General features: G+C 45.6%; 2 protein-coding genes across 2 annotated transcripts; both read right to left on the reverse strand.

Moving 5' to 3' along the window:
* Positions 1–17759: 17759 nt before the first annotated feature.
* Positions 17760–21749, reverse strand: LOC123156518 (probable beta-1,4-xylosyltransferase IRX14). The gene is made up of 3 exons (XM_044574639.1): positions 20713–21749; positions 20089–20637; positions 17760–18246 (listed from the first exon to the last, which is right to left on the reverse strand). The coding sequence occupies exons 1-3, from the start codon at positions 21558–21560 to the stop codon at positions 18051–18053; spliced, it is 1593 nt and encodes a 530-aa protein (XP_044430574.1). The 5' UTR covers positions 21561–21749; the 3' UTR covers positions 17760–18050.
* Positions 21750–23447: 1698 nt separating this feature from the next.
* Positions 23448–28997, reverse strand: LOC123158875 (EH domain-containing protein 1). Its single transcript, XM_044576695.1, has 16 exons — positions 28735–28997; positions 28539–28618; positions 28384–28452; positions 28220–28277; positions 28092–28144; positions 27952–27994; positions 27816–27877; positions 26704–26817; positions 26447–26549; positions 26294–26343; positions 25486–25614; positions 25161–25412; positions 25001–25080; positions 24598–24724; positions 24364–24507; positions 23448–23889 (listed from the first exon to the last, which is right to left on the reverse strand). The coding sequence occupies exons 1-16, from the start codon at positions 28820–28822 to the stop codon at positions 23704–23706; spliced, it is 1638 nt and encodes a 545-aa protein (XP_044432630.1). The 5' UTR covers positions 28823–28997; the 3' UTR covers positions 23448–23703.
* Between the last annotated feature and the right edge of the window lie 43092 nt (positions 28998–72089).

The raw sequence follows: 72089 nt of genomic DNA on the forward strand, positions 1-72089 counted from the left end.
TACACATGAGGTTTACGAGTTCAGGAGTAACAGCCCTACGTCTCGATGCCCGTAGGTGGTCGATTGAATTATGTGTGTGATATTACAGGGGTGCGAGCCCTTGTGCTAGAGGAGGAGGGTGGCTTATATAGAGTGCGCCAGGTCACAGCCATCCTCCATTACAAGGGACTTAATGTACATAAAGTGGAGGCGTTACTGGTAACGCCAGCCTTAAGCGCCGTTAATGACCTTAAAGACTATGGAGGAAACGCCTGTCCGTTGCCACGCCGAGTGGCTCCTAGTATTTGATAGGTCGAGTGGTTCTCTGTTTGGTCGAGTGACGACAAGGAGGAAGACCTCCGAGTGACACGCATGTCGAGTGGACTGCACTCGACATCTTCAACTGGTGGTCTCTTGTTGTCGCTTGGACCCTTCATCTTCTTGGGTACTGACCCTGGGTAGGACGCATAGGTCAGGCCTATGACCCTACCCCAGGTCTGTATCCTCATCAGCTGCCACTCTCCAGTTGTATACCCAATATGTGCCTGGAACGCCTCCCCGGACCATGGCATTTGCTTATGGTTTGCCTTGTTCCTCTCAGACCACCACGACCACAAAGTGCAGATGGACCGCAGCTTCTTTTCCTCCGGTAGCTTGAAAATTTCCTGAAGCATGTCCTTTGGTGTTTGGCATGTGAGAAGGAGTTGACGTATCTGTTCCAGCCCCCCATCTCTCCAGACTTTCTTAACCTCTTTGCAGTGCAAGAAGAGGTGTGCACCATCTTCAGGAACGCGGTGACAAATCACACATTTTGTATCAAGCTCGACCCCAATACGCTCCACATTCCGTAGCAGGGGGTGGCTATTGTGAGCAAGGTGCCACATGAAATGATGCACTCTTCCAGGGCACCGGATCGCCCATAGCCTCTTCCAGAATGCTGCCTCTTCTCCTGGCACCACTGAGCTCTGTCCTCTTGGGTGCGCACCCTGTCTATCCTGCAGCTCCATGTATAGTCTGTATGCCGAGCAGACAGAAAATAGTCCTTTCGGGTCAAAGTACCAAGCCACAAAATTGTCATAATGCTCATAGATTGGGATGCTCAGAATGGTTGCTGCGTCTCCCGGGCAAAAAGTCTGACGGACAAGCTGGACATCCCGGGTGTTTGTAGTCGGATCCAACGGTTCCGAGACTTATGTCAGGATATTTGCACCTTGCAGAGTTCTTGGCAATCGCGTATCATTAGAGGGCAATCAGGGGTCCGCCCAAATGTTTATATGCTCGCCCAATCCCACTCTCCATATCATCCCGGCCTTAATTACTTCAACCCCTTGTAGCAGACTCCTCCACACATAGCTCATCCCAGGCTGGCTGGTAGCTTTTAGGACATCACCCTCCGGGAAGTACTTGGCTTGTAACACACAAGCACAAAGAGAATCCGGAGCTTGGATAAGGCACCAAATCTGACGGGAAAGCATAGCCATATTGAACGAGTGGAGATCTCAGAAACCTAGACCCCCTTGCTCCTTTGGGAGTCATTTTCTCCCAACTCACCCAGTGGTGTTTGTCCTCCTCCTCCTAATTAGCCCACCAGAACTTGCAAACCATCTGGCTTATACTTTTGCAGAGGGACTTGGTGAGATCGAAGCACGCCATGGCGTACATGGGAACCGCATGAAGTACTGCTTTGATCAATATTTCCTTGGCTGCCTTGGACAGAAGCTTTATCTTCCAGCCCTTGATGGTCTCCCATATCCGGTCCCGTAGATATTCAAAACACTGTTGACGAGATTGTCCTACATAGGATGGCAGGCCCAGATATTTTCCCTGCAAACTTTCACGCTGAAGCCCAAGTAGCGCTAGGAATTGTTGCTTCTCCTGGTTCTTGGTGTTGCAACTGAACAAGACAGCCGATTTGTCTCTGTTAATGACATGGCCTGATCCCAATTCATACACATGCAAAATCTGGTCGACTACAGCAATACTGGCCGGGTTAGCTTCGAACAGCAAAAGCGAGTCATCAGCGAACAGTAAATGACTAAATGTTGGTGCACCCAACGCTACATGAATCCCTTTCAACTGACCACTATCTTCTGCATATTGCAACAGTGCTGACAGACCCTCCGCGCACAGCAGAAATAGGTAAGGTGAGATTGGGTCGCCCTGCCGAAGCCCCCTACCAGGGATCACTTGCTTTGTACATGAGCCATTCACCTTGAACTGAAACCGTACAGTCCTAATGCACTTACTTATCAGGTTTACAAAGCTTGGTGCAAAGCCTAGTTTCTGCGTCACCTTTTCCAAAAAGCTCCACTCCACCCGGTCATAGGCTTTACTCATATCCAGTTTTAAAGCAGCATAGCTCGCCCTTCCTGACCTCTTCCTCTTTAGAAAATGTGTCATCTCATAAGCTAGAATGGTGTTGTCTGAGATGAGCCTTCCGGCACGAATGCACTTTGAATTGGTGATATGATCTCTCCTAAGATGCACTTTAGTCTATTTTCAATGACCTTGGACACGAGTTTGTACACCACGTTGCATAGGCTAATATGGCGTAAGTCTTTCAAAGTCTCCGGGTTCTGAACCTTTGGGATTAGTACTGCGAGAGTATCGTTCCATCCCTCTGGTATACTGCCGCCTCGCAACACATGTAACACCTCACATACCACGTCGTCGCCAACCAAGTGCCAGTAATGCTCATAGAAGACAGATGGTAAACCATCCATCCCGGGCGCCTTAAGATCACCGATCCCATCAAGAGCTGATTTAACCTCCTGTGGAGTGAACTCCGCTGCCAGAAAGTCATTCATTTCCGGCGTGACCTTAGGGGCAATATGATCGAGGATATCATGTGCATCATCACCTGCCACGGGAGTAAACAGAGAGGAAAAATAGTTAATAATATGGTTTTTTATGCCCTCCTCATCCTCCACAACCACTCCATCCTCTCTCCTTAGCTTAAGGATGTCATTCTTTTTCTTCCTCTCCAATGCATAAGCTTGGAAATATTTTGTGTTTCTATCCCCCTTCGTAAGCCAGTTGACATGAGCACGTTGCCTCCAAACAAGGTCCTCCTGATCCTGAAGCCTCTCAAGCTTAAAACTGATAGTTTGTTCTTTCCTAACTTGGCTCTCTGAGATTGGCTCCCTCCTGACCCTCTCCAGCTCCCCTTTCAACTTCTTAATTCTCCTCCGAAGATCACCTAGTACCTCTCTACTCCAAGTGTTCAGCGCCCTAACTACCACCCCCAACTTTTGTCGCACTCCAGGACCCGCAGCCCCATCCCATGCCTCCCGAACTGTGCTGTCACACCCCTCCTCCAAAAGCCAGTTGGCCTCAAAGCGAAGCAAGCGCTCCCCCCTCGCATGGCGCTGTACCTGGGGGCTCCCATCACGTAGCAGCACCACGGGACAATGGTCCGAATGGCAAGGAGCACCGTTTACTACTTTGTATGCTGGAAACCGAGCACACCACTCCGGGGTTACAATAACACGGTCCAAACATTCACGAATGTAGCCTTGAACACGATTATTTTTATTCCACCAAGTGAAAACATCACCCTCGAAACCGAGGTCAATCAAATTACAATGATCAAGGGCATCTCTGAAGTTTTGCATATATCTATGAGCTCGGGGCACACCTCCTTGCTTCTCATGGTTAAATAGGACCTCGTTGAAGTCCCCCAAGCATACCCAAGGGAGCTGAATCTGATGATGCAGGGTACGCAAAAGGCACCAAGTTTCCACCTTCTTGTCCATGTGTGATTCTCCATAGATGCCAGTCAATCTCCATTTGAAACCATCCTCCTCCTCCACAATTGCATCAATATGCATCCTTCCCATCAACCTAACAATAACATTTATTCCCCGCCTCCAAAACAGAGCCAAACCTCCACTCTTCCCTAAATTATTCTTCACTTCCATGTGATACAATCCTAGCTTATCTCTAAATTTATTCATCCTTCCTCTATCCAACCTTGTCTCTGACAAAAACAAGATATCGGGGTCCTCCTCCTTCTACAGGTTCAGAAGGCCATGAACTGCAGGGCCATTCCCCAAAGCCCGACAGTTCCATGCAACAATCTTCATTGGGATTTGCAGGGCTGTCCTGGCAGCCCCGCGTCAGCATGTGTTTTGCGGTCCTCCTCCTGTCAGTGAACCTCCACATCCATCACCTTCTGCTTCTTTGCAGCCTCTATATCCTCCATCTCCTGGGCCTCCCCACCCATCTTCTTTGGCAAAAGAATCCCTTCACTTCCTCCCACCTCCGACGCATCCCCCCCCCCCGATCGCCCTCTCTCTCCCCTTCTACTTTTTATAAGTGCCACCCTTCTTGTGATCTGTCTTCCTGCCACCCTTAGGAAGATGTGTTGGTGCCATATCAGTAGCAATTGGGCTCAGGAGAACCCCTTCAGTAGTACTTTGCATGTCAGTATGTTGCATGGCCTTGGTTGGCCCGCTCTCCATCGTACTATTCTTACCTTCACCCCCCCCCCCCACAGCTACTGTCCCCGCCCCCCTCACTCCATCTGAATTACTCTTCTCCTCCCCTGCATATGTCAACCTTTTGGTTGCTCCTCCTCTTCCCCCTATCTCCAATTTTTTGAGCGGGCTCGTGACCTCCTGGCCCCTCTCCTCCTCTTTTGTAGCCTCCCCCAACTCTTACTATTATTCCTCCATGATGGGGCATCACTGCCAGAGTAGGCTCTCCTCCCCCAAGCACCGCTCGTTTTGAAACCCAGGCTCCTCCTACTCGCCCCCGTTCTGTTTTCACCCCATTTGCTCCGAGTGTCACCACCAGACTTACGAGGGAGGAAAGCCCTCAGCCAGGGTCCGAACTGACGCTTCTCCCCCCCTTTTTAGTTTTAGGCCCTTTATCAATGTGCCCAATGATTTCACACACATAGCAAAAATCTGGCAGGTATTGATACTCAAACAGACACCAATTCTTCTCTTCGTCTTCCTCCCTTGCTGACTCCACCACCATCTCTTTGTCATTGTTATCCTTCATTTCTTCCTCATCCAGTATAAACCCTCTCATCAATGGGGCCTTGATATTCATCCGGACCTTCACCCTCAGGAACTTACCAACCGCTCTGCCATTCGCATGTGCATCCACTTCTAAAACTTCACCTATCTCTGCCCCAATTGCCTCCCCTGCCTCCCTACACATCATTCCTAGCGGAAGGCGCAAAACGCTAACCCAGATCGGGATTGGGTCAACAGCATAATCCTCCAGACGCTTACTTGCCATGAAGTCCTCAAAGACGAGTAGATCATTTCCAAACTACCAAGGTCCTCCTTCTAGCGACATCCGTTTCCCCGACTCCTGCCCAAAGGTAAACATGTATATGTTCTCTCCAACCTCCTTACACTTCAAACCCCTGATTGGGCACCAGATCCGGCCCAGCATTTCATCCATCGCCTCTGCAAACACCGGTTTCTCAGAGAGAAGCTTAGCCAATGCATGCGGTTCCACCACACCAGCCTTGCCCGATCCAGCCCATCCAATCTTGATGCGTTTCTTCTTCTTGTCCGACAACTTCTGATTCTGCAGCAGACCTTCTACCTTCTCCATCACCCCCTACACCCGGCCAGCAGCCTGCCTTGCCCGATCCAGGCCGTCCAATCTTGATGTGTTTCTGTTTTATCCCTTTGGTCGATAGTCTGTCCCTCGGGTGACGGTTGGTTCCCCTCGTGTGGCGACTCGTTAGGCGATCTAGGGTTTTTCCCTCGGCCACCGTTCCCGTTTTGTTCTCTCGCCGCCGGCGCCCGCCCTGGGGTGTCGTCTGGGAGATCTCTCTCCTCGCCGGGGTGCCTGTGGCCCGTTCGTCTCATCTCGTCCAACCCATCCACCAAAATCCTTTCGCGGGATCTAGGGCTCGTGATCATACACCACCTGTGTCCCCTAGATTGGTTTAATATAAGAACACTTATTCACACTAGTTAGTGTAAAAAAAAGCTCTTATATTATGGGACGAAGGGAGTACTTGATATGCCTGAGGATGACAACATATATGTCATTCTTGGGAGACTCTTTCTTAACACTATATGAGTTATTACTGATTGCAACAAAAGCAACTAGTAATGGGAATGAGCATGTTCTTTATTTTCCAAAAAAACAAAGAAAAAAATCACTATTCTCAGAGGATTACGGCCATCTCCATTAGAGAAACTGAACGAGGTGTTGGTACACAGATGAGGACGGCCATACCCAGTTAACAGTCCCAAAAAATCAAAAGAAATAAAAATCACTATTCTCATTTGAACGGCGTCTAGGTCAACGTTTCAATGGACCAATTCTGGCGAAACTCGACTTGCATGGTCCTGACTAAAGCGATGTCATCGAATGCCCTAATCAGTCCAGGATGTTCCCAATCATTGCCGGCATTCAGATTGACCTGAGTGGCTTCAGTTCTTGCCAGGTTAACTGGATAAAAGGGGAGCAAAACAATCTCGCTCACCACCTCGCTGCCCTGGCGTCAAGAACAGTTCCTGTTGGGGACCGTCTCGGTGAACTGAAGGAGGTCCTGCCGATTGATTGTAACCATGTTGTTTAATTGGAACTTGACCCCGGGGGGCGTGTCGCACCTGCAACAGATGACACGCTCCTTCTTTTCGAGCCGGACTTGCACAGTATCGCAACTGTTAAGGCTATTCTCTTGTATTTTGAGATTATGTCTGGGCTCAAAATAAACTTCCACAAGTGTGAAGTGGTGTCCATAGGGATGGACGCGGCCGAAAGTTTACGTGTAGCTGTGCTAAATTGCAAGCTTGGGAAACTACCGTTTACTTACCTTGGCCTCCCGATCGCTGAGAAAAAGTGCTTGATCTCAGATTGGGAACCTCTTTGCAATAAGGTGGCGGGTAGAGTCTGCCCGTGGAGAGGGAGATTTATGTCTTCAGGGGCAAGACTTATCTTAACCAACTCCAGCCTATCGTCCCTGCCTATGTTTGTCATGGGACTGTTCCTGGTGGTTGACGGGGTGCACACCAAAATGGACACCCATAGGGCCCGCTTCTTTTGGGAAGCGGCAGGGACAAAACGTAAATACCATATGGTAAAATGGCAGGCTGTTTGCCGGCCCAAAGCCTAGGGGGGCCTTGGGATCATGAACTCGAAGTTGATGAACATTGCACTCATGTGCAAATGGATTTGGAAGATGTCTCAGGGCGAGACTGGCCTCTGGATGGACCTCCTGTGTGCCAAATACTTCCCTAGTGGGAATTTTTTTGAGGCCGCAACCCATGGGTCACCTTTCTGGAACACCATCCATTCCTTAAAACCGTTCTTTGCTAGAGGGGCGAAATTCACGGTTAATAACAGCCGCTCCACGCGATTCTGGATTGATTTTTGGATCGGCCACCAACCCCTTTGGTCGGAGTTTCGCGATCTCTATTCCATCGTTGTTGATCCCAACCAATTAGTTGCCACGGCCTTTAGTTCTTCCCCACCTTCTATTTTCTTCAGAAGGGAGCTCTCAGGGCCTGAGGCGGATAGTTGGGACTGCCTGCGGGCTCTGATCGCCGACGTGCATCTGTCGACTGCCGCGGATACGGTGTCATGGAGGCTCACGGGTTCTGGCAAGTTCTCTGTCAACTCTCTTTATAGAGAGCTGGCTCACGGCCCTGCCCTTCAGGCTGCCTCGAGGCTCTGGAAGGCACGAACTCCGCTTAAAATCAAGGTTTTCCTCTGGCAATTGTGCCATGATCGCCTCCCTACCTCCATAAATGTAGCTAAGCGCAATGGGCCGGCCACTGGGCCCTGCGCGCTTTGTGGTGTCCCAGAAGACGCGGATCATGTGTTCTTCCGGTGCCCTCTGGCGCGCTTCGCCTGGAGTGCGGTTCGCGAGGCCGCGGGCGTGGATTGGGATCCACGGTCCTGCTCCAAGCTAGTGTCGTCTCTATCCTTGGTTCAGTGCTCCTCACGCTATATCATGTGGACTTGTGCGGCTGCAATGTTGTGGGCCCTTTGGCGAACTCGAAACAAGTTTACAATTGAGGGTGTTTTCCCATCTCACCCCGCTGACGTAATCTACAAATGTATCATTTTCTTATAGAAGTGGGAACCATTGGGAAGACATCAGGACGCTGGTCTTCATCGCTATGCTCTAGACCGCCTTCGCCTCGTCTACTCGGCGTCTCGAGCTCCGTCGTCTGCTACCTCTGCTCCCTAGGGATGTGTAGCTCCTTTTGGAAGTGTTTTCTCCGAGCCTGCGCGCTCTTTTGTTGGCTAGCTATGCCTTGTACTGCAATTTGCTTTCTGGGCCGGTCGTCTTTGTGTTTGGTTTGGGTTCCTGGACGTTGGTTACTACTCATGTGCATGCTGCCTATGTTGTGGGCTTTATTAATTTAAAGCCGGACGCACCTGGCGTCTTCGTTCTAAAAAAATTGGAACTAGGTGTTGGTGATGTCGATGGCTTCGATTGTGCCATGTTTGAGGGTGTATGAACCGGTCATAATGATATTCTTCCTTTATGGAGGGGGTGAAATGTTTAATTATGTACGGCTTTCAACATAAATATATATTGATAAGTATTACCTCCATGCTAAAATATATGACGTTTTGGTAGATTACGGAGATAGTACATCCGGTTGTGACAAGTAATATGGATCAAAGCATCTACAGTCGGGCACCGCAGACCGACTTCGAACGCTCGGGCGGGCCATCCAGTCACTGACTGGTCATGAAATTTTGACTCAGGCGCCTCAAACGGGCCTCAAACACCTGAGTTGACCGGCACCCCTCATATCCAGCCCAAATATGGGGTGGATATGAAGGCGCCCGGGTGTGTCCGCCACGTCGAACTGACGTCGAGGTCCCATGCAGAATCGTCCGGAAACCCGGTGGTCCGACGGACATCTCCTCCTTTGGGGTGTGAATGATGCGTAACGCCGGTCCGGCTCGCCGCCCAAGGTCAAATCTTGCTATTTAAGCCGGCCAGCGTCCCCCAACCCTAGCCCATCCACCTCCTCCCACTCTGCGCCGCCAGCCCGAGCCCATCTGCCTCCTCTCTCTCCCGCTCCGGCTCTCTTCCCAAGCTCTCCGGCTTCGCCAAGGTCCAGAAGAAGATAACCACCCATGTCATGCTCACGCCGGAGCGCCGGTATGAGATCCAGCAGGAAATCCAGGCAAGGTGCGCCGCACGCGCCACCCTCATCGCTCTCGGGTTGCCTCCGGACTCGCCTGAATTGGAGGAGGTGGAGGAGAAGCAGGAGAAGGGAAGAGAACAGCAACAGTCGGCTCCATGGAGGACGAGGAGGAGGCAAAGCAGCCGAAGCAGGAGTTGGTGCCGGCTCCGGGCTTCAACGTGGAGTAGGCGGAGTTCGTTGTCGCCCAAGCGGACGAGATGGTGGAGCAACAAGCCATCCTGGAGTCCATCTAGGAGGAGGCCTATGCGGAGGCCAACTAGGTTTTTCATCCGGCAGGAACAGGCAACGATCGACACCCTCTTCGACAAGGTCGAAGCGAAGATGGATGCGCAAGCTGCCGTGGAGGAGCTGAAGCTGCAGCTGCTGCCATGTACCCGGCACCGGACACGGAGATAGTGGACATATTCGACGAGGAGTAGGTTAGTTGATCTACGTAGTACGTAGGATTTTTCTTCTTTGCATGCTTTTGTATGGATTTAAGATTTCTACTATTAGGGCATGTACAATGGTTGATAAGATAGTCTTATCTTAAGTCTTGCTTGTAATTTAGAGATGACAAAAGACATGTCTACAATGGGTCATATCTTAGCCTTATCTTAAATAACTAGTTATTCCTAAAAACGTGGTGAGACATAGTGTGCTAAGGGCATGTACAATGGTTGATAAGATAGTCTTATCTTAAGTCTTGCATGTAAATTAGAGATGACAAAAAAACATGTCTACAATGGGTCATTTCTTAGCCTTATCTTCAATAATTAGCTATTTCTAGAAACATGGTGAGACAAATTATGCTAAGAGACCATCTCTTGTCTTCTCTTAAATAAGAGAAGACAAGCCTTATCTTACCATTTCTCTTACGTGGCACTCTTAAGATAGAACCATTGTACATGCCCTAGGAGATCATCTCTTGTCTTCTCTTAAATAAGAGAAGACAAGTCAATTCTTATGATTTTTCTCTCCTCCACCTAGTCATTTATCCTACGTGGCATTGCTAAGATAAAACCATTATACATGCCCTTAGGGCGTGTACGATGGTTGATAAGGTAGTCTTATCTTAAGTCTTGCATGTAATTTAGAGATGATAAAAAATATTGTCTACAATGGGTCATCTCGTAGCCTTATCTTCAATAACTAGTCATTCCTAAAAATATGGTGAGACACATTGTGCTAAGAGATTATCTCTTGTCTTCTCTTAAATAAGAAAAAACAAGTCGTTTCTTATGAGTTCTCTCTCCTCCACCTCACCATTTGTCCTACGTGGCGCTGCTAAGATAGAACCATTGTACATGCCCTTAGGTATCCAGATGCAGATGCAAAAATTACGGATTGACAGGTCAGTGTCAGGGCGCGTCCACACATGTTCGAGGGCTCGGAGTCTCGTTGTAGAGGCTCTAATGGTTGGCTACCTCCCTGCCTCATGCCATGGCACGAACGGATGGGAGGAGCAACCAAATACCAGCTGTGCTCTAATGGTTGGCTACCTCCCTACCTCGTGCCACGGCATGAACGGACGGGAGGAGCAACCAAATACCAGCAGATCCCTCCGCAACAGGGCTCATAGAAAAGCGAGGGCTCCTAGTGGAAAGCGTTAGCTAAGGCCGAAAGTCACAAACGCTTCCTTCTCACACTTCGTCGTGCGTTCCCATCATGGATGGCGTGCTCTGTGCTTTGTGGTTGTGAAAGACACAACCTCTATTCCATTCGAAATGCAGGGTGTTGGAATAAATCTGAGGCATACCGTTGATCATTCGAGGACCAAGCAATCACACGAGCACGATACCGAGATTTGTTAACGAGGTTCACCGATATGGCTACATCCCCGAGGCTTGACTATGGGCGCTCCTCCCCATGACACTCACAATACCGCACACCGGCCACCCGGGCGCCGGCACATGCCACCGTCTCCCCCTTGCGCGCTTGTGCTATTATGCTGGCATAGGTTACAACGTGTGTCTAGCCCTGCTATATATGAGAGGCCTAGGATACAAGTGTCCTACTAGGACACGGCTCCATATCCTATCTAAACACAATACAACTACAAGTCCAACTGTAACCTACCTCGTACACTATATTCGACACAACTCCAACAAACTCCACCTTGGCGAATATACTCCATCACCCTAGATTTGTCCATGCGTCAAACTTCCATGTACATTGGACTTGAGCTTATCCCATGAGTACCGCTGCTACTCCAAAGACTCCATGCGACTCCACCTGCAACTTGTAGTCCCTTCTTTTCTTGACCATAGTCAACACTCGAGCAAAATTAAGTCCCTTGTTACTCAATTTGTGCTCCCAACTTCCAGAGTATCTGTTCAACGCCATCACACACTAATCACTGACCTGCGTGAAAGTGAACAACTCACATATTGAGTGTCACACAGAAGAGTTACCTGAACTCAACATCACCGCTCCTTTCTTGACTGCATGTCTGAAACTTGAAGGAATTTCACCATTGCTTGTAGTCATCCCAAGTCAAATTCGTAGTTGTCTCACCACATGTATGACCACCAGAGCCCTAGCCCGTCTCCATGCCCCGTGCATACCGCACACCTCGCCGCTATTACCGCGTCAAGCCTCCGCTGTCTCGGTCGATTCTCAAGGGCCGCGGACCACACCACTCAACCCCCACTGCAGGGTACCACCGATCTTCGTCGACCGGTGACGAGTTTGACGCTTCCATCAGACCACTGGGCTCCATTCCGAACTATGTGTCACTCGCTTTGCCCGCTGAAATAGGCTTTGACTCTCTGACGTCTTACGCCGTAGCCCCTCAATCAGCACCGAGTGGAGTCCTCTAGACTCCAACTCCCCCTTCAACATGACTCCATGGTAGATGATCAGTCCATCCTTGCGTCCTGTCGACTTCAAGCTCTCATGTGAGCACCGTCTTGAATCAACCCCGCGCCATAGTCTTATTGAAGGCGCCAAGCCCTCGGGCATGTGCCACATGTTTCCACGCCCAGAAGTCGGTCACCCATCAGCCTCACGCTCCTATGTCGTAGTCGCCGATTCCACCACCGTCTTCTGTACCAACTGACTTGCGTCGATCTGTCAGACTATCCAGTCCAACCCAGCCGAACTTGTTCGACTGCAATGACACGCTTCAAGGCTCCCAAATCATCTTCCGTGAATTTCCATTCATCATATGATAATTCCATCTTAGCTGACATGACTTCCCGCAATGCCTTCAAGCATCCTTGTTGTGCCAACAATCTTTCACCCATGTCTGCCATAACCCAAGGTTTTCAGTTCCATTGAACTTCTCCACCTCAAACCCGATGCCCGATGACGTCATGATTCTTTGTACAGCTGACCTTGTGAAAAATAACCGAGCTTCTTTCCACGATGCCAAGGTACATAAACAAACCTAACGTGGTCACCTCCCAGTACTAGTAGCAATTCAACCAAAAACTTTTGATCTTCACGTATGTAAGAACATGCGGTGCCCCCATGTTTGGTTTTGGCAATTGATGACAATCTCTATGGACTAATGGTTGCCTTGAGTTATATTTGAAGGGTTTGTCCATAGGCTTTTCTTGGAGTCCATTTGTTGGTTTCAAGGAGAGTTTGTGATGACCAAGTTGCTATTAAGGAATTATCCAAAGATTGGTCTTATTAGTGTTGAGCTTATTGCAAGCATGTCTTGAAGAAGAAGATTGTGTGATCATTCATGTTTACCTTCAAGACATCATCCAAATGAAGAGAGTTGGAAAGATTCAAGGTTGATCAAGACTAAGTCAAAGAATGAATCAAGTTGATCAACACACAAAGCATAGAAGATGTACCGAGAGGGATCAAGCGATCCCATGGTATGGTAAGCATGGTCAATTACGCTTTGTGTACTAACCCATGGTCTTCGTGAGAGTTCTTTGTGGGGTTAGGTTGCGGTGTGGAAGCTCAAGTTGAATCATCATGAAGAGATCATATGCTTGAAGCTTGCCATACATTGTGGCGACAATGGACTTGTGAAGATGTGCAGAAGAGTGGCTCACCCATAGTGGAGTATGGGGGAGCAATCAACTAGTCCTCTTCGAGCCAATGCAATCAAGAAAGGTGGTCCAACTTGAGGGAGTCAAGATCGTCATCATCTAGCTCAAGTGGACCATGTGCAAGGCAAAGGTTTGCCCTTGATAGGTTTTCTATTTTTCCGGTCTCATGGTAGTTGTGGGAGACCGGGTTATAGGATCGTTTGCCGTACTATCAAGGAGGGCTCTCGATGAGTTGCTTGATCGTATCGTTCGTAGAGAGCTCAAACCATTGCATCCTTGCATCATCTTTATTGGTTCTTGTTTGGTTCTTCTCCTTGTGAGATTTGGAGCTTTTGGTCATGTTCATGACAAGCTCGTGTTCATCAAAAACGGAGTTCACATGCATCTTCTATGATGTTTTCGATGTTGGAGGGTATGCCGGTTCTTCTCTGTTGGAGGTGTCACTCCTTTGTTTGCTAAGCATACCTCCCCTGCCTCTTCTTCTATAACCAGTCGTTGTTTTGATGCTACTCGTTGTCTTGTTTCAAACAAGCTTGAGTTTGCTCAATTCGGAGCTCATATGAAGAAGTTATGGCAGTTCTGGTTTTCCTTGGAGTATTCTTTGTTTTTGTGGTTGAGGCATAAGGTTGGCCCCAGTGGTAGTACCGCGACCACAGCGGCAGTACCGCCGAAGCTCCCCAGCGGTAGTACCGCTCTCAGAGCAGTAGTACCGCTCCAAGCGGTAGTACCGCTCTCCGAACGGTAGTACCGCTTGGGATTTTCGGCCGTAGTACCGTTGTGTGTCTAGGCTACTTCCGCCTCGATTCTCGAACGAGTTTTTCGTGTCGGGTTTTGCGGCACTAAGGGAGGTAGTAGGAGCGGTAGTACCGCCCTAAGCGGTAGTACCGCTCTTCCCTAGCGGTAGCACCGCCCTGGGGTCAGGACCCTGGCAGCGCGGCAGTACCGCTGGGTTGAGCGGTAGTACCGCCCGGAGCGGTAGTACCGCCCTTCCCTAGCGGTAGTACCACTCTGTGCGGGGATGTACAGTGGGGTAACGGTTGGATTTTCCCCCTCCTATAAAAGGGGGTCTTCTTCCCCAATGGACCTTATCCTTTGAGCTCGCGTTCTTCCCCCATTGTTGACCTTCTCCGAGCTTGCTATCTCTCAATCCCTCCATGGATTCTTGCTAGTTTTTGGGGGGAAAGAGATAGGATATCTAGATCCACATTTCCACCAATCACTTTCTCCTCTATGTGAGGGGAACCCCTTGGATCTAGTTCTTGGAGTTCTTGGTGTTCTCCTTCTTGTTCTTCCTCTCATTTCTTCCCTAGCATTAGTTGCTTTGGTGGGATTTGAGAGAGAAGGACTTGGGCACTCTATGTGCCCTTGCCATTGCATTTGTGCATCGGTTTGAGTTCTCCACGATGATACGTGGAAGTTAAAAGTTGAGAAGCTTATTACTCTTGGGTGCTTGGTGCCCTTGAGCTTGTTCATCTTGGGTGCTTGGGCGCCCTAGTCGGTTGGTGGTGTTCGGAGCTCAATCATTGTGGTGTAAAGCTCCGGGCAAGCGTCGGGGTCTCCAATTAGGTTGTGGAGATCGCCCCGAGCATTTTGACGGGTTCCGGTGACCGCCCCCAAGGGTTGCCAAAGTGTACGGGTTCGGTGACCGCCCCCAAGGGTCGCCATTTGTACGGGTTCGGTGACCGCCCTCAAGGGTCCCTTAGTGGAATCACGGCATCTTGCATTGTGCGAGGGCGTGAGGAGATTACGGTGGCCCTAGTGGCTTCTTGGGGAGCATTGTGCCTCCACACCGCTCCAAACGGAGATTAGCATCCGCAAGGGTGTGAACTTCGGGATACATCGTCGTCTCCGCGTGCCTCGGTTATCTCTTACCCGAGCCCTTTACTTATGCACTTTACTTTGTGATAGCCATATTGGTCTTTGTCACATATCTTGCTATCACATAGTTGCTTATATTGCTTAGCATAAGTTGTTGGTGCACATAGGCGAGCCTAGTTGTTTTAGGTTTTGTGCTTGACAAATTAACCGCTAGGTTTATTCCGCATTTGTTCAAGCCTAAACCGTAATTATTTTAAAACGCCTATTCACCCCCCCCCCCTCTAGGCGACATCCACGATCTTTCAACGTATAGTTGCTCTAGCTCAACTCCCGATGCTGCTATTGCTTTGCCATGTGCGTGCTTTCTGATGTATGCGTATCAACCAATGGATTTCATCTGCTGATTTGATCTGTTGCCTCCATCTGTGCCGTACACGAGGACCTGGTCCTCCTTTTTTTTCAAACAAATCTCGTAAGCACTCGATCGGATCTGCACTGCAACCGTTCCACGCAGCGTGCCAATTGCCTAGCCAGCTTTTCCATGCCTGGCCGCGTGTACCTGCGAGCCCCGCCTGGGCCAGCCCGTACTCTTCGTATGCGCTGCCTAGGGTTGCCGCTACGTCAGCTGCCAACCAGCCGATCGCGATCCTTCCGCCGCGATGCTTCCAATACTCACCGATGACCGCGGTACAAGATGACTTTCATGGAAAACTTGCTTCCCATCCGAGCAGTAGCTTCGGCCGAAGACTAATCTTCTGCACTTCATCTCCGTGACGAAGTCAACGGCAATCTTACTCTAAATCAACGCACATCGACCTTCCGTAACCTTGCTCTGATACCATTTGTTAGAATAAATCCGAGGCATACCGTCGATCATTCGAAGACCAAGCAATCACACAAGCACGACACCGAGATTTGTTAACGAGGTTCACCGATATGGCTACATCCAGTGACGGAGCTAGAATGAAATGATTGGGCGGGCCAGCTTAGAAAAAGCAGATCGTTTTTTTCCATCCATGCCCATTTCACTCTTCAGGCACATTGGTTTGTAGCAAAGCTGGGCGGGCCATAGCCTGGTTTTGCTTGCACTAAGCTCCGCCACTGGCTACATCCCCGGGGCTTGACTATGGGCGCTCCTCCCCATGACACCGTCACAATACCGCACAACGACCACCCGGGCGCCGGCACACGCCGCCGGCTCCCCCTTGCGCGCATGTGCTATTATGCTGGCATAGGTTACAACGTGTGTCTAGCCCCGCTATATATGAGAGGCCTAGGATACAAGTGTCCTACTAGGACACGACTCTATATCCTATCTAAACACAATACAACTATAAGTCCAACTGTAACCTACCTCGTACACTATATTCGACACAACTCCAACACAGGGATCATTGATAACATACTGTAAAAAAACATACTCCCTCTGTTCCTAAATATAGGTTTTTTTAGAGATTTGAACAAGTGACTACATACTCCCTCCATCCCGAAATACTTGTCATCAAAATGGATAAAAGAGGATGTATGTAACATATTTTAGTTCGAGATACATCACCTTTTATTCATTTTGATGACAAGTATTTTCGGACGGAGGGAGTACAAAGCAAAATGAGTGAATCTACGCTCTAAAATATGTCTACATACATTCATATGTTGTACTCCATTTGATATGTATAAAAAGACTTATATTTAGAAACGGAGGGAGTAGATTTTAAATACTTACATTTGATAAAGATAAAAACAAAAAAACATCACGATTTCAGCACAACCCCCAAAGGAAGGGAAGTCAGGCTGCAAGTGGACGCGGGCTGCCCGCGGTACCCACGTAAAAGCCCACATAATCCGTGTTCGTGGACACCCAAGGATAGAGCGACTGGATATGTGGGATAGGTGGGAAGTCAGGCTGCAAGTGGACGTGGGCTGCCCACGGTGCCCACGTAAAAGCCCACATAATCCGTGTTCGTGGACACCCACGGATAGAGCGACTGGATATGTGGGATAGGTGGGTTTGTCCTGCGGCGCCCGCGAGCCCACTTCCTTCTCACTTCCTCGAATCAGGGGCCGCCGCCGTGCATGACCACAACGCCGTCTTCCAACTCCGCCATAGCCGCCACGGACGCCGCCACAGCGTCGCCATCGTCCGATTCTGTCATGGTCTGTCCCAGTCCGCCATGGATGCCGCCGCAATGTCGCAGCCCAGCTCCGTCAAGGCCGCCCAGCTTCGCCATGGACGACGCATCTTTGCTATCATCACGATCTTGAAAAAAGCCCCGCGTTTGTCTGGTGCCATCCACAAGCAGGGACACACATCCATCTCTCTGGTTGATCAGTCATTTACTCATTCTCTACCCGTCCATCCATCTTCCACAGCCGTGTGGGCGGCGACAACTTTAAGTACACCAGATCCATGTTTTGACAGTGCATGATGTCCAGCTTCAGGTAACTTGCCGATGCTCGCCGGCACCAGAAGACCTCGTGTTCAACAATCACTATTCAGTATACGCATGAACATGAACAATTGAATATTTGTATATGCTGCCTAACGTGCCTGTACGCGCTCGTACTTGGCTGCTATTTGAGCGCATGAACATTCATTTCCAGTCATGTTGGTGGGAGGTGCGTTACCCGCTAAACCCACTTATCCCGTGTAAAAATATGCAAGCAGATGCGGGCTTTCCACCTATATTATGTGGCAGATGTTGGGCGCGGGCTTTCCACCTATATTATGTGGCAGATGTTGGGCGGATGCGGGCTTCCCGCGGACAGTCCCACTTGCAGCCTGAAAGGGAAACTATGCCTGAAAACACTGATCACACAATACTTCAGAGTCGACATGCGTATAGGTCATCCAGAATTCAGACACCATTTTCTTGAGACAACAACTGCGGTGTTATATTACAGCACAACAGGTAGAGCTACAGATAACGAAACGGTCTTCTAGGAAGACATATCCCAGCACGAGAGCGTCGTCGTCGTTGCCACCAGAGCAAAACATCAGGAAACAAAAAAATAAACACAATACCCACTAGATCGACTGGACATGCCTCCTATTGCAGATACCGCGGGTGTAAGGTGATGTGAGATGTACATTACATGGTTTGTTTATCCTGCCTCAGTTGTGGACGTCGCCCTTCCGTTTCGTGGTGGTGCTTCGGGGCCGAGCTGACCTGTTGTTGGTCCTTGGCAGCTGCCTGTCCTCCTGCTCTTGCTTGGCGTCTAACATCTCCGATGAGACATCCATGGTGGTTTCTGGCCATGGTGTGCGCTTGGCGGGAACAACAACTTCCAAAGGTGGCTCAATCACCCACCTGCAAAAGAAGAATTTAAGTTATTACAGCCTAAAAATGGATAATTTCAACTTAGGTTATTACAGCCTAAGGAAGAAGAAAATTGAGCATGCTTAATTCAGAAGACAAGAGAAGGAAAAACCTAAGAAAACAAATCTGATAATCAGAGTTGATAGGTTAGCAGAATCTTATATTTGACTGCAGTGAAATCCAGAGTTTTTCTCAAGACCTTTTATTCCTCAAGTCTCTCACGAGGGCTCTCTATGGCACATGGTTTTGGAGACCAAGACTAACACGAGGAATGGGTCTTTTTCTTCCGCCTAACTATTTTAAGGAAATGTTCTTAAACGGTTAAACCATTCAATTTGACGATGCTAAACTACATGACAACGCAGGGTCTAAAATTTAACACTTATGTTAACAATGATATATTCAAACATTCTTTGTTCTAATGTTGCCATATGGCACCATGCCCGTGTAAGAGGTCAATCTCAAATATTTACATAAAAATAGACAGATATTGCAGCTACGAAATACTCCTACTTAATTTTATGCTGGCTCTAATGCGTGCAGATTGTAAATGTGTGTCAAAGTGTATACCAGAATCAAGTTCCTTTCTGAAACTAGTATGAAAAGGAAAACCAAGCAAAACTATCATAGGCCTATAGCGCTCACATCCCAAAGATTACTTTAACAGTACTACAAGCACAACACTAAAAAATCCTAGACCAGAATGGAACTCTTTGGTTGGGGGTAATTAGTGTGAGGTAATGGGAATTAAAAGGGTAGGAGACTTCAAATCTATTGTTTGGTTAGGGGGATTGGGAATTTATAAAGGAATAGGCATGGGACTTGAGACTCCAACTCCCACAGTTTTATTAACAGGGGAGGGGGTGGGAGTTGGGAGGGGATTGTTTGTGAGTCAATCTTAACCCTTCATCATAACTTATGTTCACTTCCCTGGTCTAGTCCCTCGTCAATTCCCATGAACCAAACAAGGGAATATAAATTTTCCTCAAATTCTCACACATAATTCCTACCATGCGCCAAAACAGGGGATTGGGAATAAAACGACCCATCCCATGTCTAATCTCAATACAACTCCCTAGACTAAACTCCCATTCCCCTTCCCAAATATTGCCAAACACGCTGTTAGCCGAGACAGGCTAGAGGGTGGGCAATATTGGCTATTCTAAACTGGGTTTTTTAAGATTATTCATTTAGAAAATCACATGTAACGAAATCTGACACCACTCAGCCCAACATAACCATACTAAATATGGGCAGTATTGGAGCCAGGGAACTTTTGGAGCCGGGGCGATACAGCAGGATTAACTATCTGGGTGTCCACGATACAGTGGTATATATATATATATATATATATATGACAATTCTTAAAATAAATTCAACAATCAAGCACATCACACGGGCTTGATCAGCTGCCCCTTGTGGGCTGGACCTAGCAGCCCTGAAAAACAAATCCCTCATACATTCCTGAGACGGCCACCAGCAAGTGCCCATGCCGGAGGTGCGTGGTGGCTGTGCCCCTGGAAATGGCCGTTCTATTGCTGGATCAAACATACATTGACGTTTAAGTTCCATGGCAACTGCAAAATAGTTGGCTTAGGTCATGTTTTCATGGTGTACCCTTCAAATAGTGAGACTGGGCTTGTAACTACCAAGTCTGGTCAGGCCTAACTGACAGAAAGGGTTCTCTATGATCTGTGGTTGCATGAGGTGTTTAACGTATTGGACAAAAGGTGAAGTGTCCTATAGAACATCATAATACTTTCTGATAAGAAACAGGAAAATTAAAATGACCAGCAACACATAACAGAAACAGGGTCTAAAACAAAATCTTACCCTTGTGGAAACTTGCTGTCGGCCCGGGCTTCAACACGGAGCCACCAAAGTAGGACCTTCTTCCCACAGTTGCCCAACGGTTCAACATAGGACGCATCGTTCAAGAGAGTAAGAGGATTTTCAATCTCCTCCCCATTCTCCCCCACAGCATCAAGATCCTTCACCCAATCAGGCTTGCCCTCTGCCTCCTTCCACAGCATTCTCGAGTTCATCACAAACCCAGCCCACTCCAAACCCTTCGGTAGCACAGGCGCTGCCTCGCCAACCACCGTGGCGGTCTTCCCAGAGAACGGCAACGTGTTGAATGTGTGCCATCCAGCCAAATGCCCGGAAGAGTTGCAGGCAGGACCCTGGACTGGAAGTGGCATGTTCTTCTTGTCCTCTTCGGTAAGGCGTGGCTGCTCTGCTGTTCCGGTGTGCGCAAGGATACCCACAGACACTGCGGCCATCCACTGGACCTTCTGCACCTCATCGAACAGCTCCATGCTATGCACGTTGCTGTCATCGGCAAACACAACTACACCGTCCATCTTCCTCTCCCGGATCACCCTAAATGACAGGAGCAAACCAATCATCCTCTGTTACAGGTAGGCAGGCTATGTGGATTGAGTAGGAGGTGCATACCGTAGGGCGTGGAGGCGCATGCGGTTCTCAGTGGCGTGGCGGTCGGCCCATTCGAGGGGCATTTTTTCCGGGAATGGAACGTGGACGAAGGTGAGGTTGGAGCGCGCAAGCATGGAGGCGGTGGCGTTGGTGACGCCGCCGGCCTCGACGACGATCCAGGTGAGCGGGTAGGGCACGTTGCGGAGCGAGTGGAGGAGGCCGGTGAGGTGGAGCGCCTGGAAGGCGCGCGAGTAGGTCGGGGTGACGACGAGCACCGGGCGCGCCTCCCTGACGCCGTACCAGCGGCGCTGCTCCTCCTGCACGCGCTCCATGATCCGGTGCGCGCGCATGACCTCGACGGGGTCGGGGTGCGGCCAGGGGCGGATCCGAATCCCGTGGCGGCCGACCACCACGTGGCTCTGCGTGCTCCCCGCGGCCTCCTCGAGCGCGGCGGCGGTGAGGTTGTCCGGGTTGGACGGGGGCGGGTTGCCCGCGGCGGCGAAGGAGAGGGTGAAGGTGTTGGTCGTGGTTGTGGTCGTCGTGGTCGTCGTCGTGGTTGTCGTGATGGCGCGGAGCACGGCCGACTTGTTGTTGGAGGTGGCGGCGTAGAGCGCGCTGCTGGAGAAGAGCAGGAAGAAGAGCAGCCTGGAGAAGCGGAAGCCGAGGAAGAGCGAGATGAGGCAGCAGAACGCGTGGAGCAGGAACCAGAAGGTGGAGGAGGAGGCGGTCCGCCCGCCCGCCCCCGCGCCCGCGCCGACGCCGTCGGGCCCACCCGCGCCCTCGGCCCCGACGCCGCCCCCCGAGGAGCGCGCCGCCGACGCCGCCGCCGAGCGCCGCAGCTGGCTCTGCGGCAGCAGCTGCTTCATCATCGCCGCCGCGGCCGGATCTGGTGCGCCACCGCCCCGCGCTGTGGATCAATCGGCCGTGGCGATCGCTCGTCGGTGGGTGGATGGTCTGCGGCGATAGGTTTTGAGGGGGGAGGGGAACACGGGGGGAGGTAGGTGGTGGGTGGAGAAGTGCGGTGCACGAAACTGCGGGTGCGGTGGCCTGGCTATCGTTGGTCAGTGTGGAAAAGGGAGGAGGAGGGGAGGGGATGGGATGGGTTTGGTGCCGGACGGGGACGGAGGCGTGAGGGAGGCCGAGCCCGAGCGCGTCGGGTCGGGGTTGGGGTTGGACGGGGAGGGGAAACCGGGCGGAAGGGGTCGGGCCGGACCGGGCCGGCGGGTCGTCAGCGTTTCCGCGCGTGTTCGGCGGGCGGCGTCCTTGTCTTTTCCACCTAGTTTTTTTCTATCTCTGCTTTTTTTTTCTCTTTCTCTATACTTTGTACAGGAGTACGAGTTATTACATTATTTCCTTATCATTTATATACTGTATATTTTTTGGCACCGCATGGGACATGTGGTTGGCAAACTTAAAATTTGGCAAAATTATTTTGGCACTATGTTTTCTTTCCAGTAGCGTTTAAAATTATTTTATAGCCGAACGTTTACAATGATTGACGCGGCTGCAGCTGGGTCGGCGCGGGTAGGGCTCCTGGTCTGTGACAGGCTGCCGGTGCCAACCGTGTTTGACTTGCGAGCAGAAAGCGTAGTGTCGGTTTGGGCGACTCGCTTACGACTCCTTGCTGCTGGTTTACCATTGTTTTCAGATAAAATACAACAGACTCGCCAGCTATAGGCGATTTTGTTTGGTCCAGGGTTTTTTTTTCTTGGTCCAAGCTCCTCGCCTAAAATTTCCTAGTACTCTTTTTTTTTTGTTCTTGATGACGAGTGGCAGTGGCGAGATCGACATGGAGCGCAGAACAATATTGCTATTTTATTTTGGCAGGACAATCATTCTTTTGACTTTGGAATGCAGCCTGGTTGTGCCCTTGCCCCCTCCACATGTCAGGCAGAGGGGAGAGAAAGAGAGGGGTGTGCTGAGTATGAGGATGAGGGAAACAGCCCGGGCCATCGGATCCTTATCCTATGGTTCAGACATGCCCGTTGGCAAAACGAAAAACAGTGTGCCAAACAGACACCCCCGAACATGAAGCTGCATTTTAACCTCGACGACCACGAATGACATTTCTTTTTATTTGAGTGGACGCGAATGGCATTTCTGCATCGCTATTTATTTATAGATAGTAATCACCAACCAGCCCCCACGCAGAGGGAGAGACAGGTATGGCCCCAGATTGTACACATGAGAAGGTGATCTCTAAGGGCATGTACAATGGAGGCAGTACCCTGCTACTGCCCCATCTGCCAACAGGATAAAGAAAATCTGAAGCTACATGCATTACAAAAGTTACACAACGCATGGGGTGGTCTCATGTATTTTACTAGGTCCCATGATGACTCTCCTGTCATCAACTTTATTTGCATGTAGATCGATTTTTCCTCACAGCACATTCTCTCCCTTCCCTTTCTCTCATGGAGGACCACACTTTTTGGCTGAAGAAGCTAGCTCCCCTGCAAGCTACACCAAGCCTCTGCAAGCTATAGTCTTTTCTACCAATTTTTTCCACGGCGGCATTCATCCAACGTGGAATCATGGGGCATGTGTCCAAACTGGACCATTGGCCATGCCCTAATCCACCAAAGTGAAATTAATACCACTTCCACATGGAGCCAGACAGGGGCTCTACTAATCAGAAAAGGCCTCTCCCACATAAGGCTCCCACACGGCACACACGAGGTGGTCCAGTATTATTCACTGGATCGCACCACCAAGCATTCATTCAAGCTGTTCCTCGGAACGAATAGATGATCATCTGAAGGATAAATGCAACCACCATCCCATATTCCGACTTCCATGCCATTACAATAAGGCCGTTCTCCAGCGAACAACTGAGCAATTGCTTCTGGCTCGTATTATGCATAATACAGTTATAATACAACAATGGGTACAGTGTAGTAGCAATAAACACCCTACTACACTGGCAGCCAAAACCCTATGGGCAAGCCACCGCCATCCACGCCTGACATGTCGAACTGCGAACCAAAGCCGTCTTCCGATCATGATATTTGCTCACTCGTAAGGGTTCCTGAAGTTCTTGAGCAGCTCCGGGATGTCGTACCCGAGCATGTCGTCCACCGCCTGGATCATCTTGGGCTTCACCTTCTCGAACCTGTCGATGCTGTACCCGCCCAATGCTTCTCTGAAGTGCTCCACGTAAGGGAAATCCCCCGCGGGGAGATGGTGTTCCCTTTGCACCTGTTCCAACAGATATCAGTTATTATTAGTTCAGCGTTAATATTAATAGTGAAGGAAGTGTGTAGAAGCAGAAGTTCAGACAGTCAGCAAACTGCAATCAGCTCTTATTGCAAGTTAAAACTGCAATTCTAAAGCCAGTGGTGGTTTGGCAAGTACTCCCTCCGTCCGGAAATACTTGTCATCAAAATGGATAATAAGGGATGTATCTAGAACTAAAATACGTCTAGAACTCTAGATACATCTCCTTTTATTCATTTTGATGACAAGTATTTCCGGACGGAGGGAGTAGTATTTAGTAACACTGTGTGATGCCCATATACCAAAACTAAACACCTGGGCCAAGACTAAGAACATCTGCTATGAACTCATAAACATAGGGCTCCATCTTAACAGAAGCAAGGGTCATCATGTCCTTACAATGTGCAACAGTTGTGGACTGGCTACAAAGTTAAGAGAGACGAACAAAATACACACCTTTGCAAACTCGCCCTCCAAATTGTCGATAAGTTTCTGCTGGGCTTTAGCTTTGCCCATCATCGTAGGCATCTGATTCTTTAGATGCCCAATTATATAAGCATGTATCTTGGCAGCTCTAGCACGTTTGACGAATTCATTGATCTGTACATATATATCAATGTGTTAACTGTGGCGGAAAAAAAAAACAGGAGACCGGGACTTAAAAAGAACACAAACGGTGAAAAAACTTACCCTGCGGTCACAAGCTTTCTTTGGTATATCTTTTAGATCAGAAAGGAGATCATCCTGCTCTTTCTCAAATAGTTCCTTTCCGATCGGGCCAACAGCTGATTCCTTTACTGGTTTATCATTGAACGATCTGCATGTCGATTCCTAAAGTGAGTTTATTGTTTCAATATGCTGGATTGAAACAGTCATTACCATTTACATACACAAGATTCAGATATTTTTGCTTAAGCGATTCGAAGTATGCTAAACACTCCACTGAGATAAAAAAAAAAGTACATCTATGAGACTTATAGTAATATTCAATCTAGAGTTTTGACAAGATTATAAGTCGAGAGTAATATGTAGCAAACTACAATACATTTGACTATATGAGTGGAACAAAGTAAATGAGGGCATGGGTGGTTACCCAATATAAACGCGCGACACCTCAGGGGTATTCAATACTTTACCAAGAGACCACATAAGTGCACCATAAACTCTCATAAGCTGCAGGTAAAAAACTGTTATGTACAGAAAATAAAGCAATAAACAACACAGGTCATGCAGAGAGAACAATGAATAACTACCTGTTGAGTGTCAATTTGGTCGGCCTTGTTTAGAACTACACGTATTTTGTCATCATGTCCACGTAAAGATCCGATGACACGTTTAAACTCATCGCTGATATCAAGCTTATGAGGATCAAACAGAAGCAGGATAAGGTCACACTTGGCAGCAAACCATGATGTAACACCTGTGAATTCATAGCTACGTTGTGTCCGTTGCTTTTCACCAGAAAGAACACCAGGTGTGTCTACAAACGTGATATGCTCTAGTAGCTTCAAGGTACAAGTTAGGTATCAGTGTCCAGATAACCATGTGCCTTCTACATGCATAAAAATAAAAGCTTACTGGATGTGGCATCTGAGAGCATTCAAACTTGGACAAAAACGAAGTCCCAAATGTTGTGAGACCACTAAAAGGCATATCTGCTTGAACAGCTAAAGTATTTCCAGGGATAGTCCTTTCATCAGGTCCTGACTGGTAAGAGGAAGAAAATTAACAGGACTACTGAAGAAACTACAGGGAGAAACATAAGTAAAGCACTGTACATTAATATACTATCTGGGATGTGGACATGTGGTCAATTCTGTTTAAATTGCACCAGCATCTAATATAAGTTGCAACAACTGAAAAAATGAATCAATAGTGTCCATAGCAATTTAACCTCACCTACAATCTCCACAAGCAGGAATAAGTACAAAATCTAGAAGAGAAGGGCCTGAAGTTAATCTTGACTACTGGGCACATGTTTACACTTCTTGTACACTAGCTAACAAAGCCTTGAGAAACCAGCAGCCATTATCAATGACATACTCTAAACAATAATTCTAGCTCGGTGATCCAGAGAAAAGTTTCACAAAAGCAGGTGCAGAATGCTAATCAATGAAGCATTGTGCCAAATAGATAAGCTAGGTAAGTAGCATCACAAGCCACGAACAATCCGACATACAATCAATGGTCGGGTAAGAATATAACAGAAATCAGACACTAATGCATGAAGAGTTGTAGAGCTCTACAAAACCATGTGTTGGGCATAAAAGTCTTCCAGTTATATTTTTCAATAAACTTCCTTTCACAAATCATATCTGGGGTAATATTTTTTTTGGTCCACCTAGCATTCCTACAAATAGAAGATTTAAGACTCTCTGAAGTTTACCATGACAACAACAAATCTGTCGGTTGTCGGCTCCGGTCCAATATGGGCACCTGCAAAATTGCAAAGCAGACGAATTAATTGTCAGTTTGTCTCATAGTATGTTATTAAATTAAACCAGGAAACTACAGGAAACACATGTGCGAAGTACATAACCTGGATAGCTTGTTTTTAGCAGATGTTTGATGAAAGTAGTTTTCCCTGTAGAATATTGACCTAAGAGCATAACCATTGGCTTTGCATCAAAATCACTGTTTGTCTGCAAAATGGAGGGTATTATTTGTACTTAAGTAGCTTATTTGAAGGTAATACCACAAGGATATAACATTAGGAAATATAAACACACAAAAAGTGAATGAAGTAGTCCTTTTCGAATCGTATAGAAAGCAGATATAGAGAATACAAGTACTTACCAGTAACGGGGACACAAAATCATTGAATTTGTATGTAACTTCCAAAGGCTTCAATTTTTCGATGTATAGTCTTTTTAATCCATCAATGACAGAAGTAACAGCAGTCAGGGGTATCTGTATTGAAAACACCATAAACAAGGTAAGCATAAATGATACATGTGTCACCGAGGAAATCAGTATTATTTGATAGAAAATCGCTTGCTTTGCCACAATGCCTTACTATTTAATTTAATAGCATGCGAGTCTGCAATGTCTAATAACCAGAAACAGAAATACTAAATGCCTTGGTTCTTAAAACACAATCAATCGAAGGTTCTCTATGGTGTCTGAGCACATTCTGTAGTGTGCCTGAGCACATTCTGTAGTGTGCCTGAGCACATTCTGTAGGATAACTGAGATACCTTCAGCAAAATTAAGTGTAAGCTTTTGTGTTAAAAGTTCATTAATTGAAGCTTTGGTTGAAATGGATAGGAAATTGCCTTAAAATGAACCATGATTCATCACAACAACAGTGTAAACATAGATTAACTTCTACTTGGTTGGGTACAGCAGAGCTGCATACATAAATGACTTGAGTTCGATGTCGTGTTTTCTTTATTAGACAATCATTGACATATCAAGAAATTTTAGTATTTATCAAACCTTCTTTTTATGTTAGTTAAAACTTCGATTATTTGTCCTAGCCAGCTGAATTTCAACATCAAGTGCTGTCTCTCTAAAAATAGTATTGTACAAATTATACTATTTCCGAGGAAAGAAGCCTGCTTAAAAAAAAGTACATCTTATAGATAACTACTCCCTCCGTAAAGAAATGTAAGAGCGTTTAGATCACTAAATAGTACATTCAAACTCCAAAATGAATAGGACCCTTGTATTGTTGCTTTGAAGTACATGTCAAAGCTTTACCTCACCTCATGACTAATGTATGGAGAACTTCACCTCAGAGCAAACTCTCAAAGTACATTTGTTCATTCAAAACAGCAAAGTTATATGCTATCCAACAATGACCATGTTGGAAATGAAACTTTCTAACATTTTGCAAGAGCTTGAAGTGAGACATATAATACTTCCAACTCAACAAATAAAATAAAACGGAAGAACATGAGCACTACCTTCTTGGATGACTTTGAGTTGAACCAATGGTTAGTAGAAGGTCCCTGTGCCTGAGGAAATCCTACACAAAATTTAAAAACCATTTGTTATATTTCTCCTGCGGGGATGAATTCACGCTTAAGGTTCACTCCTTACCATCCATATCCTGATCGACCCTCTTTGCCAAATGCTTCGATTTCTAAAAAGCAGTTATCATCACTCTCACAGGTCAGTGGAATTCAACAAAAAACATGGGTAAATATTAACGAGGCAGCATCAAGGCATAGCAGACTTACCGCAAGTTGAGCATCCAAACCCTCCATCACTGGGGGATTGAAGCTGATTAGATCTGTCAGACAGCGTGAACTAATTAGCACTCAAGAAATAAGTAATCAACAGAGCTGATTTGGTGGCTAGCAACAACCTTCCCGCTGAAGGCTGTCCTGGGATATCTCATTCCCCGCCTGCGCCAAAGAGACGAGCTGCCAATCGCAACAAACCCGTCACAAATCAACAACAGCCAAAACCGTCTAGAAGCAGCACGGTGGTACAATGAACAATGAAATGCCGTGGGATAGCGAGGCAAACCTGCATCGCGGTGATGAACTCGCCGAAGCCGAGGTACCCCAGCCGCTTGGAGTCGGCGATGGCCCAGACCTTGAGGCGCGACAGGGTCCCGCATTAGAGATCAAATCGACAGCCCCATCTACAGTACTAGCGCGAGACGAGGCGGGGGTACCTACCTGCTTGAGGTCGGCGCGGGGGAGGCTGGACATGGCGAAGAACCTGATGGCGTCGGGGCCCGTGATGCGGCCGTCGCCATCTGCGCGCAGCGGAGCAGTGAGGGGTCCGATCGAATCGAATCGCGAGCAGCAAGCAGAAGGGGATCGATTACTGGGGGGTCAGAGGGGAATGGGGGGCGGGAGGCGGGGATCGGACCTGAGTCGGCGAAGGCGAACCAGTCGCGGTAGATCTTCTGGTGCTCCTTGGAGCAGCTGCTCGCCGGGTGCTGCCCCCCGATCTCCATGGCTCCCCTCCCCTCCCGCCTCGGTCGCCGCGGGCTCTGCAGCTTGGGGAAAGGGGAAGCAAAGGTAAAACCCTACTGCGAGGCTACCACCACGCCGGGGACGTGGCGGCTGGGGTGCTGTGAGGTGGCACAACAGCGGGTTCAAAAATGGCTTTTACTGCTCTAGGGGTTGAGATTGATTGACTGGAGTGGAGCTTGGCTCGAACCCACGCGGCGACGACGCGGTGGGCGGTGGCGTTGCTGCCCAACTCCGTTGACGCTAACGAACTCGCGAGGTTGGGCCGGATCCCACCTGCATTTCCACATCAAAGACGTCGGTAGGCAATCCAAACAATTTACAAAATAAAAAAGTAAATATATAATTGCACGTGCGTTGCGATGATATATGAATATTTTACTACGTTAATCCATGATTATATCTACATTAGTGATTGTGAAAATAATGTTTATCAAATCATGTCATGTCCACGATTTACCTACCTAAATAAATTATACTCCCTTCGATCCATAATAACTGTGGCAATTTTCAATGAAGACATTTTTTTATAATCACTTATTTGTAAAAACTTATTGGCTTGTCAAAGAAAATATCATTGTAAGCAAAGACGGAAGAAGACGAACTCCAGCAAGCTACATCCACCGAACGTATGGCATCTACCGGAAATCCGGCGCTACTGCACCCAGGAAGAATCAGCGGACATTCGACGCCCACCAGACGTCCGGTACCTGAGTGTGTGCAGCTGTGGCCTTTGGCCTCTCTCCCACTTACCCCTTCATGACTAGCACTATAAATAGACCCCCCCCCCCTCCTTATTTCTAGGGATAGCTAAGAATAGATCTCATATCATAAAGCTTAGCTCATGTACCTCCTCTTGTGGGATTCCTCTTGAGAGAGACACTCCATTGGAGTTCAAGACCTCCATTGCAGAAGGATCCCTAGGGATTATCAATACCTCCACTTGTGGAGAAGGATTCCCATCATAAAATAATCAAGACCTCCTTGTTCTAGGACTTGGGGAAGAACTGTCTTGTTCCATCTCACTCTTTGGATGATTTGGATCATGAATCTATCTATGTGTATCTTTTATTGCATCTATATGTGTTCAATTGTGTTTTCTGTCGTGTTTCCCCTCATGTTCTTCTATGAATGTCGAATCCACCTCCAATTCGTGAACATCGGGACAAATTACATTGATTAGGGTTTTACCCTACATCGGCTTAGCTTTGATTACGAAGTTGTGGGAGCAGTATAGCTAGCTGGAGATGATCCCAACCTTTTAATGTGCTGAAATGATGGGTTGGGTTGGTGCATGCCTGGTTGTTAGGTTCTCCTTTTTATCTGGATGGTTCTGTTCCCCTCCTATGGTGGCAAATAATTATGCCACTAATAGTTTATACAGTGTCCATGTCACTTATGCTATTGTGAAGCATGGCAGAGCCATTTCATTATTATGTTTTGATGGAGCCTTGTGCTACCAGTTACACCATGATTCTATTTGTTTAGAACAACGTTAGAAGAAATAGTTTACTAAGAAGGATAAGCAGTTACTCCTAGAAACTTCATGGAGTAATTCTGATTACAACATGCTCCAGTTCTAGAACCAAGTTACTCCTAGGATTACAACATGTTCATAGCCTTGCCTATCAATATTTTGATTCTTTTTTTATGGAGCATTGTGCTACTAGGTGCTAGTAACATGAGTAACATGTTTGTTTGCAAAACTACTCCTTCTAATACAATGGCATTAACATTTTTACTCTTTCTAAAAAAGGATTACAATATGTAATCTCTTTCTAAACAAACTACTCCCTCTTCTGTTTCCTTTCCTTTCTTGTGTGTGTTGCTCTAGTGGACAAGGACAAGGACTATTACTCCATTAGTGACCAGTTATAACTTCCAAGGTTTCCTGGTAGAGTTCACCACCCACTCCGAGAGCCCTAGACAACCTTCCTTCCCTATGCATTCTATCTTTGTTCAGGTGGGGGATCTTATCCCAAGCCTCCTTCATCTTTCATAACTTCCACCAAGATTGACTTCAGAGTTATGAACACCATCAGTTCCTTGATAGTGTTTGGTGCACTTTCAAGTGTTAAGGACTGAATAAAATTGAAGAAGCAATGGTCCAACGCATTCATATCAGGTGAATTTGCAGGTTGCCGCAACAACCTGAAATCTAGCCATGTATCCGCTACAGTTGCTAGAAAAATTGGATCATTAGGCACAACATGTGTTCTGGTGTTGTTCTGCTAGATGTTAACTATCACTGACATAGTCTGTCTATCCTTGTTGTTGGAACTTCTTGTTGCACCCTTTTCCTTGACAAATGCCCATACTCCTATCTTTCCATCAAAAGTTTGAAAACCACCCGCATCAAACCTTGGCCTGGTCATTGCGCAAAGAAACATTACTTTACCTATAATGTATTTATGTTTCCTAATAAAAGGTAAACAAAAAAGATGTTTTCACCAACCTCCTTGAAGCCCAAACTTAAAGTGAGCACAGGTCCTTCCTAATGTTTCTGCCATAGCCTCGGCCAACACTAGTTTCTCTAACAGAAGTTTCACCAACGCATGAGGTTCCACCATGCCCACCTTCCCTAACCCTGTCCATCCAATCTTGATCACTTTCCTCTCCTTCTATGATAGATTGAGCCCCTTCATCATTCCTTCCATCCTCTCCACCCCCCCCCCCCACTGCCTCCATCGTAACAACACATGAACCAGTACTAATTGAAGGAAATATGCCCTAGAGGCAATAATAAAATTGTTATTTATATTTCCTTATATCATGATAAATGTTTATTATTCATGCTAGAATTGTATTAACCGGAAACTTAGTACATGTGTGAATACATAGACAAACAAAGTGTCACTAGTATGCCTCTACTTGACTAGCTCATTAATCAAAGATGGTAAAGTTTCCTAGCCATAGACATGAGTTGTCATTTGATGAACGGGATCACATCATTAGAGAATGATGTGATTGACATGACCCATCCGTTAGCTTAGCACTATGACTGTTTAGTTTATTACTATTGCTTTCTTCATGACTTATACATGGTCCTATGACTATGAGATTATGCAACTCCCAAATACCGGAGGAACACTTAGTGTGCTATCAAACGTCACAACGTAACTGGGTGATCATAAAGATGCTCTACAGGTGTCTCTGATGGTGTTTGTTGAGTTGGCATAGATCGAGATTAAGATTTGTCACTCCGATTATCGGAGAGGTATCTTTGGGCCCTCTCGGTAATGCACATCACTATAAGCCTTGCAAGCAATGTAACTAATGAGTTAGTTACGGGATGATGCATTACGGAACGAGTAAAGAGACTTGCCGGTAACGAGATTGAACTAGGTATAGTCATACCGACGATCGAATCTCGGGCAAGTAACATACCGATGACAAAGGGAACAACAGATGTTGTTGTGCGGTTTGACCGATAAAGATCTTCGTAGAATATGTAGGAACCAATATGAGCATCCAGGTTCTGTTGTTGGTTATTGACTGGAGAAGTGTCTCGGTCATGTCTACATAGTTCTCGAACCCGTAGGGTCCGCACGCTTAACGTTCGATGACGATTGGTATTATGAGTTTATGTGATTTGATGTATCGAAGGTTGTTCAGAGTCCCGGATGAGATCACGGACATGACGAGGAGTCTCGAAATGGTCGATAGATAAAGATTGATATATTGGACCATGTTGTTCGGACACTGGAAGTGTTCCGGAGAGTTTTGGATAAAACCGGACTGCTGGAGGGTTACCGGACCCCCCCTCCTCCGGGAAGTTAATGGGCCACCATGGGACTTAGAGGAGAGAGGGTCGGCCAGGAGGTGGCGTGCGCCCCCCCCTCCGGTCTGAATTGGACAAGGGGTGGGGGCGGCGCCCCCCTCCTTCCTTCTCTCCCCTTCCTCCTTCCTTCCCCTCCTTGTTGGACTAGGAAAGGGGGAACCTACTCCTAGTAGGAGTAGGATTCCCCCCCTTGGGGGAGCCCCTTGAGGCCGGCCGGCCCCCTCCTCCCCTCCTTTATATACGGGGAGGGAGGCAACCCATAGACACACAAGTTGATTTCTTAGCCGTGTGCGGTGCCTCCCTCCACAATTTTCCACCTCGGTCATATTGTCGTAGTGCTTAGGCGAAGCCCTACGCCGGTAACTTCATCATCACCATCACCACGCCGTCGTGCTGATGAAACTCTCCCTCGGCCTCAGCTGGATCTAGAGTTCGAGGGACATCACCGAGCTGAACGTGTGCAGATCACGAAGGTGTCGTGCGTTCGGTACTTGATCGGTTGGATCGCGAAGACATTCGACTACATCAACCGCGTTACTAAATGCTTCCGCTTTTGGTCTACGAGGGTACGTGGACACACTATCCCCACTCGTTGCTATGCTTCTCCTAGATAGATCTTGCGTGATCGTTGGAATTTTTTGAAATACTACGGTTCCCAGCAGTGGCATCCGAGCCAGGTCTATGCGTAGATGTTATATGCACGAGTAGAACACAAAGAGTTGTGGGCGATAATAGTCATACTGCTTACCAGCATGTCATACTTTGATTCATCGGTATTGTTGGATGAAGTGGCCCAGACCGACAGACCGCGTTCATGAGACTGGTTCTACCGCCGGGCTTTGCACACAGGTGGCTAGTGGGTGTTTGTTTCTCCAATTTTAGTTGAATCGAGTGTGACTACGCTCGATCCTTGTTGAAGGTTAAAACAGCACACTTGACGAAAAATCGTATTGGTTTTTAATGCGTGAGTAAGAACGGTTCTTGCTAAGCCCGTAGCAGCCACGTAAAACTTGCAACAATAAAGTAGAGGACGTCTAACTTGTTTTTGCAGGGCTTGCTGTGATGTGATATGGTCAAGACGTGATGATATATAATTTGTTGTATGAGAAGATCATGTTTTGTAACAGTTATCGGCAACTGGCAGGAGCCATATGGTTGTCGCTTTATTGTATGAAATGCTATCGCCATGTAATTTTTTTACTTTATCACTAAGCGGTAGCGATAGTCATAGTAGCAATAGTTGGCAAGATGACAACGATGCTTCGATGGAGATCAAGGTGTCAAGCCGGTGACGATGGTGATCATGACGGTGCTTTGGAGATGGAGATCAAAGGCACAAGATGATGATGGCCATATCATATCACTTATATTGATTGCATGGGATGTTTATCCTTTATGCATCTTATTTTTCTTAGTTCCGCGGTAGCATTATAAGATGATCTCTCACTAAATATCAAGGTACAAGTGTTCTCCCTGAGTATGCACCGTTGCGACAGTTCGTCGTGCTGAGACACCACATGAGGATCGGTTGTGATAAGCTCTACGTTCACATACAACGGGTGCAAGCCAGTTTTGCACACGCAGAATACTCGGGTTAAACTTGACGAGCCTAGCATATGCAGATATGGCCTCGGAACACTGAGACAGAAAGGTCGAGCATGAATCATATAGTAGATATGATCAACATAGTGATGTTCACCATTGAAAACTACTCCATCTCACGTGATGATCGGGCATAGTTTAGTTGATATGGATCACGTGATCACTTAGATGATTAGAGGGATGTCTATCTAAGTGGGAGTTCTTAAGTAATATGATAATTGAACTTTAATTTATCATGAACTTAGTACCTGATACTATTTTGCATCTCTATGTTGTTGTAGATAAATGGTTCGTGCTACTGTTCCATTGAATTTTAATGCGTTCCTAGAGAAATCTAAGTTGAAAGATGATGGTAGCAACTACACGGACTCGGTCCGTAACTTGAGGATTATCCTCATTGCTGCACAGAAGAATTACGTCCTGGAAGCACCGCTAGGTGCAAGACCCGCTGCAGGAGCAACACCAGACGTTGTGAACGCCTGGCAAAGCAAAGGCGATGACTACTCGATAGTTCAGTGTGCCATGCTTTATGGATTAGAACAGGGACTTCAACGACGTTTTGAACGTCATGGAGTATATGAGATGTTTCAGGAGTTGAAGTTAATATTTCAAGCAAATGTCCGGATTGAGAGATATGAAGTCTCCAATAAGTTCTACAGCTGCAAGACGGAGGAGAATAGTTCTGTCAGTGAGCATATACTCAGAATGTTTGGGTACCACAATCGCTTGACTCAACTAGGAGTTAATCTTCCGGTTGATAGTGTCATTGACAGAGTTCTTCAATCACTGCCACCAAGCTACAAAAGCTTCTTGATGAACTATAATATGCAAGGGATGGATAAGACAATTCCCGAGCCCTTCGCGATGCTAAAGGCTACGGAGGTAGAAATCAAGAAGGAGCATCAAGTGTTGATGGTCAACAAGACCACTAGTTTCAAGAAAAAGGGCAAAGGGAAGAAGGGGAACTTCAAGTAGAACGGCAAGCAAGTTGCTGCTCAAGTGAAGAAGCCCAAGTCTGGACCTAAGCCTGAGACTGAGTGCTTCTACTGCAAAGGGACTCATCACTGGAAGCAGAACTGCCCCAAGTATTTGGCGGATAAGAAGGAGGGCAAAGTGAAAGGTATATTTGATATACATGTTATTGATGTGTACTTAAATAATGCTCGCAGTAGCGCCTGGGTATTTGATATTGGTTCTATTGCTCATATTTGCAACTTGAAATAGGGGCTACGGATTAAGAAAAGATTGGCTAAGGACAAGGTGACGATGCGCGTGGGAAATGGTTCCAAAGTCGATGTGGTTGCCGTCGGCACGCTACCTCTACATCTACCTTCGGGATTAGTTTTAGACCTGAATGATTGTTATTTGGTGCGAGCGTTAAGCATGAACATTATATCTGGATCTTGTTTGATGCGAGATGGCTATTCATTTAAATCAGAGAATAATGGTTGCTCTATTTATATGAGTAATATCTTTTATGGCCATGCACCCTTGATGAGTGGTCTATTTTTACTAAATTTCGATAGTAGTGATACACATTCATAGTATTGAAGCCAAAAGATATAAGTTCAATAATGATACTGCAACTTATTTGTGGCACTGCCGTTTAGGTCATATTGGTGTAAAGCGCATGAAGAAACTCCATGCTGATGGGCTTTTGGAATCACTTGATTATGAATCACTTGATGCTTGCAAACCATGCCTCATGGGCAAGATGACTAAGACTCCGTTCTCTGGAACAATGGAGCGAGCAACAGACTTGTTGGAAATAATACATACTGATGTATGCGGTCCGATGAGTGTTGATGCTCGCGGCGGGTATCATTATTTTCTAACCTTCATAGATGATTTGAGCAGATACAGGTATATCTACTTGATGAAACATAAGTCTGGAACATTTGAAAAGTTCAAAGAATTTCACAGTGAAGTGGAAAATCATTGTAACAAGAAAATAACGTTTCTACGATCTGATCGTGGAGGAGAATATTTGAGTTATGAGTTTGGTCTTCATTTGAAACAATGCGGAATAGTTTCTCAACTCACACCACCCGGAACACCACAGCGTAATGGTGTGCCCGAACATCATAATCATACTTTGTTAGATATGGTGCGATCTATGATGTCTCTTACTGATTTACCGCTATCGTTTTGGGGTTATGCTTTAGAGACGGCTGCATTCACGTTAAATAGGGCACCATCTAAATCCGTTGAGACGACACCATATGAACTGTGGTTTGGCAAAAAACCCAAATTGTCATTTCTTAAAGTTTGGGGCTGCTATGCTTATGTGAAAAAGCTTCAACCTGATAAGCTTGAACCCAAATAGGAGAAATGTGTCTTCATAGGATACCCAAAGGAAACTGTTGGGTACACCTTCTATCACAGATCCGAAGGCAAGATTTTCATTCCTAAGAAAGGATCCTTTCTAGAGAAGGAGTTTCTCTCGAAAGAAGTGAGTGGGAGGAAAGTAGAACTTGATGAGGTAACTGTACCCGCTCCCTTATTGGAAAGTAGTTCATCACAAAAATCAGTTCCAATGATTCCTACACCAATTAGTGAGGATGCTAATGATAATGATCATGAAACTTCTGATCAAGTTACTACCGAACCTCGTAGGTCAACCAGAGTAAGACCCGCACCAGAGTGGTACGCTAGTCCTGTTCTGGAGGTCATGTTGCTTGACCATGATGAACCTACGAACTATGAGGAAGCGATGATGTTCCCAGATTCCGCAAAATGGCTTGAGGCCATGAAATCTGAGATGGAATCCATGTATGAAAACAAAGTGTGGACTTTGGTTGACTTGCCCGATGATCGGCAAGCCATAGAGAATAAATGGATCTTCAAAAAGAAGACTAAAGCTGGCGGTAATGTTACTGTCTACAAAGCTCGACTTGTTGCAAAAGGTTTTCAACAAGTTCAAGGAGTTGACTACAATGAGACCTTCTCACCCATAGTGATGCTTAAGTCCGTCCGAATCATGTTAGCAATTGCCGCATTTTATGATTATGAAATTTGGCAAATGGATGTCAAAACTGCATTCTTGAATGGATTTCTGGAAGAAGAGTTGTATATGATGCAACCAGAAGGTTTTGTCGATCCAAAGTATGCTAACAAAGTGTGCAAGCTCCAGCAATCCATTTATGGACTAGTGCAAGCATCTCGGAGTTGGAATAAACATTTTGATAGTGTGATCAAAGCATATGGTTTTATATAGACTTTTGGAGAAGCCTGTATTTACAAGAAAGTGAGTGGGAGCTCTGTAGCATTTCTAATATTATATGTGGATGACATATTGTTGATTGGAAATGATATAGAATTTCTGGATAGCATAAAAGGATACTTGAATAAGAGTTTTTCAATGAAAGACCTCGGTGAAGCTGCTTATATATTGGGCATCAAGATCTATAGAGATAGATCAAGACGCTTAATTGGACTTTCACAAAGCACATACCTTGATAAAGTTTTGAAGAAGTTCAAAATGGATCAAGCAAAGAAAGGGTTCTTGCCTGTGTTACAAGGTGTGAAGTTGAGTCAGACTCAATGCCCGACCACTGCAGAAGATAGAGATAAAATGAAAGTCATTCCCTACGCTTTAGCCATAGGTTCTATCATGTATGCAATGCTGTGTACCAGACCTGATGTGTGCCTTGCTATTAGTTTACCAAGGAGGTACCAAAGTAATCCAGGAGTGGATCACTGGACATCGGTCAAGAACATCCTGAAATACCTGAGAAGGACTAAGGATATGTTTCTCGTTTATGGAGGTGACAAAGAGCTTGTTGTAAATGGTTAGGTCGATGCAAGCTTTGACGCTGATCCGGATGACTCTAAGTCACAAACTGGATACGTATTTATTTTGAATGGTGGAGCTGTCAGTTGGTGCAGTTCCAAGCAGAGCGTCATGGTGGCATCTACGTGTGAAGCGGAGTACATAGCTGCTTCGGAAGCAGCAAATGAAGAAGTCCGGATGAAGGAGTTCATATCGGATCTAGGTGTCATACCTAGTGTATCGCATCCAATGAAAATCTTTTGTGACAATACTAGTGCAATTGCCTTGGTAAAGGAATCCAGATTTCACAAGAGAACCAAGCACATCAAGAGACGCTTCAATTCCATCCGCGATCAAGTCAAGGAGGGAGACATAGAGATTTGCAAGATACATACGGATCTGAATGTTGCAGACCCGTTGACTAAGCCTCTCTCACGAGCAAAACATGATCAACACCAAGACTCCATGGGTGTTAGAATCATTACTGTGTAATCTAGATTATTGACTCTAGTGCAAGTGGGAGACTGAAGGAAATATGCCCTAGAGGCAATAATAAAGTTGTTATTTATATTTCCTTATATCATGATAAATGTTTATTATTCATGCTAGAATTGTATCAACCGGAAACTTAGTTCATGTGTGAATACATAGACAAACAGAGTGTCACTAGTATGCCTCTACTTGACTAGCTCATTAATCAAAGATGGTTAAGTTTCCTAGCCATAGACATGAGTTGTCATTTGATGAACGGGATCACATCATTAGAGAATGATGTGATTGACATGACCCATCCGTTAGCTTAGCACTATGATCATTTAGTTTATTGTTATTGCTTTCTTCATGACTTATACATGTTCCTATGACTATGAGATTATGCAACTCCCGAATACCGGAGGAACACTTAGTGTGCTATCAAACGTCACAACATAACTGGGTGATTATAAAGATGCTCTATAGGTGTCTCTGATGATGTTTGTTGAGTTGGCATAGATCAAGATTAGGATTTGTCACTCCGATTGTCGGAGAGGTATCTCTAGGCCCTCTCGATAATGCACATCACTATAAGCCTTGCAAGCAATGTAACTAATAAGTTAGTTACGGGATGATGCATTATGCAATGAGTAAAGAGACTTGCCGGTAACGAGATTGAACTAGGTATAGTGATACCGACGATCGAATATCGGGCAAGTAACATACCGATGACAAAGGAAACAACGTATGTTGTTGTGCGGTTTGACCGATAAAGATCTTCGTAGAATATGTAGGAACCAATATGAGCATCCAGGTTCCGTGTTGGTTATTGACCAGGGAAGTGCCTCGGTCATGTCTACATAGTTCTCGAACCCATAGGGTCCGCACGCTTAACGTTCATTGACGATTGGTATTATGAGTTTATGTGATTTGATGTACCGAAGGTTGTTCGGAGTCCCGGACGAGATCACGGACATGACGAGGAGTCTCTAAATGGTCGAGACATAAAGATTGATATATTGGACCATGTTGTTCGGACAGAGGAAGTGTTCCGAAGAGTTTCAGATAAAACCGGAGTGCTAGAGGGTTACCGGAACCCCCTCGAGAAGTTAATGGGTCACCATGGGCCTTAGAGGAGAGAGGGCCAGCCAGGAGGTGGCGCCTGCCCCCCCCCCCAGTCCGAATTGGACAAGGGTGAGGGCGGCGGCCCCCTCCTTCCTTCTCTCCCCTTCCTCCTTCCTTCCCCTCCTTGTTGGACTAGGAAAGGGGGAACCTACTCCTAGTAGGAGTAGGATTCCCCCCCCCTTGGGCGCACCCCTTGAGGCCGGCTGGCCCCCTCCTCCCCTCCTTTATATACGGGGAGGGGGGCACCCCATAGACACACAAGTTCATTTCTTAGCCGTGTGCGGTTCCCCCCTCCATAGTTTTCCACCTCGGCCATATTGTCGTAGTTCTTAGGCGAATCCCCTGCATTGGTAACTTCAACAATCATCGTCACCATGCCATCGTGCTCACTGAAAGATCGTGGATGTCGCCTAGAGGGGGGGGGGTGAATAGGCGTTTTAAAATAATTATGGTTTAGGCTTGAACAAATGCGGAATAAACCTAGCGGTTAATTTGTCAAGCACAAAACCTACAAAAACTAGGCTCACCTATGTGCACCAACAACTTATGATAACCAAGATAAGCAACTATGTGATAGCAAGATATATGACAAAGAACAATATGGCTATCACAAAGTAAAGTGCATAAGTAAAGGGGCTCGGGTAAGAGATAACCGAGGCACGCGGAGACGACGAAGTATCCCGAAGTTCACACCCTTGCGGATGCTAATCTCCGTTTGGAGCGGTGTGGAGGCACAATGCTCCCCAAGAAGCCACTAGGGCCACCGTAATCTCCTCACGCCCTCGCACAATGCAAGATGCCGTGATTCCACTAAGGGACCCTTGAGGGCAGTCACCGAACCTGTACAAATGGCGACCCTTGGGGGCGGGTCACCGAACCCATACACTTTGGCAACCCTTGGGGGCGGTCACCGGTACCCGTCAAATTGCTCGGGGCAATCTCCACAACCTAATTGGAGACCCCGACACTTGCCCGGAGCTTTACACCACAATGATTGAGCTCCGAACACCACCAACCGTCTAGGGCACCCAAGCACCCAAGAGGAACAAGCTCAAGGGTACCAAGCACCCAAGAGTAATAAGCTTCTCAACTTGTAACTTCCACGTATCACGTGGAGAACTCAAACCGATGCACCAAATGCAATGGCAAGGGCACACGGAGTGCCCAAGTCCTTCTCTCCGAAATCCCACCAAAGCAACTAATGCTAGGGAGGAAAATGAGAGGAAGAACGAAAGAAGAACACGAAGAACTCCAAGATCTAGATCCAAGGGGCTCCCCTCACTTAGAGGAGAAAGTGATTGGTGGAAACCTGGATCTAGATCTCCTCTCTCTTTTCCCTCAAAAACTAGCAAGAATCCATGGAGGGATTGAGAGTTAGCAAGCTCGGAGAAGGTTAACAATGGGGGAAGAACACGAGCTCCAGAGATAAGGTTCATTGGGGAAGAAGACCCCCTTTTATAGGAGGGGAAAAAAACCAACCATTACCCCCTACCAGTCCCGCAGAGAGCGGTACTACTGCTAGGCCAGCGGTACTACCGCTTAACAGCCTAAGCGGTACTACCGCTCCTCCTCGCGGTACTACCGCTCCAGAGCGGTACTACCACCACTCCTGCCGCGGCTGGTACCGGAAAGTCCAACACGAAAAACGAGCCCTCGAATCGAGGCGGCACTAGCACGAAACCGCAGCGGTACTACGGCTGGGGCTACAAGCGGTACTACCGCTGTGGAGCGGTACTGCCGCTTATAGCATCCAAGCGGTACTACCGCTCCGGCCTGCGGTACTACCGCTCAGACCAGAGCAGGGAGAAAAACAGAAATGCCATAACTTCTTCATATGAGCTCTGAATTGAGCAAACTCAAGCTTGTTGGATACAAGACAACGAGTAGCATCAAAACAGCGAAGAACAGGGAGGGGAGGTATGCCTAACAAACAAAGGAGTGAAACCTCCAATAGAGAAGAACTGGCATACCCTCCAACATCAAAAACATCATAGAAGATGCATGTGAACTCCGTTTTCGATGAACTCGAGCTTGTCATAAAAATGACCAAGAGCTCCAAATCTCACAAGGAGAAGAACCAAACAAGAACCAATAAAGATGATGCAAGGATGCAATGGTTTGAGCTCTCTACGAACGATACGATCAAGCAACTCATCGAGAGCCCCCCTTGATAGTACGGCAATCGATCCTATAACCCGGTCTCCCACGGTGATACCGGTAAAATAGAAAACCTATCAAGGGCAAACCTTTGACTTGCACATGATCCACTTGAGCTAGATGATGATGATCTTCTCCTCCTAAAGATGGACCACCTTTCTTGATTGCGTTGGCTTGATGAAGACTAGTAGATTGCTCCCCCATACTCCACTATCGGTGAGCCACTCTTCTGCACATCTTCACAAGTCCATTGTCACCACAATGGACGGCAAGCTTCAAGCATATGATCTCTTTGTGATGATCCTACTTGAACTTTCACACCGCAACCTAACCCCACAAAGAACTCTCACGAAGATCATGGGTTAGTACACAAAGCGTAATTGACAGTGCTTACCATACCATGGGATCGCTTGATCCCTCTCGGTACATCTTCTACGCTTTGTGTGTTGATCAACTTGGCTCACTCTTTGACTTAGTCTTGATCAACCTTGAATCTTTCCAACTCTCTTCATTTGGATGATGTCTTGAAGGTGGACATGAATGATCACACAATCTTCTTCTTCAAGACATGCTTGCAATAAGCTCAACACTCACATGACCGATCTTTGGATAATTCCTTAATAGCACCGTGGTCATCACAAACTCTCCTTGAGACCAACAAATGGACTCCAAGAAAAGCCTATGGACAAACCCTTCAAATATAACTCAAGGCAACCATTAGTCCATAGAGATTGTCATCAATTGCCAAAACCAAACATGGGGGCACCGCATGTTCTTTCACTCACAAAACTCTCGCTCGGCCTCAGCTGGATCTAGAGTTCGAGGGACATCATCGAGCTGAACGTGTGCAGATCGTGGAGGTGCCGTGTGTTCGGTACTTGATCGGTTGGATCGTGAAGACGTTCGACTACATCAACCACGTTACTAAACACTTCCGCTTTTGGTCTACGAGGGTACGTGGACACACTCTCCCCGCTCGTTGCTATGCTTCTCCTAGATAGATCTTGCATGATCGTAGGATTTTTTTTGAAATATTACGTTTCCCAACACTAATCTATGGTAACATATCACTACTAGGGAAAACCCTAGTAGTAGCACGGGTCTTGAGGCTATCAGCAGCGCGGGCAGCCGCGCTACTACTACGACACTACAACTAACTGTTAGTAGTAGCGCGGTATGTACCCGCGCTACTAATATTGACTATAACAGCAGCGCTTTTCCAGAACATGCTACTATTACTTAGCTGTAGTGCTTTCCTAGCCCCGCTCTACTGCTATATCTTTCATCATCCCCCCCGCTTCCTACCCCATTTCAGTTTCAATAAACTGCAATTTCCAGATACTAGGTACTACTAGATATCTGCAATTTCCAGATATCAATTTCATAAAGCATTATAGGTATTGGGTAGTACTAGATAACAATTTCATATATAGTCAATATGCATCTTCAAACAGTACTAGGTGATATCAACGACGATCATCATATGTAGTTCTAGATGATATTGACGACGATCATCATATGTAGTTCTAAATGATATCGATGACGATCATCATATGTAGTTCTAGATGACATAGCCACACACACATATGTAGTTCTAGATGATATCGACGACGATCATCATCCTGAAGCTTGGGCGGTGGGTGTTCCTGATAGTAATTAGGATGGCCTGTCCAACACGAAGGTTCTTGCCAACGAGGAATCTATTCCACCCAACCGAGTTTAAGTGTGTGCGACCGTCTGTGTCCATGCGGTAAGTACATGTGGTGACGGAGCCCCTTGCGGTAAGGCGTACTCCAGCTGAGCCTTCTTCATCAGGCTCAATACCACAACTCACAGATAGGTTCTTTGGCAATTTCTGAATAAGAAAAACATATCAATTAATAAATAGCCTCGCACATACTCTTGCAAATATATTTCTATTAAGTATAGATTTATACACTACCAGAAGACACAGTACTATGCATTTGTACTAATTAAGCATGAATTCCACTAATAAGTATATATGGATTATCTACACTATTAATAGTTCCTTGGATTCTACACTAATAAGCATGTGATCAGACTCTACACTAAAGCATATCATCGACTAGATTCCACATAGCATATCATTGGACTCTACACTAAGCATATCATCGGATTCAATAAGCATATCATCAAATAATTTGCATTTGTAAGTATAACAATAAAGCACATATATATATCATCAAATTACTACAGTCAGTATAACATACCATTTCATGCCGATCGACCATGGTACTTGTCAGGCGGGTCACGAATGGCACCCCGACAAAGTCATCACGTGGCGGAATTATGTCCCATAGGTTGCACACCTCCTCCATTCTTTGAGCTACGATGGCTTCATGAAGTGGGTTCTCATCATCTTCATCGAGTGGGTCCTCATTATCTTCATCATCTTCGTCATCTTCATCATCTTCGTCATCTTCATCATCTTCATCATCTTCGTCATCTTCATCATCTTTGTCATCTTCATCATCTTCCACCAGGTTGATATAAATGACAGCCAGCTTAGGTCTTTTTGCTCTGAAGGAGAAGCTGTAACACCCCCAAAAATTTAACCATGTTTTGAATTATTAAAATTTTGCCAGGAGTTTAAAAATTGTGCTTTCTGGATTTTCTTTTGATTTCAGAACCCCTTTTATTTAATATTGAGGAGTTTTTACCCCAAGTGGAAACATTCCAAAAATATTATTGGACTTCTATACTCTCTCAATAAAACAATTCTTAATCAGTGGTTTTATTTGCATAATTGTTTTTCCTCAGCTTTATTCTTTTAAAGTGATTTTCATAAGTTTTGGAGCCTCTTTTTGAAGGAAATATGCCCTAGAGGCAATAATAAAGTTATTATTTATTTCCTCATATCATGATAAATGTTTATTATTCATGCTAGAATTGTATTAACCGGAAACATGATACATGTGTGAATACATAGACAAACATATAGTCACTAGTATGCCCCTACTTGACTAGCTCATTAATCAAAGATGGTTATGTTTCCTAACCATAGACATGTGTTGTCATTTGATTAATGGGATCACGTCATTAGAAGAATGATGTGATTGACATGACCCATTCCGTTAGCCTAGCACTTGATCGTTTAGTATACTGCTATTGCTTTCTTCATGACTTATACATGTTCCTGTAACTATGAGAATTATGCAACTCCCGTTTACCGAAGGAACACTTTGGGTACTACCAAACGTCACAACGTAACTAGGTGATTATAAAGGAGTACTACAGGTGTCTCCGAAGGTACATGTTGAGTTGGCGTATTTCGAGATTAGGTTTTGTCACTCCGATTGTCGGAGAGGTATCTCTGGGCCCTCTCGGTAATGCACATCATTATAAGCCTTGCAAGCAATGTGACCAAATGAGTTGGTTACGGGATGATGCATTACGGAATGAGTAAAGAGACTTGCCGGTAACGAGATTGAACTAGGTATTGGATACCGACGATCAAATCTCGGGCAAGTAACATACCGATGACAAAGGGAACAATGTATGTTGTTATGCGGTTTGACCGATAAAGATCTTCGTAGAATATGTAGGAACCAATATGGGCATCCAGGTTCCGCTATTGGTTATTGACCGAGAATAGTTCTAGGTCATGTCTACATAGTTCTCGAACCCGTAGGGTCCGCACGCTTAACGTTACGATGACAGTTTTATTATGAGTTTATAAGTTTTGATGTACCGAAGTTTGTTCGGAGTCCCGGATGTGATCACGGACGTAACGAGGAGTCTCGAAATGGTCGAGACATAAAGATCGATATATTGGAATCCTATATTTGGACATCGGAATCGTTCCGGGTGAAATCGGCATTTTACCGGAGTACCGGGAGGTTACCGGAACCCCCCGGGGGGTTATTGGGCCTACATGGGCCTCGAGGGAGAAGAGGGAAGGAGGCAGGAGGGGGCCGCGCGCCCCTCCCCTTCCTAGTCCGAATAGGACAAGGGAAGGGGGGCGGCGCCCCCCCTTTCCTTCCCCTCTTCCTCCTCTTTCCCCCCTTCTCCTATTCCAACTAGGAAAGAAGGGAGTCCTACTCCCGGTGGGAGTAGGACTCCCCCCTTGGCGCGCCCTCCTTGGCCGGCCGCCTCCTCCCCCCTGGCTCCTTTATATACGGGGGCGGGGGGCACCCCATAGACACACAAGTTGATCTACGGATCGTTCCTTAGCCGTGTGCGGTGCCCCCTTCCACCATATTCCACCTCGGTCATATCGTCGCGGAGTTTAGGCGAAGCCCTGCGCCGGTAGAGCATCATCATCGTCACCACGCCGTCGTGCTGACAGAACTCATCCCCGAAGCTTTGCTGGATCGGAGCCCGGGGATCGTCATCGAGCTGAACGTGTGCTGAACTCGGAGGTGCCGTACGTTCGGTACTTGGATCGGTCGGATCGTGAAGACGTACGACTACATCAACCGCGTTGTCATAACGCTTCCGCTTACGGTCTACGAGGGTACGTGGACAACACTCTCCCCTCTCGTTGCTATGCCATCACCATGATCTTGCGTGTACGTAGGAATTTTTTTGAAATTACTACGTTCCCCAACAGTGGCATCCGAGCCTAGGTTTTATGCGTTGATGTTATATGCACGAGTAGAACACAAGTGAGTTGTGGGCGATACAAGTCATACTGCTTACCAGCATGTCATACTTTGGTTCGGCGGTATTGTGAGATGAAGCGGCCCGGACCGACATTACGCGTACGCTTACGCGAGACTGGTTTCACCGTTGCGAGCACTTGTGCTTAAAGGTGGCTGGCGGGTGTCTGTCTCTCTCACTTTAGCTGAATCGAGTGTGGCTACGCCCGGTCCTTGCGAAGGTTAAAACAGCACTAACTTGACGAACTATCGTTGTGGTTTTGATGCGTAGGTAAGAACGGTTCTTGCTAAGCCCGTAGCAGCCACGTAAAATTTGCAACAACAAAGTAGAGGACGTCTAACTTGTTTTTGCAGGGCATGTTGTGATGTGATATGGTCAAGACGTGATGCTATATTTTATTGTATGAGATGATCATGTTTTGTAACCGAAGTTATCGGCAACTGGCAGGAGCCATATGGTTGTCGCTTTATTGTATGAAATGCAAACGCCCTGTAATTGCTTTACTTTATCACTAAGCGGTAGCGATAGTCGTAGAAGCAATAGATGGCGTAACGACAACGATGCTACGATGGAGATCAAGGTGTCGCGCCAGTGACGATGGTGATCACGACGGTGCTTCGAAGATGGAGATCACAAGCACAAGATGATGATGGCCATATCATATCACTTATATTGATTGCATGTGATGTTTATCCTTTATGCATCTTATCTTGCTTTGATTGACGGTAGCATTTTAAGATGATCTCTCACTAATAATCAAGAAGTGTTCTCCCTGAGTATGCACCGTTGCGAAAGTTCTTCGTGCTGAGATACCACGTGATGATCGGGTGTGATAGGCTCTACGTTCAAATACAACGGGTGCAAAACAGTTGCACACGCGGAATACTCAGGTCATACTTGACGAGCCTAGCATATACAGATATGGCCTCGGAACACGGAGACCGAAAGGTCGAGCGTGAATCATATAGTAGATATGATCAACATAGTGATGTTCACCATTGAAACTACTCCATCTCACGTGATGATCGGACATGGTTTAGTTGATTTGGATCACGTAATCACTTAGATGACTAGAGAGATGTCTATCTAAGTGGGAGTTCTTAAGTAATATGATTAATTGAACTTTAATTTATCATGAACTTAGTCCTGGTAGTATTTTGCAAATTATGTTGTAGACCAATAGCTTGCGTTGTTGCTTTCATATGTTTATTTTGATATGTTCCTAGAGAAAATTGTGTTGAAAGATGTTAGTAGCAATGATGCGGATTGGATCCGTGATCTGAGGTTTATCCTCATTGCTGCACAGAAGAATTATGTCCTTAATGCACCGCTAGGTGACAGACCTATTGCAGGAGCAGATGCAGACGTTATGAACGTTTGGCTAGCTCAATATGATGACTACTTGATAGTTTAGTGCACCATGCTTACGGCTTAGAATCGGGACTTCAAAGACGTTTTGAACGTCATGGACCATATGAGATGTTCCAGGAGTTGAAGTTAATATTTCAAGCAAATACCCGAGTTGAGAGATATGAAGTCTCCAACAAGTTCTATAGCTAAAAGATGGAGGAGAATCGCTCAACTAGTGAGCATGTGCTCAGATTGTCTGGGTACTACAATCGCTTGAATCAAGTGGGAGTTAATCTTCCAGATAAGATAGTGATTGACAGAATTCTCTAGTCACCATCACCAAGTTAGTAGAACTTTGTGATGAACTATAGTATGCAAGGGATGACGAAAACGATTCCCGAGCTCTTCGTGATGCTGAAATCGACGAAGGTAGAAATCAAGAAAGAGCATCAAGTGTTGATGATTGACAAGACCACTAGTTTCAAGAAAAGGGCAAAGGGAAAGAAAGGGAACTTCAAGCAGAATGGCAAGCAAGTTGTCACTCCCGCGAAGAAGCCCAAAGCTGGACCAAAGCCTGAAACTGAGTGCTTATACTGCAAAGGAAATGGTCACTAGAAGCGGAAATGCCTTGAATATTTGGTGGATAAGAAGGATGGCAAAGTGAACAAGGGTATATTTGATATACAGGTTATTGATGTGTGCCTTACTAGTGTTTATAGTAACCCCTGAGTATTTGATACTTGTTCGGTTGCTAAGATTAGTAACTCGAAACAGGAGTTACAGAATAAACAGAAACTAGTTGAGGGTGAAGTGACGATGTGTGTTGGAAGTGGTTCCAAGATTGATATGATCATCATCGCACACTCCCTATACTTTCGGGATTAGTGTTGAACCTAAATAAATGTTATTTGGTGTTTGCGTTGAGCATGAATATGATTTGATCATGTTTATTGCAATACGGTTATTCATTTAAAGTTAGAGAATAATTGTTGTTCTGTTTACATGAATAAAACCTTCGATGGTCATACACCCAATGAAAATAGTTTGTTGGATCTCGATCGTAGTGATACACATATTCATAATATTGATGCCAAAAGATGCAAAGTTAATAATGATAGTGCAACTTATTTGTGGCACTGCCGTTTGGGTCATATCGGTGTAAAGCGCATGAAGAAACTCCATAAAGATGGATTTTCGGAATCACTTGGTTATGAATCATTTGATGCTTGCGAACCGTGCCTTTTGGGCAAGATGACTAAAAACTCCGTTCTCCGGAACAATGGAACGAGCTACTGACTTATTGGAAATAATACATACCGATGTATGCGATCCAATGAGTGTTGATGCTCGTGGCAAGTATCGTTATTTTCTGACCTTCACAAGATGATTTGAGCAGATATGGGTATATCTACTTGATGAAACATAAGTCTGAAATAGTTGAAAGGTTCAAAGAATTTCAGAGTGAAGTGGAAAAATCATCGTAACAAGAAAATAAAGTTTCTGCGATCTGATCACGGAGACGAATATTTGAGTTACGAGTTTGGTCTTCAATTAAAACAATGTGGAATAGTTTCACAGCTCACGCCACCTGGAACACCACAACGTTATGGTGTGTCCGAACGTCGTAACCGCACTTTATTGGATATGGTGCGATCTATGATGTCTCTTACTGATTTACCATTATCGTTTTGGGGTTATGCATTAGAGACAGCTGCATTCACGTTAAAAGGGCACCATCTAAATCCGTTGAGACGACATCGTATGAACTATGGTTTAGAAGTAAACCTAAGCTGTCGTTTCTTAAAGTTTGGAGTTGCGATGCTTATATGAAAAAGGTTTTCAACCTGATAAGCTCGAACCCAAATCGGAGAAGTGCGTCTTCATAGAATACCCAAAGGAAACTGTTGGGTACTCCTTCTATCACAAATCCAAAGGCAAAACATTCGTTGCTAAGAATGGATCCTTTCTAGAGAAGGAGTTTCTCTCGAAAGAAGTGAGTGGGAGGAAAGTAGAACTTGATGAGGTAACTGTACCTGCTCCCTCATTTGAAAGTAGTTCATCACAGAAATCTGTTCCTGTGACTACTACACCAATTAGTGAGGAAGTTAATGATGATGATCATGAAACTTCAGATTAAGTTACTACAGAACCTCGTAGGTCTTACAGAGTAAGATCCGCACCAGAGTGGTACGGTAATCCTGTTCTGGAAGTTATGTTACTAGACCATGACGAACCTACGAACTATGAAGAAGCGATGGTGAGCCCAGATTCCGCAAAATGGCTTGAGGCCATGAGATCTGAGATAAGATCCATGTATGAAAACAAAGTATGGACTTTGATTGACTTGCCCAATGATCGGCGAGACATTGAGATTAAATGGATCTTCAAGAGGAAGACGGACGCTGATAGTGTTACTATCTACAAAGCTAGAATTGTCGCAAAAGGTTTTCGACAAGTTCAAGGTGTTGACTACGATGAGAGTTTTCTCACTCGTATCTATGCTTAAGTCTGTCTGAATCATGTTAGCAATTGCCACATTTTATGAAATCTGGCAAATGGATAACAAAACTGCATTCCTTAATGGATTTATTAAAGAAGAGTTGTATATGATGCAACCAGAAGGTTTTGTCAATCCTAAAGGTGCTAACAAATTGTGCAAGCTCCAGCGATCCATCTATGGACTGGTGCAAGCATCTCGGAGTTGGAATATATGCTTTGATGAGTTGATCAAAGCATATGGTTTTATACAGATTTTTGAAGAAGCCTGTATTTACAAGAAAGTGAGTGGGAGCTCTGTAGCATTTCCAATATTATATGTGGATGACATATTGTTAATTGGAAATGATATGGAAATTCTGGATAGCATGAAAGGATACTTGAATAAGAGTTTTTCAAAGCAAGACCTCGATGAAGCTGCTTACACATTGAGCATCAATATCTATATAGATAGATCAAGACGCTTGATAAGATTTTTCAATGAGTACATACCTTGATAAATTTTTGAAATAGTTCAAAATGGAACAGTCACAGAAGAAGTTCTTGCCTGTGTTACAAGGTGTGAAGTTGAGTAAGACTCAAGACCCGACAATTGCAGAAAATAGAAAGAGAATGAAAAGTCATTCCCTATGCCTCAGCCATAGGTTCTATAAAGTATGCTATGCTGTGAACCAGACCTATTGTATACCTTGCTCTGTGTTAGGCAAAGGAATACAATTTTGATCTAATAGTAGATCACTGGACATGGGTCAAGTATATCCTTAGTGAAGACTAAGGAGATGTTTCTCGATTATGGAGGTGATAAAAGAGCTCGTCGTAAAAGTTACATCGGTGCAAACTTTTACACTGATCCAGATGACTCTAAGTCTCAATCTGGATACATATTGAAAGTGGGAGCAATTAGCTAGAGTAGCTCCGTGCAGAGCATTGTAGACATAGAATATTTGCAAAATACATACGGCTCTGTATGTGATAGACCCGTTGACTAAAAAAATTCTCTCACGAGCAAAACATGATCATACCTTAGTACTCTTTGGGTGTTAATCACATAGCAATGTGAACTAGATTATTGACTCTAGTAAACCCTTTGGGTGTTGGTCACATGACGATGTGAACTCTGGGTATTAATCATATACAGATATGAATATTGGTGTTAAATCACATGATGATGTGAACTAGATTATTGACTCTAGTGCAAGTGGGAGACCGAAGGAAATATGCCCTAGAGGCAATAATGAAGTTATTATTTATTTCCTCATATCATGATAAATGTTTATTATTCATGCTAGAATTGTATTAACCGGAAACATGATACATGTGTGAATACATAGACAAACATATAGTCACTAGTATGCCTCTACTTGACTAGCTCATTAATCAAAGATGGTTATGTTTCCTAACCATAGACATGTGTTGTCATTTGATTAATGGGATCACATCATTAGGAGAATGATGTGATTGACATGACCCATTCCGTTAGCCTAGCACTTGATCGTTTAGTATATTGCTATTGCTTTCTTCATGACTTATACATGTTCCTGTAACTATGAGAATTATGCAACTCCCGTTTACCGGAGGAACACTTTGGGTACTACCAAACGTCACAACGTAACTGGGTGATTATAAAGGAGTACTACAGGTGTCTCCGAAGGTACATGTTGAGTTGGCGTATTTCGAGATTAGGTTTTGTCACTCCGATTGTCGGAGAGGTATCTCTGGGCCCTCTCGGTAATGCACATCATTATAAGCCTTGCAAGCAATGTGACCAAATGAGTTGGTTACGGGATGATGCATTACGGAACGAGTAAAGAGACTTGCCGGTAACGAGATTGAACTAGGTATTGGATACCGACGATCAAATCTCGGGCAAGTAACATATCGATGACAAAGGGAACAACGTATGTTGTTATGCGGTTTGACCGATAAAGATCTTCGTAGAATATGTAGGAACCAATATGGGCATCCAGGTTCCGCTATTGGTTATTGACCGAGAATAGTTCTAGGTCATGTCTACATAGTTCTCGAACCCGTAGGGTCCGCACGCTTAACGTTACGATGACAGTTTTATTATGAGTTTATAAGTTTTGATGTACCGAAGTTTGTTCGGAGTCCCGGATGTGATCACGGACGTAACGAGGAGTCTCAAAATGGTCGAGACATAAAGATCGATATATTGGAAGCCTATATTTGGACATCGGAATCGTTCCGGGTGAAATCGGCATTTTACCGGAGTACCGGGAGGTTACCGGAACCCCCCGGGGGGTTATTGGGCCTACATGGGCCTCGAGGGAGAAGAGGGAAGGAGGCAGGAGGGGGCCGCGCGCCCCTCCCCTTCCTAGTCCGAATAGGACAAGGGAAGGGGGGCGGCGCCCCCCCCTTTCCTTCCCCTCTTCCTCCTCTTTCCCCCCTTCTCCTATTCCAACTAGGAAAGAAGGGAGTCCTACTCCCGGTGGGAGTAGGACTCTCCCCTTGGCGCGCCCTCCTTGGTCGGCCGCCTCCTCCCCCTGGCTCCTTTATATACGGCGGCGGGGGGCACCCCATAGACACACAAGTTGATCTACGGATCGTTCCTTAGCCGTGTGCGGTGCCCCCCTCCACCATATTCCACCTCGGTCATATCGTCGCGGAGTTTAGGCGAAGCTCTGCGCCGGTAGAGCATCATCATCATCACCACGCCGTCGTGCTGACAGAACTCATCCCCGAAGCTTTGCTGGATCGGAGCCCGGAGATCGTCATCGAGCTGAACGTGTGCTGAACTCGGAGGTGCCGTACGTTCGGTACTTGGATCGGTCGGATTGTGAAGACGTACGACTACATCAACCGCGTTGTCATAATGCTTCCACTTACGGTCTACGAGGGTACGTGGACAACACTCTCCCCTCTCATTGCTATGCCATCACCATGATCTTGCGTGTACGTAGGAATTTTTTTTGAAATTACTACGTTCCCCAACACTTTTGCACTGCAACCATTTGATAAATGCATCTAAAATTTTCACCAAAAATTGGGGATGACATATGATGTCCCTAAATCACTTTTATGCAAAAATATTCCTTAGTCATTTTGAGATTTTGAGTTTTACCACAAGTTTTTAAATCTGGTCCAGTTGCACTTTTGCACCACAACCTATTTAAATACTTCTTTAAAACTTCCACCAAAATTAGGGGAGGTCAGTAGGAGTATGTTATCCATATTTATGCAAAAACCCAGTTATGCCCTTTGAAAAATTTGAGTGAATCAACCTCATTTTCATTCTAGTCCAACTTGATAATTTGTACTACAACCATATTTTAACTTGCTCCTTTACCCATGATTCTTTTTCCTGCTTGTAGTCCTTCCTACAAATCCCTTAAGTCCAAGACCATGAACCCATTGGAATATTTTTGGTCCACGAAATGACAGCCTTTAGTTTTTGCCCAAAATTGGTTTTCTCAAATAGTTGCACTAACAAGTTTCTATATTTGACAAACTAACCTGGCCACCATCACCTACACCTAAAGAGACTCTGATCTGGAAATTTTGGTTACTTGCAAAACCCTCTGGATGCCCCTAGCATTTCATCGAACAGTTGGAGTGCATGAACCGTTTTGGCATAGATTTTAGTTAGCATTATAGAGTTGCTTTATTTGCCTAGCCAGCTTGTCCACTAGAGATTTAGTAACCACCCTAACCAGTCTGGTAACTTGCAGTGTCATCCAAGCCCTCTGGGGTGCCATGGCATTTCGTCGAGTAGTTGGTGGGCGTGCACTGGGCGTGCCCAGAGCGCGCCAACAGTAGCCGCGCGCCCGAGCCGCTGCGTCGTGCTTACTCCGTACCTCCTGGTCTTTTCTTGCCCGAGGGACCAAGCCACGATCTTGTCCATTCGCCCGTGACATGCTGCCACCCCTGGCTCCTCGCAGCGCCGCCGCAGCGAGCCTTTTGGCGGCACGCAGGCGTCGGCAGCCTGCCGCTGCTCAGGTCTGCACCGCCAAAACCACCGTAGCACGCCAGCTCGTCTCCTTGGACAGTGGAGAGTTCGTCGTTTGCCCCTGAAGCCAACCGGCCATCGCCACGTTGCCTCCGACGACAGTAGCAAGCGCACTGTCGAGCTTATCCACGGCTACTGTCGGGAACCGATGCTGCCCTGCTATAAATACCGCCCCCGGCCTCCCTTGCACTCGTCAACAGCCTCAAGTCAACCATAGCCAACTCCCCTCATAGCAGTTTGACCAGAGGAGGTCGTCATACTCGCCTCCGGCAAGTGCAGCCGCCGCCGCACTTTGGTTGGTTACTTCGCAGCCAGAGCCCCTCCGACCCCATACTCGTTGCCTCTAGTCTTCCCTTGACCCAGCGGAGCCGTCTCATCCCTTAATTCCGATCGAGAGCCACTGTAGACCGAATCCCCAAACCAACCCAAAACCTCCGTCCGCCTCGGAGCTCGCCGCCGGCGACCCTGTCCACAACTTCGGCAGTGGTGACCATCGAGAGGACCGCTAACTCATGGGGAACCTATCCCGATGCCTAGTACCCCGCGGGGAGTAGCCTTCCGCCGACTGGCATCACCAGAGCTCGCCTCTGCTCCCTGGCCAGGAAAGCGGGGGGGGGGGGATGAACCTGACAGCGCGTGCCCCACCTGTTTGTGACCCAGCGCCGGTCCACGCAGGCGTAAGTGAAGACGTAAACCCAGAATACACCTTCGACGTGGTTAGTTTCGAAACGTTTTTCCTTTTTTCTGTTTTATTTTAAAAACAGAATTTGACCAAAACTTTGACTGGCTATAACTTTTTAAATATAACTGCAAATGAGTTGATTCTTTCTCCTACCTCTCTCAAATATGGTCTAGTTTATTTACAGATTTATTTGAAAAAAATTTAGACAACTTTTTTGTGCTGTTTTTGAAACTATGTATTAATTCAAAAATTTTAAATAGGATTTTTGGAGAGAGAAGAAAACTTTCATAAGTTTTGGAATGCACCGTGCCTCCCCACAACTTGAAGGCAAGCATTCTGAACTCTGGCATAATATTGTCGTGTGTTGTTTGATACGGTTACAACACCTCTCATCTCGGAGTCTTTGTTATCTTTTTGGTGATGATATGTTCAAACTCATGAGTGCATATTGATGATTCATGCTGTTGGAGTTTGATATGTTTGGGATAGTAGTCACCATCATATGCCTGTCATGCATACCGGAAGGAACCCGGGAAAGCCTCTGTCTTGGGTAGACACGAGCTTGTCTCCGGTCTTCGTCGAGACGATTGTGTCCGGTACGGCATAGTGAGACATGATGAGTGGTGATTGTGGTTGTTGGTTGAAACATATTTGTTGTGCTAATCATGCAGGTAACACCTAAACCTCCTGAGTCGACCGTAGATCAAGTCTTGTTCCAGTAACCCCCATACTTGTTTCGTGCTACCACTTGTCCCTGCCATAGGTAGGGTACGGTTCAGTAAGTTGTCAACCCCTTTCTAGCACACACCGTACAGAGAGGCCATGGTGGAAGATACCGGCTGCATCCGGTAGGCATGCCACCTGGTCCGGGGGCATGGGTGTTTCGGTTGTAGCCGAAGGGGGTAGCTCCCCTAGTTTGCGCGCGGTATAAATTTTGTGATCCCATGCTAATCGAGGTTGTAGCTTCCCCACTTAGAGTTTTACTTAAACAGGTGTCATGGGTGATTCCAGACACCGATAAGTAAGGCTGGTGTGTGCGATTAGGTGTGTTTTCAATTAAAAGACTGTAGACGGAATTAGTCCGGATGGACTAACGGAATCCGTTACTCGTGGGTAAAGAGTACACCCTCTGCAGAGATTATATCTATTCGAATAGCCGTGTCCATGGTTAAGGACTATAGTCTGGGTTGGGTCAAGTGTCGGTCTTAGTGTCAGTCTTCGGAGGAAAAACTACTAAGTCAGAACATTGACTATGACCGGTGACATATGATGATTATGATTATTATTATTGTGGACTAACTATGTTCATTATTTGATTTATTGAGTATCCCTGGGACGGTTCTACCTCCTGGATATTCACTGTGATTATTCTGTTATAAGCCCTTTATGTGGTGTCGCACAGACGCCCGACTGTGGCATGTTTGTTATTTATTTACCATATAAGCCCTTTATGTGGTGTCGCTGAGACGCCCGACTGTGGCATGCTTGTTATATGTTTACTTTATAAGCCCTTTATGTGGTGTCGCTGAGACGCCCGACTGCGGCATGCTTGTTATATGTTTACTTTATAAGCCCTTTATGTGGTGTCGCTGAGACGCCCGACTGTGGCATGCTTGTTGTTTATTTACTTTATAAGCCCTTTATGTGGTGTCGCTCAAACGCTCGACTGAGGCATTCTATCTCTACTCGCTAATTGCATTATTCATATTTTATGTGAATAACTTGCTTGCGTACATCAAGGATTTCATTTTTATGACTGACGTTGCGATCATAGAATATTTCAGAGCATGAATATCATTTGTTATATTATACCCGTGTTCATAATGTTTGCGAGTACATTCAAAGTACTCATTGGCTTGTCCCTGGCTATTGTCTTGGCCAGATTTCTTGCACGGAGAGGAGCAACGAGATGACAGCCCCGAAACCTAACCAATGATGATAGCAGCCTCGCGAAGATAAGAGTTAACCTGGTCAGCTGTTCCTGTGGGAAATGGAGTCCCATAGACACTGATGATCCACAAACCGCTTCCGCCATCAACCACTAGAAACCTTGTGTTGTACTCATAGGCCAGAATGGTCTTGTACTACATATTATGTATTTTGCTTGGAGTTATTGTATCAAGTTTGTGTCTCGCCAGCTAATAGTAATCCTGGGGCTGGTGAGTATAAGGGCCATTTTCTGGGAAATTAATATCCCGAAATCTGGTCCTGACAAACTTGGTATCAGAGCCAGGCTGACCATTGGCTAATCCTATCTTAGCAAGGTCAATAAACCTAGGTTAACCAAACCACCATACCATAACCTAACCTTGGCCAAGCTTCTCGCGTAAGATAGCCCCACAGTGACCCGACACCTTTTGGCAGTCGGTGCCCAACCTATCAGCCTAGCCTGTCGATCACGCGCCAGTGACCGACACCTAAATTGTCTCACTCGCAAGCGTGCGAAGGAAGACTCTGCCCCTTTTTTCTATAAAAAGGGCACGCTAACCTCAACACAGCACATCACAGCCTCCTCCCCAAACCAAGCCATAATGCCTGGCCCCGTCGTGCACAATGAAACCACGGCAAACAACCTTGGAGGTTTTGTGACCGTGCTAGCAAACCTCACCCGCCGCGCCTTTGCATTAAAGGAGCCCCCCAGAATATGTTGTGTACCAAGGGCCCATGAGCGATGAGAGCCGTCAATTCTGGGCCGCTGTGCACATCTACAGTAGGGGTCTATCGGCAGAACGCCCCTACAGGTTCACCGGAAGGACAACTTCCTTTGAGCCACAAGCCATCCAACTAGCTACTCGAGAGGCTATAGTTCAACTCCGGCACTTGTCGCCCAGAGTCAACTGTCACTCGTTCCACTACTACCCCAGCCGTGACGGGTATGGTAGGCCACCCCAGGTTGCCAACGGCATCACGAGACAGATCCTGCATTATTGCATCTGGTGCACTATGTAGGTGCACTAGAGGAACTGTTCGATCAAATCACCCTTGATCTGATCACAACTCGTGGAGAACTGGTCCGCCGAGCCCCGACAAGAGGAGAAGATGAGCCCGACACCGACAACCCAGTCGTGCTGTTCGGACACCCGATCGAGTCCTTGAGGTCTGCCCCAGCCATCGACCACAATACTTTGGTGTCCCCAGAAGTGCTTCGTCGCCTTTTGGGAACACGCTCTAGCGGGATTGTGGCCAACAATCCCCAGGATGGTCATCATCGCTACCCCGACCCGGCAGCCCCTCAACTCCCTCCCGCTAATCCCAACGGTGAAACCCGTGGGGAAGCCTCGACGTCCACAAGGCAGGCTCGTTTAGATATAAACGAGGTAGACTAAGCCACTCGAGTAGTACCGAGTCTCAGCATGCCCACGCCCTGTAATTATGTAATCTTGCATCGACTTGAATAATCGCAGCCTGCTGGTATGCCTCTGTTTTAAATAGTAGCCCTGCATAAATATGTTAGCATGCGGTTGCATTTTTTTCGGACATAGCTACCAAAACCACACCGATGACTCCCACAGTAATACGTCACTTTTACGAGATATGTGTAGCTATAGCATTGACCCCGACCCCATGGAGCAGACTCGATAGACTAGTTACCCTTCATCGCGGTAAATAACCCAGCCCCAATGCTATATAAAAGGCCACCCCGTGATCTTACCAGGTACCCCTCACCTTGAGCACCACTCGCACAACCATTTCCATTGCCATGCCAAGCCCTAGTATTTATCTGAGAACTCCAGATGCAACTCCAGGTAGCTTTGTTAAAATTTTGTGGGACTTTACCTGCAGTACCATGAGTGCTATCCATCCACCCTAGTATGAGTTGTTCAAATCGAGGATCACCCCATCCACCTCGAAATATTGGGCAGTGGTGCACGTCCCTCCCGCAAACCCAAACCAAGACCCCACGGAAGCTTCCTTCGTGGGGAAATCTATGCCGACTCCGCATATGGCCATAGAAGCTGCTGCATATGAGGCGCTTACTCGTCTTCGATTCGCGGTACCCTATGCCAGCGAACGGGGGTATTATTATTTCCCGAGTTGTGCAGCACCCGGAGAAGTAACATCTTTTCCCGGTGGACGAATCGAGAGAGACCCAGTACTGGCCAATCTTGCCCAGATGTCATCGCTCAAGAGCGTTTGACCCAACGAGTAATGGGTTATCTCCAGAGCCTCGCTGATTTGAATCCTCAGATCGCCATCGGCAGACCACTGAGGCCCAACCAGGAGAGGCACATTCATCGACTGGTCAATCCACTTCCCCCGATAGAAGAAGAGTGTGTCCCGATTCCAGAGACTTTTTCTCAGGATCATGTCCAATTACCATTGTCGTTGTAGATGTCATTGCTGTGTTTATGGTCCCTGCATTTATTTATGTGTTGCAACTTGTGTGTGGTATCCTAAATTTGTGCGATGAATTAAATCGTTAGTTTCAATCAATGTGAGTGATTTTACTACAGTAAAATTTTATTAACTGTTTTCACTCTCAGTAAATCCTCAAGTGAGTTTTTTCTCGGAGTTGTTGCAGCATACATTTCTTCACGACATAGATTTTTATTTCACGCAACACCATAACAGCAGACTCACGACCCCAACCACACGACCTAGTGCAAATCCACGTGCACATTTTTGCACCAAACTAATCGCCTCCCTAACACCCCACAGTCTCAGAGGGAGAGATTTGTGAGTAATTACTTGGGTACAAGTTACCTTCGGCACCCTGACAGCAGTTAACACCTAACACCGCACCTAATCATCATGATCACCGCCACCGCGGAGAGCTAACACTCGAGCAGCAGCATCATGACGATCATCAAGGATCATCACACACAGGAGCACGGAGAACCCCAGCAATGCCGCCAACCCTCCGCACATCAGGATCACGTACCAGTCCGGCATCACCTCCGCCATTAGAGCCTCATCTCGAGCTCTTGTAGACAGAAATGAAGGAGAAGGGAGGAGAAGGAGAAGCGAGGTCAGGTGGAGGAAGAAGAAGGAGCACCGCTGTCGTTTTATAGCTCGAGATCGGTGTATGGTGGGCGAAGTCCACCAGCGCCGCTCGTCGCTCGATCGCCGGTGTTCGGAGGTGAATCCGCGAGCAGTGCCGACAGCGCACTGGCCCGCGAGGTGAGTGCACGCTGCACCGCGCACTACCGCAGTAGGGCCTAGATGCCCTACGGGCTAGACGTCGCTGGTGGAGAAATCACGGGAAAGCGCGTGGGAGAGAGGAAGAAGAGAGAGCCAGAGGTAGAGGAAGAGACCGACAGTGGGCCCCGGGTCCACCTGTCAGCCACAGAGAGCCCTGTGCTCTCGGGTACGACTAGCGTATTTTCAGTAATTTAGAAGTTCATTCTAAATTTACTGTAACCAATAGTAGAAACTGACCGTAAATTTTTCCATGCAACGCTAGTATGCCACACTGTAGTTTTACACCACTTATTGCCCTCTCACTGTAGCTACGTTTTAATTACAGGAGCAGGATGGTTATTTTTGTGATAGTAGGAGTAAATTTTTTCAAAACAACCCTTATCAAATCTCGAGGACGAGATTTTTTAGGGGGGTAGTGTTGTAACACCCCCAAAAATTTAACCATGTTTTGAATTATTAAAATTTTGCCAGGAGTTTAAATTTTTTGCTTTCTGGATTTTCTTTTGATTTTAGAACCCCTTTTCTTTAATATTGAGGAGTTTTTACCCCAAGTGGAAACTTTCCAAAAATATTATTGGACTTCTAAACTCTCTCAATAAAACAATTCTTAATCAGTGGTTTTATTTGCATAATTGTTTTTCCTGAGCTTTATTCTTTTAAAGTGATTTTCATAAGTTTTGGAGCCTCTTTTGCACTCCAACCATTTGATAAATGCATCTAAAATTTTCACCAAAACTTGGGGATGACATATGATGTCCCTAAATTAGTTTTATGCAAAAATATTCCTTAGTCATTTGGAGATTTTGAGTTCTACCACAAGTTTTTAAATCTGGCCCAGTTGCACTTTTGCACTTCAACATATTTAAATACTTCTTTAAAACTTCCACCAAAATTAGGGGAGGTCAGTAGGAGTATGTTATCCATCTTTATGCAAAAACCCAGTTATGTCCTTTGAAAAATTTGAGTGAATCAACCTCATTTTCATTCTGGTCCAACTTGATAATTTGTACTGCAACCATATTTTAACTTGCTCCTTTACCCATGATTCTTTTTCCTGCTTGTAGTCCTTCCTACAAAACCCTTAAGTCCAGGAGCATGAACCCATTGGAATATTTTTGGTCCATGAAATGACAGCCTTTAGTTTCTGCCCAAAATTGGTTTTCTCAAATAGTTGCACTAACAAGTTTCTATATTTGACAAACTAACCTGGCCACCATCACCTACACCTAAAGAGACTCTGATATGGAAATTTTGGTTACTTGCAAAACCATCTGGATGCCCCTAGTATTTTGTCGAATAGTTGGAGTGCATGAACCGTTTTGGCATAGATTTTAGTTAGCATTATAGAGTTGCTTTATTTGCCTAGCCAGCTTGTCCACTAGAGATTTAGTAACCACCCTAACCAGTCTGGTAACTTGCAGTGTCATCCAAGCCCTCTAGGGTGCCATGGCATTTCGCCAAGCGGTTGGTGGGCGTGCACTGGGCGTGCCCAGAGCATGCCAACTGCAGCCGCGCGCCCGAGCCGCTGTGTCGCGCTTACTCCATACCTCCTAGTCTTTTCTTGCCCGAGGGACAATGCCACGATCTCGTCCGTTCGCCCATGACATGCTGCCACCCCTGGCTCCTCGCAACGCCGTCGCAGCGAGCCTTTTGGCGGCACACAGGCATCGGCAGCCCGCCCCTACTCAGGTCGGCACCGCCCAAACCACCGTAGCGCGCCAGCTCGCCTCCTTGGACAGTGGAGAGTTCGTCGTTAGCCCCTGACGCCAGCCGGCCATCGCCACGTTGCCTCCGGCAATAGTAGCAAGCGCACCGTCGAGCTTATCCACGGCTATCGTCCGGAACCAACGCTGCCCTGCTATAAATAGCGCCCCCGGCCTCCCTTGCACTCGTCAATAGCCTCAAGTCAATCGTAGCCAACTCCCCTCGCAGTAGTTTGACCAGAGGAGGTCGTCATCCTCGCCTCCGGCAAGTGCAGCCGCCGCCGCACTTCGGTTGGTTACTTCGCAGCCAGAGCCCCTCCGACCCCATACTCGTCGCCTCTAGTCTTCCCTTGACCCAGCGGAGCCATCTCATCCCTTAATTCCGATCGAGAGCCACCGTAGACCGAATCCCCAAACCAACCCAAAACCTCCGTCCGCCTCGGAGCTCGCCGCCGGCGACCCTGTCCACAACTTCGGCAGTGGTGACCATCGAGAGGACCGCTAACTCATGGGGAACCTATCCCGATGCCTAGTACCCCGCGGGGAGTAGCCTTCCGCCGACTGGCGTCACCAGAGCTCGCCTCTGCTCCCTGGCCAGGAAAGCGGGGGGGGGGGGGAGGGGGATGAACCTGACAGTGCGGGCCCCACCTGTCTGTGACCCAGTGCCGGTCCACGCAGGCGTAAGTGAAGACGTAAACCCAGAATACGCCTTCGATGTGGTTAGTTTCGAAACATTTTTCCTTTTTTCTGTTTTATTTTAAAAACAGAATTTGACCAAAACTTTGACTGGCTATAACTTTTTAAATATAACTCCAAATGAGTTGATTCTTTTTCCTACCTCTCTCAAATATAGTCTAGTTTATTTACAAATTTATTTGAAAAAATTTCAGACAACTTTTTTGTGCTATTTTTGAAACTATGTATTAATTCAGAAATTTTAAATAGGATTTTTGGAGAGAGAAGAAAACTTTCAAAAGTTTTGGAATGCACCCTGCCTCCCCACAACTTGAAGGCAAGCATTCTGAACTCTGGCATAATATTGTCGTGTGTTGTTTGATACGGTTACAACACCTCTCGTCTCGGAGTCTTCGTTATCTTTTTGGTGATGATATGTTCAAACTCATGAGTGCATATTGATGATTCATGCTGTTGGAGTTTGATATGTTTGGGATAGTAGTCACCATCATATGCCTGTCATGCATCCGGAAGGAACCCGGGAAAGCCTCTGTCTTGGGTAGACACGAGCTTGTCTCCGGTCTTCGTCGAGACGATTGTGTCCGGTACAGCATAGTGAGACATGATGAGTGGTGATTGTGGCTGTTGGTTGAAACATATTTGCTGTGCTAATCGTGTAGGTAACACCTAAACCTCCTGAGTCGACCGTAGATCGAGTCTTGTTCCAGTAACCCCCATACTTGTTTCGTGCTACCACTTGTCCCTGCCGTAGGTAGGGTACGGTTCAGTAAGTTGTCAACCCCTTTCTAGCACACACCGTACAGAGAGGCCATGGTGGAAGATACTGGCTGCATCCGGTAGGCATGCCACCTGGTCCGGGGGCATGGGTGTTTCGGTTGTAGCCGAAGGGGGTAGCTCCCCTAGTTTGCACGCAGTGTAAGTTTTGTGATCCCATGCTAATCGAGGTTGTAGCCTCCCCACTTAGAGTTTTACTTAAACAGGTGTCATGGGTGATTCCAAACACCGATAAGTAAGGCTGGTGTGTGCAGTTAGGTGTGTTTTCAATTAAAAGACCGTAGACGGAATTAGTCCGGATGGACTAACGGAATCCATTACTCGTCGGTAAAGAGTACACCCTCTGCAGAGATTATATCTATTCGAATAGCCGTGTCCATGGTTAAGGACTACAGTCTGGGTTGGGTCAAGTGTCGGTCTTAGTGTCGGTCTTCGGAGGAAAAACTACTAAGTCAGAACATTGACTATGACCGGTGACATATGATGATTATGATTATTATTATTGTGGACTAACTATGTTCATTATTTGATTTATTGAGTATCCCTAGGACTGTTCTACCTCCTGGATATTCACTGTGATTATTATGTTATAAGCCCTTTATGTGGTGTCGCACAGACGCCCAACTGTGGCTTGTTTGTTATTTATTTACCATATAAGCCCTTTATGTGGTGTCGCTGAGACGCCTGACTGTAGCATGCTTGTTATATGTTTACTTTATAAGCCCTTCATGTGGTGTCGCTGAGACGCCCGACTGCGGCATGCTTGTTATATGTTTACTTTATAAGCCCTTTATGTGGTGTCGCTGAGACGCCCGACTGTGGCATGCTTGTTGTTTATTTACTTTATAAGCCCTTTATGTGGTGTCGCTCAGATGCCCGACTGAGGCATTCTATCTCTACTCGCTAATTGCATTATTCGTATTTTATGTGAATAACTTGCTTGCGTACATCAAGGATTTCATTTTTATGACTGACATTGCGATCATAGAATATTTCAAAGCATGATTATCATTTGTTATATTATACCCATGTTCATAATGTTTGCGAGTACATTCAAAGTAGTCACTGGCTTGTCGCTGGCTATTATCTTGGCTAGGTTTCTTGCTCGGAGAGGATCGACGAGATGACAGCCCCGGAACCTAACCAATGGTGATATTAGCCTCGCGAAGATAGGAGTTAACCTGGTGAGCTGTTCCTGTGGGAAATGGAGTCCCATAGACGCTGATGATCCACAAACCGCTTCCGCCATCAACCACTAGAAACCTTGTGTTGTACTCATAGGCCAGAATGGTCTTGTACTACATATTATGTATTTTGCTTGGAGTTATTGTATCAAGTTTGTGTCTCGCCAGCTAACAGTAATCCTGGGGCTGGTGAGCATAAGGGCCATTTTCTGGGAAATTAATATCCTGAAATCCGGTCCTGACAGAAGCTGATCAACTCACCACCAGTAAGACGCATGCGGGCGAGGAAACATGCCCATCCATCTCATCCAATCTGTGACATATTGCGTCCTTTCTCGACCTCCATAGTGTACGCCCCCAGGAGCCTCAAATGTCACAGTGTCTCCTGTCAGCTTGTTGAATTTCAACCTCACATTGCATGGGATGATCTGTGTAAAAAATGCAAAATGACACAATGCAGTAATGCCAACACTAAAAATAATATAATTGTTACATTTCATCTAATTTCTTACCGCCGCATGACGAAAACTCGACAGGAAGTAGATGCCGAACAGCTTGCCAGTTGCAAGGCTGCTGGCGCACCTTGACTTGCACAATCGACATGGTGGTGGTGGTGGTGGCGCCATTTTCCTAAAGCAATATGAGCAAAGGATTAACGATCCACTTCACAGGAAAGAAAAACAGTAGCATGTGATATTTTTGGTTCTTCTTCAGTTATATTTTCATAGTGGAACCCGATCCTAAAAAGTAAACAACAAGCTCTCAATTAACTTACTAACACCTTCTATAATAGAACCAACAGCTAGCTGGCAAATGACAAATCAGCCAACAAGACTCACAGCCAACAAGTTCTCAATTAGCATACTAACACCTTCTATAATATCTCTAGACGAAGAGATTCTTCCGCGAGAAGCAATTTGATGGACAATTATAATCCTAAGATCTAGTAACATACACGATGACAAGTTATAACCCACAAGTATAGGGGATCGCAACAGTTTTCGAGGGTAGAGTATTCAACCCAAATTTGTTGATTTGACACAAGGGGAGCCAAAGAATATTCTCAAGTATTAGCAGCTGAGTTGTCAATTCAACCACACCTGGAAACTTAATATCTGCAGCAAAGTGTTTAGTAGCAAAGTAATATGATAGTGGTGGTAACGGTAACAAAGTAAAGACAACAAAAGTAATGTTTTTGGTATTTTTGTAGTGATGATAACAGTAGCAACGGAAAAGTAAATAAGCGTAAACTAGTATATGGAAAACTCGTAGGCACCGGATTAGCGATGGATAATTATGCCGGATGCGGTTCGTCATGTATCAGTTACAACATAGAGTGACACAGAACTAGCTCCAGTTCATAAATGTAATGTAGGCATGTATTCCGTATATAGTCATACATGCTTATGGAAAAGAACTTGCATGGCATCTTTTGTCCTACCCTCCCGTGGCAGCGGGGTCCTATTGGAAACTAAGGGATATTAAGGCCTCCTTTTAATAGAGAACCGAAACAAAGCATTAGTACATAGTGAATACATGAACTCCTCAAACTATGGTCATCATCGGGAGTGGTCCCGATTATTGTCACTTCGGGGTTGCCGGATCATAACACATAGTAGGTGACTATAGACTTGCAAGATAGGATCAAGAACACACATATATTCATGAAAACATAATAGGTTCAGATCTGAAATCATGGCACTCGGGCCCTAGTGACAAGCATTAAGCATAGCAAAGTCATAGCAACATCAATCTCAGAACATAATGGATACTAGGGATCAAACCCTAACAAAACTAACTCGATTACATGATAAATCTCATCCAACCCATCACCGTCCAGCAAGACTACGATGGAATTACTCACGCATGGCGGTGAGCATCATGAAATTGGTGATGGAGGATGGTTGATGATGACGACGACGACGAATTCCCCTCTCCGGAGCCCCAAACGGACTCCAGACCAGCCCTCCCAAGAGAGATTAGGGCTTGGCGGCGGCTCCGTATCGTAAAACGCGATGAAACTTTCTCCCTGATTTTTTTCTCCTCGAAAGCCAATATATGGAGTTGGAGTTGGCGTCGGAGGGCCACCAGGGGGCCCACGAGGTAGGGGGGCGCGCCCAGGTGGGGAGGGCGTGCCCCCCACCCTCGTGAGCAGGGTGTGGGCCCCCTGGTCTTCATCTTTGGCGAGGATTTTTTATTAGTTTTTCTAAGGTGTTCCGTGGAGTTTCAGGTCATTCCGAGAACTTTTATTTTCTTCACATAAAACAACACCATGGCAATTCTGCTAAAAACAGCATCAGTCCGGGTTAGTTCCATTCAAATCATACAAGTTAGAGTCCAAGACAAGGGCAAAAGTGTTTGGAAAAGTAGATACGACGGAGACGTATCAACTCCCCCAAGCTTAAACCCTTGCTTGTCCTCAAGCAATTCAGTTGACAAACTGAAAGAGAAAAAGAAAAACTTTTACAAACTCTGTTTGCTCTTCTTGTTGTAAACATGAAAAGCCAGCATTCGAGTTTCAGCAAATATTATGAACTAACCATACTCACAATAACATGTAGGTCTCATAATTACTCATATCAATAGCATAATCAGCTAGCGAGCCATAATAATAAAACTCGAATGACAACACTTTCTCAAAATAATCATAACATGATATAACGAAATGGTATCTCGCTAGCCCTTTCTGAGACCGCAAAACATAAATGCAGAGCACCTTTAAAGATTAAGGACTGACTAAACATTGTAATTCATGGTAAAAGAGATCCAGTCAATTCATACCCAATATAAACCAATTATAATGAATGCAAACGACAGTGTGCTCTCCAGCGAGTGCTTTTTAATAAGAAGGGTGATGACTCAACATAAAAGTAAATAGATAGGCTCTTCACAGAGGGAAGCAAAGATTTGTAGAGGTGCTAGAGCTCGATTTTGAAATAGAGATAAATTATATTTTGAGCGGCATACTTTCACTATCAATGCAACAACTATGAGATGGCTGTATCTTCCATACTACATGCATTAAAGGCAGTTCCCAAACAGAATGGTAAAGGTTTATACTCCCCCTCCTCCACAAGCATCAATCCATGGCTTGCTCGAAACAACGAGTGCCTCCAACATTCAATGGGTCCCAGGGGGAGTTTTGTTTAATTATTTTGATTTGCTTTGATCTTTTTGGATCATGGGACTGGGCATCCCGGTTACCGGCCCTTTCTCGTGAATGAGGAGAGGAGTCCACTCCTCTTGAGAATAACCCACCTAGCATGGAAGATAAAGGCAGCCCTAGTTGCACATGAGCTGCTCGAGCATACAAAACAGAATTTCATTTGAAGGTTTGGAGTTTGGCACATACAAATTTACTTGGAACGACAGATAGATACCGCATATAGGAAGGTATAGTGGACTCATATGGAACAACTTTGGGGTTTAAGGAGTTTGGATGCACAAGCAGTATTCCCGCTTAGTACAGGTGAAGGCTAGCAAAAGACTGGGAAGCGACCAACTGAGAGAGCGACAACAGTCATAAACATACATTAAAATTAATTTACACCGAATATAAGCATGAGTAGGATATAGTCCACCATGAACATAAATATCATGAAGGCTATGTTGATTTGATTCAACTACATGCGTGAACATGTGCCAAGTCGAGTCACTCAATTCATTCAAAGGAGGATACCATCCCATCATACCATATCATAATCATTCTAATAGCATGTTGGCACGCAAGGTAAACCATTATAACTCATAGCTAATCAAGCATGGCACAAGCAACTATAATCTCTAAATGTCATTGCAAATATGTTTACTTCATAATAGCTGAATCAGGGACGATGAATCATCATATTTACAAAAACAAGAGAGGTCGAGTTCATACCAGCTTTTCTCATCCCAATAAGTCCATCATATATCATCATTATTGCCTTTCACTTGCACAACCGAACGGTGTGTATAATAATAAGAGTGCACGTGCATTGGACTAAGCTGGAATCTGTAAGCATTCAACTCAAGAGAGAAGACAAGTAGAATGGGCTCTAAGTTAGATAAACAATCATGCATAAGAGAGCCACTAAGAATTTTCAATATAGTCTTCTCCACTCCCAAAGAAAGGAAAAGGAATAAAAACTATTTACACGGGAAAGCTCCCAACAAGCAAAAGAAGAACGGGAAATATTTTTGGGGTTTTCTTTTTAATTATTACTACTACAGCAGGAAAAATAAACTACTACTAATTTTTTTGGTTTTTCTAAGGTTTATTAAACACACAAGAAGAAGGCAGGAAAAAGAAATTTCAACTAGCATGGGTAGTACAATGAAAGAGTATGAGCACCGACATCTAGCAATGAGTGTGTGTGAACATAAATGTAATTTCGGTGGGAAATACGTACTCCCCTAAGCTTAGGCTTTTGGCCTAAGTTGGTCTATTGCCAGGGATGGCCTGGCGGATATCCGTAGGTGAAGCTGGGGTCGTACTGTGACGAAGAAGACTCTGACTGCCACTAGCTAGCAGCCTCCTCTGGATCCCAAGAATAAATAGATAGTCGTGGAGGAAGTTGGTGAGGCCGACGTTCTCAATCATTAAATAGAAATCTTCATAAATCCCAGCTCTCCTCAAGAAGTCATCGGAGGACCATTCACACGGCCGGACCTCCGCGGTGCGAGGTAAATTGATTTTGGGCTTCTCCTCTTCTTCCTTTTGTTTTTCCTTTGAGCTTCGGCTCGACGAGCCCCTCAAAAGTCTCTTCATTATTTCTGAAACAATCTGAAATTTTTAGTAACTTCAAATAAAAGTGAACCAACTTCAATAAAATTGATAGTAACAACTCCCACAAGTGCCTAGAGCAAATATCAAGCATTAGAACTACTTGGAACCACATAAATTTGACATGCAAGCTCAAGAACATGGTCACCTATGCAGCACAAATTTGCAATGAATAAAGCACTAGAACAAAAACTAATTGGACCAATGGAGGAGTCACATACCAAGAAACAATCTCCCCAAGCAGTTTTGCGAGAGGTGCTTTGAGCAAGGAGATCAAAAATCGCAGCAACGGGGGTTGGAACTCGTGCTTGAGTTGGTTTTTTGTGTTTGTTCGAGGCAGAGGAAGAAGATGGGTGCAGGGATAAGTGGAGGAGGGCCACCGTGGGCCCACGAGGCAAGGGGGCGCAGGGCGCGCCCTCCACCCTCGTGGCCAGGTGGCAGCTCCCCCCGTGGTAATTTTTGCACAGTAAATTCTCAAATATTCCCGAAAAAATCATATTAAATTGGCATGGCATTCTGAGGACTTTTATTTTCGGGATATTTTTATATTGCACGGATAAGTCAGGAAACAGGCAGAAAAATACTATTTTACTTTATTTCTACTAAGTAACAGAAAATATAAAGAGGGTACAAAAGGTTGTGCTTCTAGTTTCATCCGGCTCATGCTCATCAAAAAGAATCCACTAACAAGGTTGATCAAGTCTTGTTAACAAACTCATTCCGATTAACATGGAACCGGAGAAATTTTGAATAACACTATGTTACCTCAACGGGGATATGGACATCCCCAATAATAAGTATATCATATTTCTTCTTGACAGTAGGGAGAGGAAATTCAAAACCTCCAAATATAATCGATGGAATTTTTCCAATAGAGTTAATACTATAAACTTGAGGTTGTTTCCTCGGAAAGTGTACCGTATGCTCATTACCATTAACATGAAAAGTGACATTGCCTTTGTTGCAATCAATAACAGCCCCTGCAGTATTAAGGAAAGGTCTTCCAAGAATAATAGACATACTATCATCCTCGGGAATATCAAGGATAACAAAATCCGTTAAAATAGTAATGTTTGCAACCAGAATAGGCACATCCTCACAAGTACCAACAGGTATAGCAGTTGATTTATCAGCCATTTGCAAAGATATTTCAGTAGGTGTCAACTTATTCAAGTCAAGTCTACGATATAAAGAGAGAGGCATAACACTAACACCGGCTCCAAGATCACATAAAGCAGTTTTAACATAATTTCTTTTAATGGAGCATGGTATAGTAGGTACTCCTAAATCTCCAAGTTTCTTTGGTATTCCACCCTTAAAAGTATAATTAGCAAGCATGGTGGAAATTTCAGCTTCCGGTATCTTTCTTTTATTTGTTATGATATCCTTCATATACTTAGCATAAGGAGTTGTTTTGAGCACATCAGTTAATCGCATACGCAAAAAGATGGGTCTAATCATTTCAGCAAAACGCTCAAAATCCTCATCATCCTTTTTCTTGGATGATTTGGGAGTAAAAGGCATGGGTTTCTGAACCCATGGTTCTCTTTCTTTACCATGTTTCCTAGCAACAAAGTCTCTCTTATCATAACGTTGATTCCTTGATTGTGGGTTATCAAGATCAACAACAAGTTCAACTTCTTCTTCATTATCATTACTAGGTTGAGCATCAACATGAACATTATCATTAACATTATCACTAGGTTCATGTTCATTACCAGATTGTGTTTCAGCATCAGACATAGAGATATCATTTGGATTATCAGGTGGTTCAGCAATAGGTTCACTAGAAGTTTGCACAGTCCTATCATTTTTCTTTTTCTTCCTTTTAGAAGAACTAGGCACATCAATATTATTTCTCTGAGAATCTTGCTCGATTCTCTTAGGGTGGCCTTCAGGATACAAAGGTTCCTGAGTCATTCTACCAGTTCTAGTAGCCACTCTAATAGCATAATCATTTTTCTTACTATTCATTTCATCAAGCACTTCTTTCTGAGCTTTAAGTACTTGTTCTACTTGAGTGGTAACCATAGAAGCATGCTTGCTAATAAGTTTAAGTTCACCTCTAATATCAGCCATATAATCACTCAAGCGTTTAATCATAAAGGTATTCTATTTTAATTGTCTACCAAAATAAGCATTAAAGTCATCTTGCTTAAACATAAAGTCATCAAACTCATCCAACCACTGACTAGCAATTTTAGTAGGAGGGACTTCAGTTTTATCATATCTATAGAGAGAATTTACCTTTACTACCTGTGTCGGGATATCAGGAGGTTCTTCATTAAATAAGTAATTGAGATCATAAACTTCTTCAACATGCGGTAAATTAAGACCATGTATTTCTTCAATAGGAGGTAAATTCTTAACATCTTCAGCTTTGATACCTTTCTCTTTCATAGATTTCTTTGCCTCTTGCATATCTTCGGGACTGAGAAATAGAACACCTCTTTTCTTCGGAGCTGGTTTAGGAATAGGCTCAGTAATTGGCTCAGGAACTGGCTCAGGAGGCAGCTCGGGAGGTTCCCAATTATTTTCATTTGCCAACATATTATTCAATAGAATTTCAGCGTTATCTGGCATTCTTTCCCTGAAAAGAGAACCATCACAACTATCCAGGTAATCTCTGGAAGCATCAGTTAGTCCATTATAAAAGATATCAAATATTTCAGGTTTCTTAAGAGGATGATCAGGCAAAGCATTAAGTAACTTGAGAAGCCTCCCCCAAGCTTGTGGGAGACTCTCTTCTTAAATTTGCACAAAGTTGTATATTTCCCTCAAAGCAGCTTGTTTCTTATGAGCAGGGAAATATTTAGGAGAGAAGTAATAAATTATATCCTGGGGACTTTGCACACAACCAGGATCAAGAGAATTAAACCATTTCTTAGCATCACCCTTTAATGAGAATGGAAATATTTTGAGTAAATAAAGGTAGCGCGATCTCTCATTATTAGTAAACAGGGC

The sequence above is a fragment of the Triticum aestivum genome, chromosome 7B (genome assembly GCF_018294505.1).
Source record: "Triticum aestivum cultivar Chinese Spring chromosome 7B, IWGSC CS RefSeq v2.1, whole genome shotgun sequence".
Classification (NCBI taxonomy): Eukaryota; Viridiplantae; Streptophyta; class Magnoliopsida; order Poales; family Poaceae; genus Triticum; species Triticum aestivum.

Coding starts and splice junctions, on each gene's coding strand:
- LOC123156518 (XM_044574639.1), bottom strand. CDS start 21,560: ATGATGAAGCAGCTGCTGCCGCAGAGCCAGCTGCGGCGCTCGGCGGCG. Junction 20,638..20,712: donor ATGCGCCTCCACGCCCTACG/GTATGCACCTCC, acceptor CCTGTCATTTAG/GGTGATCCGGGAGAGGAAGA. Junction 18,247..20,088: donor GACAGCAAGTTTCCACAAGG/GTAAGATTTTGT, acceptor CTTCTTTTGCAG/GTGGGTGATTGAGCCACCTT.
- LOC123158875 (XM_044576695.1), bottom strand. CDS start 28,822: ATGGAGATCGGGGGGCAGCACCCGGCGAGCAGCTGCTCCAAGGAGCAC. Junction 28,278..28,383: donor AGTTCATCACCGCGATGCAG/GTTTGCCTCGCT, acceptor TGCGATTGGCAG/CTCGTCTCTTTGGCGCAGGC. Junction 26,550..26,703: donor ATTTTGTGTCCCCGTTACTG/GTAAGTACTTGT, acceptor TCCATTTTGCAG/ACAAACAGTGATTTTGATGC.